Here is a 60948-nt window from a genome sequence, read left to right as displayed (position 1 = left end):
AGTATCTGGCCGTGGGTCAGGCCATTGCTTTCCACATTGGATTTTGAGTTCAGCCCTTTTTCTTTCATTTGGGAGTAGCTATTTAAGGTATCTATAATTGTTCTATGGGACCATTATTAGAACTCTGTTTTCTAAATTGCAATCTGGAAAGTTCAAAAGCACATTTCTAAACCATTGTACTCAAAGTTAAGAAATTATTTAGCTGTTATATGTATGTATTGTTGCAAAACTGGTATTATTATTAATAGGAGAATCAAAGAAATTGTCTGTCCTATTCTAGCCTCTGGAGTTAGTTTCCACATTCCTAGAATCTAAAGGATACTTCCATTTTTCTGGCAGAATTTCTTCTGTTGGAGCAGGTGGAAGATCAATATAACCTGCCACCCTAAAATCTCTTGCTTGTTTAGCTAATTTGTCCAGATAGTTGGAAATATTCCTTAACACAATTTGAGAGCATATAAAGTCTGAAAGGTGCAAGACAACAGTCAATAGCCCAATTTTATAACTAATCGTGCTTATTTGTCCATGGTTTTCTTAACTTCAAAGGAAATATTACAGTAACCAGTTTGTTTTGCTTGCTGTCTATAACCGAAATGGTACAATAATTTTCTTTTATGCACTCTTCATATTCACATAAGTTCAATTCATATTGGTATAAAGTGTTGATGTTCTTCAACTATTAGATTTTGAATGAAAAAAAATGTAATAAATAGGAATATTTGTAATGATTTTTTCCTATGAATTACAGTAGACATTGTAATTAGCTGTCACTAAACAGATATCTCATGTTTCATACATTTTTGATCTCAGGAACTGTTTACCTATGACATAAGTGGTATAGGAAAAGACTTTAAAATTTTATCTTCCAAGAAAACTGGGGGGGGGGGGGAATCAGTGATTGACATAACAAGCTTTGAGGATTTAATCAAAGATATGCTTTTCGTCATTAAATAGGCAGTGCAAGTGATTTTAAAAGTACCATTCTTCTGGTGGATTTTTCATGCACCCATTCTTTTGCAATTTTATAGAGTTGATGTTAACATTACTTTGATTGTCTATATTATTTTAATTGAGTCTGACTGACAATTGTAGGAAAACACTTGAGAAATTGATGGATTAAATCTTTTGAGAAAAGAGGTTAAAAAGATCATATCTCTGGAATTGGCCCAAGAAGACTGTTAAAATGGAGACCAAATGTAAGTCATGGTAGAGTAGCAAGGCAGATTATAGAGTCAGGAGAAAAATTTGGCTGTTTTACGTTTGTAGGAATAGATTGATGGGCATAAGAAAGGGCTTATAGTGGCATAGCTGATTGGTGGAGCAGCAATTGTCCAGAAGCTCAGGTGTTCTCCTGGGCCAGACAATCAAGAGACTGATTTTGTCTCTAGTTCCAATTGTTTTAAAAATGATTCATTGTATAAATGTACTCTCCTACTTCCATATAACACATACTATAANGTTTGTAGGAATAGATTGATGGGCATAAGAAAGGGCTTATAGTGGCATAGCTGATTGGTGGAGCAGCAATTGTCCAGAAGCTCAGGTGTTCTCCTGGGCCAGACAATCAAGAGACTGATTTTGTCTCTAGTTCCAATTGTTTTAAAAATGATTCATTGTATAAATGTACTCTCCTACTTCCATATAACACATACTATAATTTTTATCTCTGCATAGGAGAAAAATGCCAGCATCAGTGCCTTTCCTTATAAACAATATAAATATTTTTACCTTATAGTTACAAAGCAAAATAATTTCATCTCATCTTCTGTCACTGCTACAGTACAAGTTTCTCTTCCGCTTGAATGTTATTGTGTTCCTGTATGAAATACTAAATTTGCACATCAATTGTTTTTAAAATTGTATTTTTCATGAACAACATTTTCTCTGTATAAACATTTTAAATCAAGTTAAACCTAACTCCTAGTGACTGCATTTAGGCAGTTTTCTTGGCAGCATTATGGAAGTGGCTTGATACTACCACCTTCTAAGATGTTTTTATGCCTTCTCAGTCTAGTGAGCTGGAGCTGCGTACGCTGATTCTGGAGTCCCTGCCAAGCCCCGGCAGCCCTGCAGCTCCAGCTGACCCCCGAAAGCTGCGTGCAGCTGACGGCCACCCCTGAGGCTGCCAGAAGTCCCGATCAGCTGGAGCCGTGGGTGCTGATCCCGGGGCCTCAGCAGAGTTTCAGCTGACTCTTCCCCCAGGTCTCTCTGGCACTGCCACCGCTTCAGCTCACTAGTCTGCTTGCGGGCCAGATCTAAACACATAGCGGGCCTTGAGTGTGACATGTCTGCGCGGGCCTTGAGTGTGACATGTCTGCCTTAGAGCCTCCAGCCACTGAGCAAGCACATCACTTGACCTGCATGGAGTAGATAAATTGGGTATTATCAGCTCACCAAGCCCTCACCAGATGTCCTCTCCCAACAGCTCCATATAGATGTTAAATAGGAGGGGAGAAAGATCTAAGCCTTGAGGTACCCCACATAACTAATATTGGCCACAGAGAAAGGCCAACAAAATGAGGCCTCCCAATCCTTACTGATGGTCCAACAAGTTTTATTATGTTATATCAATATTGTCAGTGACAATACTTACAGATGTTAAATCACTAGCTACAACACCAGTTGATAATCTATTTTTAGTGACAAATGGAGACAAGTTTGGAATTTTGTATTGTAGATTGTGTGTGTGTGTGTGTGTGTGTACATAGATAGTAGTTTCAAAAATTAGCACCCACATCCAGGCATTTCCTACTGCAGCACACGTTAACATGGGGGGAAACGGTTGAGCTACATAGAAAATTACTTAGAAAAAGGCTGGGCTCACCTGACATTTCCTCAGCCTATCTTCTGCACCACATACTGAACCATAAACTAATTGCCAAGAAACTCCTTTCAAATACAGTTAATTTATAGGTCAGTGTGTGAACAGAGACGAAAAAGAAAGATTACAAACAGCATTATACAAAATTGGACCACCAAACAAGGATTAGGGAAAGGCGAAGTACTAACCAGCAAAATAAACGAAGCCTTTTTATGAGAGCTCGTTGGTCCAAACTGCCAGCAATACCAAAAGACACGTGGACTTCACGCAGAGTAATGTCAACCTACCCTCCGCCCCGAACTGTAAAGCAAAAGACGTCTAAAGTCCTCGAGGTTACATCCATACAAGAAAGCTGAAGCCATTAAATTATCTACGGCGTTTTTAATTATTCGCAAGTAATAAAAGCGATCTTCAGCCCGCCCTTCTTCATTTACTGTTCTCTGAAGGCTTATAAGCGCTCGCCGTCTTGGAAGGTATCTACAGAAACGGGAACCGGAAATCTTTCTAGCAAGCCGCTTTAGCTGCAAATAGGAAAGTTCTCCAGGCGTCGGAAGGCGTAGAACGTAGATCTCCAGCGACGGGTAAGCTTAACGAACGGCCAATGGGAGCGACCTTATTATGGGGAGGCGGGAGCAACAGACATTGTAAGTTTAAACGCCCGGCCAATAGAACTTCGGGAATAGCGGCAGAAGCCAATCTGTGGTGGCATATGGCGCTCGCGCAGTAGGGTGGTGGATAACTGTTCGTGGTGTGGAGGAGGACGGCAAGTGAAGCCATGGATCAAAGTTACGGTGAGTCCTGCTGGTGAAGGCAACCGCGGCGGATGGATGCTCCGGCGAGCGCAGGGGAGCTTTGGACTATGACAGAACTGGTTTCTCTTCTCAATGACGTAGCAGCACTGCAAGTCGCGAAGCCCCGGTGTCGGTGCCTTCTTTCTCGGCGAGGCGCAGGCGGCGGTGATTGGACCTTGTGCTTGTCCCTCACCACGTTCCGCTTGGTGACTGGAGTGCCATTTGGCCAGCGAGGCGGAGGGTCCGATTTTTTCCCCCCCTGCTGCACCGTGCGAGAAAGAAGGACCGAAGTCCTATTTCTAAAGACGACACAAAATGGCGTGGGGGAAGTTCTGCTCGCGATAGCGCTCTTCCTTCCTGCTGCGGGGGTCGATGCCTTCCAGTTTGTAAACAGTGGCTCGTGGGTCTTGCCTCTCCGCTGACGGCGCTTCTGGCTAGAAAAGAAGCGGGCTGGCTCGGTCGAAAAGCTCATCGTGGCCCGCGTTGGATTTCCATAGCGACATGGGGGGGGGGGGGGGGAGGAAATGACAGGAAGGGCCATCCCTCGAAACCTTTCCCGTTTTATTTATTTAATATTTATTATTTAAATTTATGTACCGCCCTATCTCCCTTACGGGACTCAGGGCGGTTTTGTGTTACGGGTTGCCAACATGCCCAGTAAGAGCGTTCACAGGCCATCCTCTGCTTCTACCTATCTCAGAATACAGAATAGAATACAGAATAACAGAGTTGGAAGGGACCTTGGAGGTCTTCTAGTCCAACCCCCCCTCCCCCCCCCCCCCCGCTCAGGCAGGAAACCCTTTACCGTTTCAGACAAATGGCTGTCCAGTCTCTTATTAAAAACCTCCAGTGATGGAGCATTCACAACTTCTGGAGGCAAGTCGTTCCACTGATTATGCTACCTGTCAGGAAGAACAAACTTGCCTTGCCACCTCGTTTTTCCTGTCAGGTCCCCATGACCATGTGTTCATCTTGTTTCAGTCCTAAGTAGCGTTTTCGGGCTTGTTTTCACACTCTCCAAGAGTAGACTCAAAGAGTGTAAAATCGGTTTTGTGGTTCATCATTTTGGAATTCAAGCAGAATAGGATGAAGGGAAAAAACAAAATTTATGCTGGTGTAGTTGTTTGCCAGTTCAAGGATGAATAAATAAATACTAGAGTACTTCAACTGAGCAATGGGGAAACCCAGGATCTGAGGGCTGTGTGACATTTATAATGGTAGCAAGTGGTATATTGACTCTTGGTGGTACCAAATACTAAGTCGCCAATTTGGCCAGCTGCATTTTAGCCTGGCAAGTTGAGTAAACTCAACTTGTGTGGTTAAGATATGCATACTCAACAATTAGAAAATTGTTCATGGTGAGTATTTTACAAATGCGTCTTTGGTTTAAAATGTCGGGGAGTTTATTAAAATGTTTTATTTGTAAACAGTATGATTGTTTTGGGAAGGGAGAAGGAAAAAGAAAATATACCAAGGGAAAAAAGAGAATACCTTTTTTAATGTAACTTAGGAATATCTGCCTACATGGTTATTTTTTTAAAAAAAATGTATCCAGAGGCTTAGATCAGAGGATAACCTTCAGCTTTATTAAGTCATCTTTCATTCCAGGGGTCTTCAAACCTGGCCCTTTTATGACTTGTGGACTTCAGCCTGGCTGAGGAATTCTGGGAATTGAAATCCACAAGTCATAAAAGGGCCAAGTTTGAAGACCCCTGTTTCTGTTAAAAGTGTGTTCAGATCTTGGACGTATTATAGTAGTAGTATATAGTATATACTATATAGTAATAGTAGTATATAGTATATAGTAGTATATCTTGAAGATAAAGCAGGTAGCATGAATATAGAAGCAATGATATTTCCTATGAAACTGTGAGTAGATATTTTTAGTACTCACGGTAGTGAAACTTTTGAAAGTTAAACTTACTCCTCCTATGAAGTGGAATCTTACATCTGATAAAATGGGTTTTAGTGTAGAAATCATTATACCATAATGAACTTGACTGGTATCCAAGGCAACAAATACCTCGGTCCCTGGCAGATGCTTGTACTACAGCTTCCACAAACGTTTTGCCAGTGGTGATACTAGCTGAATACAATATTGAAATCCAAGATGTTAGTAAGGCATTCTGGGTTATAAGATACTATATGATACTACATAATGGCTGAAAGGTTTAGGATAAAATGTAAAAAAATGGAAATTCTCAGTCTTGCTGCTGTTTTCATTTCTTTGTTACATAACAATTTTAGTGATGTTCTTTTGCAATATCCAATATAGTTATACCAAAGAGTGCAACAAATGTGTTTGTGCGCTCTCTTTCTCAAATTTTTAAAATTTAAAAGCAGGCAAGAATGATTGAATCATGTTCACAATTAATTTAAAAAGGGTGCCAATCAGCCCCATGGCTGCATGGCCCTTTGGGCTCCCTGCATGGGGGCTGAACAGCCATGTTTAACTCATTTTCCAAAGGCCAAGAGAGGGTTGCTGCCTCTCCTATATATTTATGTATATACACACTATCTCTGTCTATGAGTTCTAGTCTCACCATGGCACAAAGCCACTTAGATGGTCTTGGGCTAGTAACTTTTTTTCAGCCCTAGAAAAAAGGTAATGGCAAACCACTTTTGAAATACTTTATGAAGAAAACTGCAGGGATTTGTCTTGGCAGTTTCCCAGAATAGGACACGATTGAACTGAAGGGGAAAATAAATATAATGTGTGTGATTTTATGCTAGTTTAATGTTCTGAGGTACTTTATTGAGAACCAAATGTTAAAAGAGTACACCCATGTTTACAATTATCTGCACTGTGAATATACATAAGAATCAGTGATATTAATTTCTCAGAAGAAATTGATTTATTTTTTTATAGAAAATATGAGTATCACAATTCTGTTGCAATTTTATTTAGCATATTACCTTGATTTATGTTATATAAAGTACATAATCCAATAGAAGAGAATATATTTAACTCAGGATTGAACTCTGGAGTCCTTGGTGCTCTTTGAGCTTGCTTACATTTGCTTACAAACATTTCATTACCCAATTAAGTAACATCATCAGTGCCAGTAAACGTGAGCTTTGCTCCCTGTTTATGTAAAGTAACCTGCTCTTCCAGTGTTGGTGGAAATGTGGTTTTCTCCTTGGTAGTTCCTTGATTAGGGCACTGACAAGAAAATAAAAAAGCTAAGAAGGAAACAAAACCCATCATCCGTAGCAACCAACACTCAGATAACACCAGGCAATCAGGCAGAAAATAATACCTAATGAAGGAACTACCAAGGAGAAAACAACACCCTGGCAGGGCAAGCTAATGTACATAAACAGAGAGTAAAGCCCACATTGCAAGTGTTACCTAGTCAGGTAATGAAATACCTGGAAGTGGACTCTACAAAGGACTTAGTATTAGTTTTATATGTTCAAGTATTTTTTTTCCTGAAATATTCATTTAGTATAAAATAAATTGTTTATTTTGCTCCCATTCAGAAGGGCTTTTGGTTCTTTTCATAAGAAACCTTGGTTCCAGATAAGGGTTTATTTTTATGTATTGTACGATATGGACCTAAATTATTTTTTTAAGTAAAATCTTCCATATTTCAGTAGTCTTGGTTTACTCATTTGAAAGAGTTGAATTCAGATAACTCTTAATTCTTACTAATTGTTTTGGAAGCATGATTGGTTAATAAGCATTTGTTTAATAAGATATTATAGGCCACATATAATGTTACTTTCAGAATTAGTATCCAGAGGATTGAACAAAATGTAAGTCAGTGTGCATAACCTTGGCATTTGGACTGATTTCTGTCTCTACTATTTTATTGGTAGCAGTGGAAAACACACAACTTCCCAAAGGTTTGATTCCTACCAGATACACAAAATGTATTAAAGATAAACCTCTGAATGGATATGGAAGATACAGAGCATGTCTTGAGAAATATACTGTGGAGGTTTTTTTAATTTATTAATACATTGAACTTTTCTTTTACAGGTTATAGTTCTTGGGGTACTGACAACACCAATACTCATGGTAAGAAAATAAATACAGCTACACTTGTAAGTTGATTATAACCATGACTATTTTAAACCTGGGTCGCAGAATAAGAATTATTTTAATAGCATGAATATCAATATCAGAATATTTTCACAGGCATATATTGAAAGTAATTTCCTTTTGGGCTTATTAGATTAAATACTTAGTTATAGTTTATATGAGTTTTCCATCATGCTAATTTCTATCAGAATTTATATAAATTAGAGCTTTGATTTTATATAAAATAAAAATATTCCGCTATTGCTTGACATGTATCTTTTAACTTCCTTTATAAAGGGAGGTTGTGGAAGAACTTGTTTCACTAATTCTAATCTAGTGTTAATTTCCGATTTTTCTAATATATAATATTCATGCAAATTTTTTGCCATGGAATACAAAAAAGAATAATTTCGTATTTATTCTAATGTGAATTTTCCAAGCTGCCCCCAGTGCAAGAAAAGAAGCCTAGTTGACCAGGCTGCTTGATGTGGTTTCAGAAATCACATGGGATACTTTCTAAAACTGATCTTCAGTTTCACCAAGATTTTAGCCAACGCTGGCAAGCAACCCACCTTACACCAGAGTTCCCCAACCTTTCCGGCTTTGCAGACCGGCAAAGAGGGGAAGGAAGGGATAGTTCCACACAAACAGCCAGCAAGCACAAGGGCAGTTTCATTTGCACAAACAGTGAGTATGCACACACGCTGCTGCTTGTGCAAGTGGGGATGCGCATGTGCTCACCTGCCATTTCTGCGCCCCTGTTGCAACAGCTCACAGGCCCAGAGATTGGGGACCCCTGCCTTAGACCACATAGGGCTTATGCAGATTCTCTATGCATGTTTATCTTGGAGAGCTCCCTGGAACAAGGAGATGAAGCAATATAACAGATGCCTAGAGCATCACAAGAAGACAAAGCAAGTCCGACCAAGCATGGGTAAGAGACTTTTTTAAGGACTACTTTGTGGTGATAAGGGAAGTAAAAATATAGTTATTTTTCTGCCTTTGTTGCATCCACAAATAGCCACTTGACCACCCTGTTTTGGTTGACTTAATCCTTTCTGAGCATGGAGATGTTGGGGGATCCCTTGCATGGCTGCTGTGATGATGAGCATCTTTCATATAAGGTTTATTTTTATTTATTTCTCATGTAACTTAGGTGATTCTGGATAGTTTACAAACATCATAAAATAATATAAAAAAATGACTAAAGCACAGTTTAAAATTTAAAATCAAAGAAAATTTACAAGTTAAATAATAAAAATCAAAGTTAAAAAATTAACAAGACTAAAATGTTAACAAGGCAGAGGGAGAGCCCTCAAGCCACAAGCCACCACCTTGAAGGGTGGTGAAACCCTCTTAGATACCAATGAAGTGGCAGAGACAGGTGTTAATACAATATTTCTGGAAGGCAATACATTTCAAAGAAGACTCTCTTCCTATATTTTGCTAGTCAAAATTCTTTAGCTGATAAAATCTGTAGCAGTCCCTCCCTGCCTGACTGGATGGGACAGGTTGACATAACTGGAATGAGATAGTTCCTCAAGTAACCTAGTGCCATGCCATGAAGGGCTTTAAAGGTGATAACCAACACGAATTGAACCCAGAAGCAAACTTGCACCCAGTGCAGATCACATAGCAGAGATCAAGAGAGGTCAAGACAATCCAGGATGGATGCACTACCTCCCCCATCCCATTCTCACCAGAGGTCATCCAAAAACACATCCGGTACTATTTCCATCCCATATCTGTGCCTGAAATCTGACTGGAAAGGATATAAATAATCTATCTCATCCAGGATCCTCTGGAATTGGAGCACAACCACTAAAGATACCTGGCCTCTTACTATATTGAGCCTATGAAATAACTGTCCGGTTATATCAGCTGAGTTTTATCTGATGATTCCCTGGGAAGTGGGCAGGGTCCTTGTCTATGAGTTCTGCTAAATGGTGGCTAATGCTTCTTTGTGGGAGGAGATGGCACAACAAAGGAGGTAATAGACTGTCCTCAAGTAATCTCGGCTTAGTTGTACAACTCTATCCTGTGCCACTACTGTGCTTCTTCAGTGCATGGATGCCGTGTGGATCAAGTTTGGGAAGAACCAGCTTCAACTCAACCTTGACAAGACTAAATAGCTATGAGTTTCAGAGTTCCCTGCATTTATTAATTTTCCATCAATAGCTTTATGGGTTAACAATCCCCCAGGCAGAGTTGATGCACAATCAAGGGGAGAGGATTTATAGCTCTAGCTCAGGTTGCAGGTGGCAGCCATAGTCAGGAGAATCTTTGCACAATTACATGTTAAACGCTGGCTTCCAACCAGCTTCTGGGTGCAATTCAATGTTGGATATCATTTTTAAAACACTATATGCCATTGAGTCAGGTTACCTGCAGGATCACTTATTTCCAACCTTTTCAGCCGTCCTATCCGATTGGGTATGTTTGAATCCAGTTAAGTGAAGTAATGGCACTTGATGGGCCCCAGGGAGTGTACCTTCTCTGTCATGGGACTTGTAAAGGAGCCTCCCTCTGGAGATACAAATAGCCCTGACCCTGCTAGCCTTCTGGAAGGCTATGAATATTGGCAGTTCTCCAGGCTCTAAAGTCAAAATAAGATTAGTGGCGTTTGGGCCTAGTATGACTGTGTTTGTATGTGTTAATAATGAAATTTTATCCATTTCTTTTCAATTGATGTATACATTTGGGCTGAAATACTTATTTCTGTTCCTTGGATAGATGAGTGGCTATGTACATTTGTTAAATAAAAGATCTTGATGTATTTAAGATAGAAATAAACTTTGTCTCTGTGTCTCCTTAAGGTACATATGCCACAAATATGGGAAGTTGGCAAGGTATGTGTTTTGTTTACTTTTCCAAAGTTTTGCTTTTCACTGAAAGAGAATTTGAGGCATTTCTCCACTTTTTTTAAGAAATAAAGTGATATCCACTTTACTTATATAAACGACACAAATCCATGTCTCTCTCATTTTGAACTCTGTCCCAATATATTAATAACTTAGTAAAATAAGATCAAGGTACAACAACAAGGAGGCATCCCTTTCAAAAATTTCAATTTTCAGTGCAGAATGATGAGATAAAACATTTGGAAAGATTCCAAAGTGGGGGGATAAAAACATGGCAAAGGGAAGAGTGTGGCAGTGGGTTCCAGGAAGGTCTCAAATTCATCAGGTGTCTGCTGGAAGGGACTGGATTTACCAAAAGGTGGATTATGCCCCATAGGTATTCTTTACCATCTCATTGAAATATATATGGGACCATAAATATTGCTCCGAATAAATATGATTATTTTGTTATACTAAACTTCAAAAGTTCTGTTGTGACAAGGAGGCTGATAGAGGCCATCAAGATATGTTGGACGTATTTTGGTCCACTGTAGTTTATAATTTTGTATTTTATCCTTAGCAACGTGGAAAGCCAATGGCCAAAAACGACCCATTGGTCCATCGAGTCTTTCCTTTGAGTTTTTCATTTTTGTTTTCTTTTTTTTTAATGTATTATTTTTAATTTTTAATTTTATTTATTTATTTATTTATTATTACTATATTTATTTATTATTTTTTGTCGGATGACAAAATATATTTATCCCAAGCATGCTTAAACTCAGTTACTGATGATTGACTCACTACCTCTACTGGAAGTTGGGTCCAAGCTTCCACTAGTCTTTCTGTAAAGTAATACTTTACTTTCTAATATTACTTTTGAAGCCCTTTCAAAAAGCTATGTGTGAGATAAATGTTCTTTTATGAACATTTATGATAGTTCTGTGATAGTTATATTTTTGAAAGTATAATCTCTACCTGATACTGTAAATCTATGGGCATATCATTTAACACAGACTCTGGTCTTAAAACAACAAACAGCATTAAGCTAATAAATATTTTTGTCTGTTTTATTTGAAGGTGTGTATGATTTTTGATATGGAGTTGGTTTCCATTAACTTAGGTGCAAGCTTGTAAGTTCTGTTGTTGTTGATTGTGCAATCTAGACTTATCTGTTTTTTAACCAGGTTATGAAGGATATGATTATTATGGTGCTCAAGCCAGTAATACTACCACGGGTCCCACATATAATTATGATGCTACTGTTCCCCCAACTACCTGGAATACGTCTAAACCTTCTGACATGACAATGGGTACTAGTATGCCAGTTGTAAATTACAATACTGGAACACTGGAGGCAGAAAACCCTGATTCCATCATAGCAAAAATAAACCAGCGTTTGGATATGCTATCAAAGGAAAACACTGGCAATCCTGGAGAAAACATGGAAGATCAGGGAAGGTAATTTAAATGTTATTTTTAATCAATTTTTAAGAACCATTTTTGGTATAGTGATTAAAGATATCAGGCTGGAAACCAGGAAGCTAAGTTTTAGTCCCACCTTAGGCGTGAAGGCAACAGGGTGAAAATATTGCCAAGAACATATTGATATATTAATAGTGATATAGTCCTTTAGGTTTGATTTGGAAGAAGTGTTTCATAATGCTTAGGATGCAAATGCTGCACTCATAATTGATTATGCAACTTTAACAATGAGTTACATTACTGGTTTTGAGCTTGCCGTCCTGCATATTTTGAAGTGCCTTTTCCAAATCAAATCAGAATTATTGCACTGTTTCAACCCTTAGTAAGTAGTGTTCTGCTTTTCCAGATAAACCATTACAACCTTTTAGAATAATAGTCCCCTTAAAGTTGCTACCCGAGTTTTTTTTAAAAAAAATTAAATATAAATATTATATAATATTATTTTAAAATAAGGAAACTGTGGGAAAGGAGAAATAATCCATCTGAGCGGATTTCTTGGTCATAGGCCTTCCTTTCTGACCCTTCAGATAACTCAATTGATAGCAATCCATGGAAAAAAAATGGAACTGCCAGTATGGTGTAGTGGAAAACGTGTTGGCAAGTCCAAAGTGAGCCTGTAAGCTTGCATCGGACAGATACTATCTTCAAGCCAACCTATTTGTGGGGTGAAATGAGGTGATAAGAGTATTCTTATACTGCCTTGAGCAAGATCCAATCTGGGTCGGTCACCGGCTAGAGATTTACTTTTCCAAGCTTTCATACTTGTGCTGGAACCCATCTTCAGGGAACTTCTCTCTATTGCAGTGATGGTGAACCTTTTAGAGTGCCCAAAAACCGCCCTGCCTGCCTGCAGGGCCACCCACTGCCTCCACGGCCTGCCGCAGATCGCCCAGATGGCCCAGCAGCGCCATGGCTGCCACGCCCTCCACCTGCGCCCCGCAGCATCATCTTGCGTGCGATGGGGCACGAGGGCGGAGCCTTGTCCCCGCTGCCTGGCTGCCATGTCTTTGGCTGTGCTGCTCCGTGCAGGCTGCGCCCGAGGGCGATTCCTCCGGGGGGGCTGCTGCTGAGGAGGGGGCTGCAGGGGGAGGTGGGGCTGGGGCAACAACACGCATGCCCACAGAGAGGGCTCTGAGTGCCGCCTCTGGCATGTGTGCCATAGGTTCGCCACCACTGCTCTATTGGAATACATGCTTTACCCTGTTCTATGTGGCATATTTAGGTGGCGCCTTCCTATTGATCGACTGGTGTGTTAATGGCTGGCAATTGGCTTTTGTTTCCTTGGGCTGCTAAGCCCTCAGCTCCTAAGTACCTGATAAGATGGTGGTAAATCAGCATTCCTGGTGACTGACGAGGGGCCCATTTCCCAAACTTCAATCACTTCCCTGGCTATTTTTGTATCTGCATGGCCAACGATCTTAGTAGCTATGAAATTGAATGTATATGTCCTTGTTCATTGCAATGTGAGGTTACCAATGAGTTCGGGTCTCCTCAAGGTCTCACTGCCTTGAGCACCTGATAAAAATATGGAGTATTTACTCATAAATCTTATCAAGTGTATAAAACTGTTGCCCAATACATCCGACTGATCTGTTTTGCCCATGTTATGAGTTCTGACTGCTTAGAGGCTCTGGGCTCTCAGGTGCAATTCATTCTCAGCCTAACTACTCCACAACCTGTCAGTGAGTGATGGCTGTGAATTTCTGCACGTATGACAGATAATCAGCTGTTGAATAGACTGCATTGTTACAACTAAACTGGAACAATCCCAGCATGGGAATTGGTAGTTCTTTAAAATCTCTCTTAACTGCTGACTAGATTCTTTACTTGTGATACAGCTCTTTCAGATTTGAATCTTTTGAATCATACGACTCTAGAGCCGCAGCACCTGATCGTGATCTGTACAGAACCAGCTATAACTATAATGAAGTTGGATTAGATCGGAATGATACTTTTGGAAGTCACTATGATGCTCCTGGTAACCGCAGAGATCAACCTGGTAACAGAGGAAACAACTATGGTTTTGTTAGAGGGAGGGGCCAAAATCGAGGTCGTCCAAACACTTTCAATCGTGACTGCTTCATGCCCTCCAGTACAGAACGGCTGTCTACACACTGGAATGAAATGAATTACATGGGCGGGAGGAATATGGGAGGACCTGGACCTAACAGGCTTCCATCACTCTTTTCTCGAGCAATGGTCCCTGAGTATAGGGATTATGGTGATTATGGAGACTATGGCGACTATGGAGAGTATGGCAACTATGGGGATTATGATTATGGCATGATGGGAATGCAAGGAATGGGAAGGATTCCTGGGAACATGCCCTATGGATTCGGCAGGACACGTGGCAGAGTAAGTTTAACATGCTAATACTAGGAACTCTCATAGCTATTTTAATAATTATAAATGAGATTACTTTAGTAAATAAGAAAGTTGTGATAGGCTTATCGTTTTTACATTGTCAAATGCACACAAGCCTATTTTTTGACTTTCCTTGCAATTTTTAATTTTTCATCAGAAAGGAATAGCAAGAAGCATTCTTAAAATATTCTCTGGTACACTGCTGGCGTCAATCAATGGGTCAAGAATGTTTTGTTCAACTTGTCTCTAGCCCAAGAGGAGAGCTTTTCGTGGTCGTCTGGGTGGACGTTCAGATAACGAAGGTGGGTTATACAAGCGGAAACAACCCCAAAGTGGAGAGGAACCAGACAGCAAGCAGGCAAAGACAGAAAGTGAAAGAGATGATTCTGATAATGGTAAACATTCAATTTTATTTTGAGATCTGGATGCATTATTTGCTGATCCTAATACCTAGCTTCTAATCTATTATAATATACCTTGGCAACATCCACGTTCAGTAGAAATGCTTCTCTGAAACTCAGAACTTCACAGCACTGTCATTTTTTTTAATAATCTAGTCAATTTTTAATAATTATCATTTTTCATTGCTAGATGAAAATAGTTCATAAAAGAGATCTTGTGCAGTTTTTAATCGGTTAGTGAGAAATAATGGTACTATTGCTTTAGACTGATACTGTTGTTTGGACCATTGAAGAATAGAAGCCATTTATTCAGAGTGGTTTTATATCTTGTGTATTGACAGATGATGGTGAAGAAGACAAGTCAGCAGATGAAGGAGATAAAGGTGTAAGTAACTTTCCCAAATAAGAGGAAAAAAATATTGTAATTTGTTGTTTTTTAACATGTCTTTGAAGCTAAAGGTATTATAAATATTGTAAGTTACTCTATTCATAGAACAAGTATGAATAATATATATAGTATGTTCATCATGGGCCATATGCAGTTTCTAAAACCATTAAAATTATAACAGTGCGATTTTCCATTTTTATTTCTTTAAACATTTTGTTTTTTAGTGATTTAATGTCCAAGAAATATACAGATAGACCTTATTTAACCACTTGTTCAGCAACTGTTCAAAGTGGTATTGGCACTGAATGGGGGGAGGGGTTACAATTGGTCCTCATTGTGATTGTTGCACTGTCCCTACAGTCATGTGATTGTAATTCATGAAGTTGGCACCTGGCTCATAATTATGTCACAGTGTTCCACAATCATGTCTTCTTTATTTGCAACCTACACCACCAGCTTTTGACAAACAAATTCAGTGGGGAAGCCAGCAGGAGACTGCAAATGATGTTCATGTGATCATATGTGATTGGGGCACGATTCACTTAATGATGGCAGGTGGGACACCCAGAACTGCTATCATATGTTGGTGCGGTCACATGACATTGTTCTTTACCACTGTGTTGTTCAGTACTGGAGTACCAGGCCCCAATTACTGTCAATTAAGCAAGGACTACCTGTAATTCAATATAGAGTAAAAATAAAGCATTCGCTCTTCATAGCACACAGAATAATTGCTTCATTCTTATTTTAGATTTCTAATTTGAAAGATAGTATGATCAAGCACAGCCACCAGATTTGTTAAGGCTACAACCAACATGATTATACTTATGCTTGCTAGGAATTCAAGGAATTGTAATTCTTGTGCATTTTGAGAATGCTACAAGTCATGTGCAAAACCATTCTGTCTCCAGAGATGAAATGTCTTAAAAAGTTCCAGCTCTGGACCATGTTGCTCTGGACCACTGTGAGAACAGCTGGGCCAGCTGCTTGAGGCAGCATCATTATCTACAGTACCTAAAATAATACAAAGTAAAGGCAGGATATAAATCTAATCATCATTTCATTTTTGGAAACATAGTTGGCTCCCATCCTATCATTAGATTAGCAAAGACTGGTCCAGCAGCTAAAAGCTAATTCATTGTAGGATACTGCAAGCATTATTGCCTCCTGAGAAAAATCAATGTAATAATTTCATGGTTGCCTACCATATAACCAGCACTGTCAGTATAGTTCATTTATCTGAAAAGAGGATTTTTATCTCATGTCCACATTGTCATTTCAATTCTGAGACAATTGTGCTACACGTAAACTAAATGCAGATAGAGCTTAATATTGTTTACTCTGCAAAGCATGCTTGAAAAGAGCACATGTGAATCCTGAAATCCTATCTTTCCATTAGTGCTGAACTACTTGCTCCTCCAGAATCTCCAGTTGCGCGTACAATGGAATGAATGCATCTTCAAATAGAAAAATAGAAAAGGCTATAATTTGAAGACACATGCAGGATTTAATCTTTAGTTGAAATAAATGAATATAAGTTGTTTATATTTGAATCGATAAAATTAGTCTATTTGTCAGCATTCTTGTAGAAAGTTGTTTACAAATGCTGCTTTTAAAGTTGAATTTTCAGAAGTTGTACTTCTTGTAAACATTTTTCAATCAATATAACAAATCACTGTTAACATATTTTATATAAATTCCTCTATATGTAGAATTAATGTGTTGTTTCTTCTCTTTTTTTAAAGGAGTATAAAAGAGGCAGTGAATCTCTCAAAGGAAAAAGTATGGTAAGATATATAGATGCAATTGAAACACCTATGTTTCTTTCTTTTCACTTGGAACCATATATTAACTTTAGAATGAACCCCTATTATTTCTTTGGGGATAGCATTCTAGTATCCATGCTTCCCTGTTCAGAATGCAGATTTTTTTTTAAGAATAGTTAATAAATGCATGAGTTGTACAATTCTTGGATAGGTTTACTGGATCTTGATATAACAAACTTTGGATTCAGTGAAACAAATTTCTGCTGTGGTATAATGACATCCACAAATGCTGCAAATCTCCAGAATGCCCTCTGTTTAATTCAGTGAGATTCCCAAATAACAGATTTCGCTTTCCCTCAATTAGTCTGTCCAATCAAGATTTCATTTTAGTCTGTTAGTATATAATAATAGCCTTTTTATCTATAACCACGGTCATAGGCTCATTATATCTAGAAGGTTAATATTGTAATAATACACCAGATATCTGTAAACCTTGAACACGTTTCTTGGTGTTCACTAAACTTACTTCCTCATCTAGTTTATATCTTTAAATTCTTTTAACTGAAAAAAGTCTAAATGACAACCATCAGCCTCAAGAACAATCCATTTTTCCATTAATATCTCTGACTTCCCCTAAAAATCCCAGAGGTGCCCTTAGAAAATACTGCCCAGAGAATTACTGCTAATGAATGTTTTAAAAGTGGCAACTTTGTCCATGGTAACATTCTTGTTATCTTGTTCTCAAAATTCTATATGTGCCTACTGTTCCAAAATAGTTGGTGAGCTCTGTCCTAAATGCTTATAAGCAATACCCCAGAATAACTGAAATCGGTATTTTATTTGTTGTTAGTTTATCAAAATTGAAGCACCTTTTAGTCAAATTCAGCTCCTACTGACATCATAAATTAAAATATATAATTTTCCTTGTCATTAAGATTGAATGACTGAGTTATAACCTGTCTTTTATTTAGAAGCTCAGGGTAGCAAAAAAAGTCCTCTCATTTGTTTTTTCTGCACAAAAGTCCTGTGAGGTAGGTTGGTCTGAAAGAGAAAGTAACCTAGAAACATTTTCTGGCTATGTGTGAACTAAGTCACCCTGCTTCTAGCCCAACACCTTAACAACTACATTATATTACCATCTTTCATTATGTTTACTTTGATTTCTCAGCCTAATGAACAGCCCTGCTGTTTCCTGGTGATCTCCTATCCAGGTATTAAACAGGTCTGAAACTGCTTGTCTTTTCAGAAGCCAAAGTCAATTAGGTCAGCTTCAGTGTTAAGACTATGCATATGCATGTGAGTCTATGAGCTATAAATAAATGTTTGAAATTACATTAGGCATGAAATTGTGGTAATTCTTTCTTAATATTCCCACGAGATTATCAACATATAGGTCAAAGAGGATATGTAGAATTTAAAAGAATGTTCTTAAAAAAATGAATGTTGCTTCTGAAATATAACTTTCTGTAGCAACTGGTGATGGCTGTGATGATGATGATGATGAAGAGACAAAACAAAGAAAAGAGAAACAAAGGCAAAGGGATAGAATGCGTGACCGTGCAATGGACAGGTAATTAAAACAAATAAAAACCGGATTAAAATAGGGATGCATAAGATTGTACTTACCTAGCTACATATCAAAATCTAGTGGGTGGGATGAAGAGAAAAATTAAACTAATATATAGATAAAGATAAATGTATAATTACATATCACTAATTATTTTGAAGTTATTTGCTGTACTTAATTATCATTTTTAATGTACAGTGAGGGAAACAATTATTAGATCCCCTGCTGATTTTGTATGTTTGCCACTGACAAAGAAATGATCAGTCTATAATTTTAAGGGTAGGTTTATTTTAGTAATGAGAGACAGAATAACAGCAAAAAATCCAGAAAAATGCAATTCAAAAAAGTGATAGATTGATTTGCATTTTAATGGTTGAATTAAGTATTTGATCCCCTATCAAGCAGCAAGATTTCTGGCTCCGAAATGTCTTTTATACAGGTAACAAGCTGAGATTAGGAGCACTCTCTTAAAGGGAGTGCTCCTAATCTCAGCTTGTTACCTGTATAAAAGACACTTGCCCACAGAAGCAACCAAGCAATCAGATTCCAAACTCTCCACCATGGCCAAGACCAAAGAGCTGTTCAAGGATGTCAGGGACAAGACTATAGACCTACACAAGGCTGGAATGAGCTACAAGACTATCACCAAGCAGCTTGGTGAAAAGGTGACAACAGTTGATGCGATTATTTGCAAATGGAAAAAACACAAAATAACTGTCAATCTCCCTCGGTCTGGGTCTCCATGCAAGATTTCACCTCGTGGAGTTTCATTGATCATGAGAACGGTGAGGAATCAGCCCAGAACTACACAGGAGGATCTTGTCAGTGATCTCAAGGCAGCTGGAACCAGAGACACCAAGAAAACAATTGGTAACATGCTATGCCGTGAAGGATTGAAATCCTGCAGCACCCTCAAGGTACCCCGCTCAAGAAAGCACAGGTCTGAAGTTTGCCAATGAACATCTGAATGATTCAGAGGAGATCTGGGTGAAAGTGTTGTGGTCAGATGAGGCTAAAATCGAGCTCTTTGGCATCAACTCAACTTGCCGTGTTTGGAGGAGGAGGAATGCTGCCTATAACCCCAAGAACACCATCCCCACCGTCAAACATAGAAGTGGAAACATTATGCTTTGGGTGTTTCTCTGCTAAGGGGACAGGACAACTTCACCGCATCAAAGAGACAATGGACAGGGCCATGTACCATCAAATCTTGGGTGAGGACCTCCTTCCCTCAGCCAGGGCATTGAAAATGGGTCGTGGATGGGTATTCCAGCAGGGCAGTGACCCAAAACACACAGCCAAAGCAACAAAGGACTGGCTCAAGAAGAAGCACATTAAGGTCCTGGAATGGCCTAGCCAGTCTCCAGACCTTAATCCCATAGGAAATCTGTCGAGGTAGCTGAAGGTTTGAGCTGCCAAACATCAGCTTCAAAATCTTTAATGACTTGGAGAGGATCTGCAAAGAGGAGTGGGAAAAACTCCCTCTTGAGATGTATGCAAACTTGGTGGCCAACTACAAGAAACGTCTGACCTCTGTGATTGCCAGCAAGGGTTTTGCCAAGTACTAAGTCATGTTTTACAAACGGGTCAAATACTTATTTCACTCATTAAAATGCAAATCAATTTATAACTTCTTTGAAATATGTTTTTCTGGATTTGTTTGTTGTTGTTCTGTCTCTCGCTGTTAAAATAAACCTACCATTAAAATTATAGACTGATAATTTCTTTGTCAGTGGGCAAACGTCCAAAATCAGCGGGGGATCAAATATTTTTTCCTCACTGTATTATACTTTGTTGACAATTATTCATCCTTTATGGTTTGCATCCAAACGTTTGTGGGATATATACAAACCTGCAACTTGGAGTTTGTGTGCTTCTCTGGTATAAAAATATATATTACAGTATTATTAAAACGTTCATATGATTAGTTATCACTAGTTTGAAACATTCTAAATTTCTGAAATCATAGTCAGAAGAAAACACTCTGGATTGTTTAATATCATTTTTGTGATTAACATACAACATTGGTGGCTGTGGCACTGGAATGTTCTCATGCTTGATATTTTGGAGCGAGAGCTGCTTTTTGCAGCATTCTGTATGAAACAACAGGGCTCCTGCCAACTGTCTTCTGAGTGCCACACGGATAATATGCTACTTGTTCATTTTGATAGTTTTGAGTGTTTTGCTTGGCATTTATACGGTTTATGACCTTCCCTGCTTCTGTTAGTAAGTGTCACAGTTGTGGAGGCAGGCTTCCTACTTTGGATGGCAATGTTGATGTCTTTTTTACCCCACTGATGATAATTGTGGAGGTTTATCTTTCTGTAAGGTCTTATAATGTAGGCCTCTTGTAATTGTGGATGTTCTACTATATTTGGATTCTGAGTACCACAGATGCATCCAGAACAACATAGCTGAACATACTTATTACATTTGTGTTCCAGTAGTACTAAGCCCAGCTGTGGCTAGACCATGCAACAAACCTCCACCAAACCTAGTATAGGCAGTAATTTAGGAGAAGATTTTGACTCCACCACTCAAGGCAGATCACTAAATAAGCAAAGGTGCTTTTTCAAAAGGCAGTTGGACTTTGTTTTTCCTTGAAGATATTTTGCTTCTCATCCAAGAAACTTCTTCAGTTCTGCCTGAATGATGGATGATGGAAGGATTTATATTCCTTGCAGTCATCTGGCTGTTAGCACTCTTTCTGAGAGTCATTGAGGTCGCTTGGAGGTTTATCTGTGCCCCTAGAGTCACCTGAATAGTGTAAATACGCTGGAACCTTCTTGGAACTGCCTATTGCTTCTTAGCAAATATCATTTGATTGGTGGTTGGGAATGGTGTTAACTCTATTTTGATTGGCTCACCTTATCAGTCGGTTATGTGTGGTTTGAAGCATGTAATCTATCATCTAGTCAGGTGTTTGATACATCTTCAAATACTAGGAATATAGATGATAGGTATGTATCTTAAGAATACAGAAATTGATCTAAGTATGTGTTAATTATCATAGATTTCTGCGAAGATGTAACAGATCCACAAATATACAGTATTCAAACTCCTTAATTGTATCCCCATTCATAGGGCAATTATTTCAACTCTTATTAATATTTGCTGAAGTATCAATATATACAAAATAAATATTTATATTACACTAATATTACTTTCACATTTTTAAAACTATCTTCCTGGCTTACAGAAAAAGGTGAAACTTGTTATATCCAATGTTACACAAGCAATGTAACTGCATCACATTATTCTAAATTTTTGTTTTTAAGAAATGTTTTACTGGCTTGCAAGCTACAATTGATTTTTTTCATACTTCTAATAAGGAATTTCAGTGGCACTAAAATCAAAAAGTCCAATAAATGCTTAAAGTGTATTGTCAAAAAACACTGTAGATTAAACTTAGTTTGGAATTCTATTGTTAAAAAGAGCACGCTCAGATCTGAATTGTTCAATACTATGAAAAAAATGTTATGAAAACACACAGACAACACAGACAAACGACTGATTTTAAAACTGGGATTTTTTATTCAGTTTTATTCTATAATAAGCCTACTCTAATATTTGGCTAATTGACTGTATAGACTAAATGCATGTAATATAAGAAAGTGGAAAACCTTAAAATGCTGCTGTTTAATAATATAGTTTTAGGTTGTTCAAACATTTTTCTGTTTGTAATTTTATATGTTGCTGTTTTAGGATCAAGCAAAAAACATCGTAAACATTCAGATGTATTTTTAATTGGGTTGCTTAATAAAAATGAATGTAATACAGAATTTAATGCGGTGTTTTTCCAGAAGAAAATCTATGAGAGAAAAGATAGTGTCTTATTGAAAAAAATTACTGCTAAAACATTGTTTCTTTTATAATGGTAAAATGAAAATTCAACATCAATCTAGGGGTGTACTATAAAGAGTCCCCAGTTTAAGAACAAGTTCAATTCCCAAGGTCTGTCCTTAAGTCGAATGTGTATGTAGGACAGAACCGTAGAATTGTATAACACTATGTAAGTAGTATTGCATAATGAACAACTTGTTGTGTATTTAATTTGAACCATTTAATATTTAACTTGAATTTTGCTATAATAGGCTCCATTCTTAACTGTGGTTCATCCTTAGATCAGGGCATTTTTAACCCAGATACTTGCTATATTTACTTTATTAAAATGCTATATGTTACGTTGGAGAAAACACTTCAAAATTAAATTAGGTCTTAGATTTCTCAAATATATGGAATGAATTGTGCTTAATTTCTTTTTACAACTTTAACTTCATAATGCTTCATATTTTTGAAACTGCATTTTGTAACAAAATGGTTTCTTATAGAATACAGTTTGCCTGCTCTATCTGTAAGTTCCGAACTCTTGAGAATGAAGAAATGGAGAAACATTTACAAAACAAATTTCATAAAGAAGTCTTGCGATACATTGGGACCAAACTACCTGATAAGACGGTAGAATTCCTTCAGGTACATCTTCAGAAAAATCCTAAATTCATATAAATAATTACAAACAATTACCGTACCTGTCTGCACCGTTGAAGTGTTTAATTAATTTAATCATTCAAAAAAGTGTAAAACTATTAAAACATTTGTTATTCTTATTATTGTTAGTTAGATTTATTGTAACCACTCACGCCAAAAGATTCCAAGCAGTTAAAAATACCTAAGTAACATAAAACCTAGACTGAATATTTCAGTACTCATTTAAATAGTTAAATTTCCAAATTAGACAAGATGTTAAGGTTGCTTCAAGAGTTACACATTTTAGTTCATGGTTTTTTGTAAAACTAAGTTTCTTGTTGCTAAAAATAATTTGTTCGAGCCACCATAAAGGCTTCTGCTGTACCTTTTCATAAGTGGTAACTAAGGCTTTCACTGGAAAAAATGTAATTGAAATGGTACATTGCTGCTTAACTATTCTGATCAGATCTTTCTGGAGAGATTGCATTGCCATAAAGTTGGAGGTGGAGTTGCAATAACGTATCTTATTGGGCTGCTTTTATTTATAACTTAAGGCCAGTAACTTGTATATTTAATATTGTCTACTCTTATTCCCTAGAAATACATTGTGAACAGAAACAAGAAAATTGGGAAGCGCCGACAAGAGCTGACTGAGAAAGAGGGTACAAAACCAAAACTTGACCCATTTAAAGGTAAGAACAAGAGTAGAAGACCATTTGATATGCATTAACTATCATCCAGAAACTGAACACAGTGCTGCAGTGGTCTTAATTCATTGAGAAATAATGTTTAAGTAATCTATATAGGTAGTCCTCACTTATGACATTGCTGAACAAATGACATTTTGGACCGGTCCTTGAAATAACAGATGTTACAGTGTGTCAGACCTGCCCCAATCTAGTCTCTCAGGAAAGTAAGACTCGTGTATCCATTTGGTTGAAGCAGAAGAACTTTTACTGAAAGAAATTGGTTGTGGTAAAGCCAGGTGGAATCTGGTCTTCCCGTGCAAAATACAAAGCTATTCTTTTCATTTTCCACTCTCTCCCCCCATGACCAGTCTGCCAGCCAACCAATGCGATGCCGGTAAGATGTTTTGAGAACCTCTGAAGTGTCAAACAGGTAACATTCCATTCTCAGGGCAAATGGCCTTGAAGATCCTGGTACAAGCCGGTTTAGTGGTGATCTGGTCATCCTTCCGTTGTCACTCCCCCTCTCCCTATTTCACAGGCTTGAAGTTACAGCAATAGCACCCAATAAACCCTTGTCCTCCCTCCCGCCTCCTGCCCTAATGGCGGGGCCCCAGCAAGGTGCAAGCTGGTGATGGTGGATCTGACGCAGTGCCCCTGCAGTCATGTGATTTAAATTTGGGCACTCAACAGCACACTTGCATGGGACCCTCCACCTGCCTGTACCTCACGTCTGCCCTTTTGGATGCCCTGCACTCACTGTCCCAACCTACCAACTCCAGCTGACTTTCATCATCTTCCTCTCGCTGTTGACGAGCCAGTAGCTCATTGTGCACAAGCCTTTGTGAAGCTTTCCAAGGCCTTGTACAGCCACCTGATTCACTAAGAACCAGACTAGGTGTGCCTTGTCAGCAGTGGGATGAAAAAGGCGAAGGTCAGCTGGGGACAGTATGAGCACTAGAGGCAGTGGATAGCAGAATGGCCAGAACGAGGGGGGATTGGGAAAGCAGAAGCAAGCGCAGCAGGGCAGGGTCCTGGCCTAAAGATGACATGGTTTTGGCCTAATAAGAGGGAAATGTTAAGCGGTATGATCACTTGATGTTTCACCTAAGGATAACATCACTTAGTGACAAAAATTCTGGTCCAGTCAGGGTTATTAAACAAGGGCAACTTGAAAAGAAAGTCCATATTTAGAAGAAAAATATAACTACTAACCTGAGACAGCATAAATATAGTAGAAAAATGCAGTACTCTGCAGAAGGAACAAAAAAACAACAGAAGGAGACAAGATATTTATCTCTTGTCAGATTACTTTTTTATTTTCATCCTCCTTTAATCAGGGCTTTAAACACGAGATTATTCTATTTTTATCATAACCTTGTGAAACATTCAGGCTAAGAAATTTCTTTTTATTCTTTCTCCAGGAATTCAAAAATTCACAATATCCCTTGTCCAAAATTTTCCCGCTAGAGCAAAGCTTTCCTTGGTTGGACTGGACAGTCATGTCCTTGCGATATATATCACTCAATATAGTTCAGTTGCTGAGAGTGCCTTGAGTCTGGGTTTAATTGGTCATTTACAGCAGTTCCAAGGATAATGTAGAGATTGAAAAAGAACACTTAGAACACGGAATTGCGGGAGACTGATCCAGCATCTGCTTTTAAGCTCAGTCTTTACTGTAACCCAACATGTCTAGAGGCAGCCGGTTAGGAAGGTGGCCTTATGCATCAGAAAGCCAGAGCATGTGAAACTATCAATTTGTCCCGTTTTAGGGAGTTAGTGGAGTAGACTAATGTATAGAGTAGAATAGAGGAATAAATAGACATGAGCCCTGCGCAATGGGACATCTTGCCATAGCCATCTCACCATGGGACAACTTGCTGCAAGACAATTTAACAATTCAATTTAATCATTTAAAATAAATAAAAAATTTTCATTTTTGTCATTCACTTTTCATTCTGTCCCTCCTTTGGCATCCTTTCTTTAATGATGCTATTCCACCTTTTCTTTGGTATTAGTGTAATTCTTGTCCTGCAACAAGTTGTCCCACGGCAAGTTGGCTGTGGCGAGTTGGCTCGCAGCAAGTTTGCCACAGCAAGTTAGCTGTGGCGAGTTGGCCGTGTCAGTTTGTTGTGGTGAGTTGGCCGTGATGAATTGTCATAGACCTGAGCCCTGGTGGCGCAGTGGTTAGAATGCAGTATTGCAGGCAAACTGCCCACAGCCTAGAGTTCAATCCTGACGAGGCTCAAGGTTGACTCAGCCTTCCATCGTTCCAAGGTCGGTAAAGATTCGGCTTGTTGGGGGCAATATGCTGACATTGAAAACCTCCCAGAGAGTGCTGTAAAGTACTATGAAGCGGTATGCAAGTCTACGTGCTATTTGCTATTCTAAAATTAATATTGGGACAAATCCTTTCTTTGACAACTCTGAAATACCTTTACTGAATAAAACTTGCTTAGGTGGGACTTTTGATTTCAGTCACACCTTTTCTGGTGATGGCACTTAGACCTCCTGCTGCATTTGGAAGTTTAGGGGATGGAGGTGTGCTCCTGATTTGTCAAATTTTGTGCAATCCTATCTAAGATGGAGTGAACTAAAAACAGACAGAGATCAGTGAAAGAAGTTATTTTTAGATTTATATTACCAGTTCCTTAGAATCTCGCAAGAACTTTATCAGAAGTCTTGAATTACTTCATTACCAAAAATGTAATAACACCGTACCCTAAATTCATTTTTCCCTTGCACCTAAAATGTCTTTCTTTAATGCTACTTTATTTTATGTTTGCATCCCTTGATATTGTTATTAGACATTACACGATAATCTTAAAATGACAATTTTCTTCATGATTATTTATTTATTTTTATTTTGTCTTTGCTTTTTTAATAAATAATACATGATAGCAAACATACATAATACTCTTTCCTCCTCCTATTGGTCAACCAAGGTCACACAGCTGGTTTTCATGCCTAAAGCAAGGCTAGATCTTACAGTCTCCTGGTTTTTAGATCAGCACTTTAACCACTACACGAAACTGGCTCTCAGTGATGTTACTTTTTAAACCTGTATGGGTTGATAGACGTTTTAGTGATCATGACCATATGCACATTTTTAATCAAGGAAGTCTGGTTTACATATTCAGACTATAGCTATTGTTCTAGTAAATAATATGAGTTTCATTTCTATTACCCCAGCATTGAATGGGAACAACTTTGGTATTTTTTTAACAGCATATCTGAGACTTTGTCGATAACTTATGCTCCAAATTTATGGGAAACATCTAATTTATACCTTTTCAGGAATTGGCCAGGAGCACTTTTTTAAGAAGATAGAAGCAGCTCATTGTATGGCTTGTGACATGCTAATTCCTGCACAACAACATCTTCTTCAGAGACATCTGAGATCTGTTGATCACAACAGGAATCGCAGAGTAAGCAAAATTAATTCATTTACTTTTGGACAAGCCTATTAACTCTGGAAGATAACAGCCTTGTAGCAAGTGGACATGTAGAAAGAACAAATACATTTATTTTATTCATCCAGGGATTAGTTAAAGTAGAAAGAATTTTCATGTCTCCTCAGTCAAATCATTTCAAGGTGGTATACATAATTCTTTTATAATGATCAAACTATTAATAATGACATGTGAAAAAGTAAGTACATCCTGTGTAAAGTTTTTCTTTTTTAACGTATATGGACATCCCAATATTTATCTTCATAATAACAATATATAAAGATAAAGGTGATGTAATTAAACAAAAAAAACCTATGAAAAATTGACTTAACAATCATTTGTTCAACCAAAAATTGGCAGACGTGGAAAAAGTAAGTACACTCTTGGCTGTAATACTTATATCACCCTCCTTGGCAGAAACAACTTCAAGTGAGGGTTTTGTTATAATTTTCTCACAGTCTCTGATATTGTTTAGGATGATTTTTTTTTCATTCCTCCATTCAGAATGTTTTCAGTTGTACAGTGTTGGAGGGGTTCTTGTATGCACAACCTGGTTCAAATCACAACTTTTTCATGGGATTTAGATCTGGGCTTTGATTTGACCATTCCAGGTCTCTGTTTGTTTTTTTTCAGCCATTCCTCGATGGATATACTGTCATTTAGAGTTATTGTTATTGAAGGTCCACTTTTGCTTGAGCTCCAATCTTCTGAGAGATGTTATCACATTATCCTCAACTACCCTCTTGTACAATGAAGAATTCATAGTGGATTCAGTGATGGTGAACTGTTCAGACTCTGATGCAGCAAAGTAGCACCAAACCATAACATTTTCACCACCATGCTTTAGAGGTGGTATCAGGTTCTTCTGCCAAAATGCTGTCTTTGGTTTTCACCAAGCATGTCTTTTGGAACTCTGACCAAATAACCCTATCTTTGCCTCGTCTATCCAGAATACATTGTCCCAGAAGTCTTTGTTCAAATGTTGATAAGTAAACTTTAGTTTTGCCCTGATGTTCTTTCTGGACAATAAAGGTTTTCTCCTGGTTCGCCTGTACAGAGATTTATTTCGTGCACCTTCATTCTTATGTTAGACCTTTGCACTTTGGGTCACATGGCGAAATTCTGAAGTTCTTAGCAACTTCCTTCAGCATCTGACTTTCTGCTCTTGGGATGAACCTGCTGGAACCACCTGGGCTGGGCAAGTTGGCAGTTGTTTGAAATCCTGTCCTCTTGTAGATGATCTTCCAAATAGTGGAGTAATTGATATCCAATTGTTTGGTGACCTTTTAAAATCCCTTCCCAGACTCACAGACATATCTAAACTTCTTTCTAAAGGTCTTAGAGACCTCTTCTGATCTAGATCTAGTTGTCCTTCGAGATAACCTCTAATGATGTTCTAATCGTTTGCACCTAATTTGAAGCATCCGATTCATATTTGAGCAGGGTGATAACATAGGGGCGTACGTACTTTTTCCACATGCAAAATTTACATTTATGTTTTTTTAAAAAATTAATGTCAAAATTAACATCAAATACTTGTATGTTAAAGTATGTGAAAAAAATGTGTTAAAAATGCCAAAAAAGTGTACTTACTTTTTCACCATTGTTTGTGTGATAGTTCCAGTTTGATACTAACAAACCTGCTGTATAAAAATAAGAGGTTAATATAAGGTTCAGAATCAGATACTTATGCTTGTGTTCTCAGTACTGTCAATCGCCTTTATAGAGTAAGAAACACTTTTCAATTTAAGTAGAAATGATGAATATTATAGAAATATTTCCATAGTATAAAGGCTGCTTTCGTTTTTTCAGAAGCATTAAGTTTGACTTTTTCTGCCATTAAACTAAATTGTGATCATTAGTGGTTTTAAACCAGACTGATTAAAAAAGAAAAAGAATGCCGTTAATGGACATGAAATAAATCATTCTTACTGCAGGAAGGAAAAAGAAGTTTTATGACTTATAAACTTAAGAAAGTTTTTGAAATATAAATGATTTAAAGTATTGTAGAAATAAAGTATCACTGAAATAAATTATTATTATTATTATTATCATCACTTTTTTCACTAATAGGTGGTATGATGACTTTAACAAAGACATTTAAAGAACCTTTGCTTTACACAACCATATTTTAATTTCCTATTCTATATTCAAATTTTATAAAGATTTTGATTAACATGGTTTGGATACAGTTGGCTTCCATGAGTGGAAAATGTCTTCTAGACATGAAAGGAAATGAAACCTACTTGAGGGTCTGCTGGAGGAAAATGAATTGGATTAATTTTCTCCAAACTGAAACAAGACAAGCTTCAGAAGAAAAAATGTTTTATCCCACTCTACCTTAAGAACAAGGTCCTGTAAGGGAAACAATGGAACTCTAGATTGAATCCTATGTAACTGCGTAGGCCAAAACCCAAAAGGTTTACTAAAAAGAATTTGCTGACTGTTTTTAATCTTAAATATTCGTAATTTTCCATGTCAATCTCATGTATATTTTGTACTTAATCATCAGAATTACTTATACATTTTATGTGGGGTTTTTTTTTTCAGACGGCAGCCGAACATTTCAAGAAGGCTAGTTTTCATATTGCTAAAAGTGTCCTAAATAGCAAGCACATTGTGAAAATGCTAGAAAAATACCTTAAGGTAAGAAAGCAGGATATTTGCTGCTCAGTCCAGCTTCTGTCAGAGCAGTGGAGCAGAAACTCCACTTTGGTCTTGACTGAGCATTTCATTATTAACTGAGTATGCTGCATGTAACTTTCATATAAAATGAAGAAACAGTACTATTTGTCCAGTTATGCATAGTATGAGCCTAGAAAGAGTGTTTATCTCAAAGGAATTCACTTTTTTTCAGATACGTTGGATATGTCGGATATTATTCTATTGATTAGCAGAAAGTGTATAAGAAGTCTTTAGCTGTTTATAAGTGGTGAGAAAGAAATTAAAATTAAATCTGATGAGAACAGTATAGTAAAACCGCTGAATGGAAACTTAGTGCCCAAAATCAGCGGTGCTTGAAATATTTTTGTTTATGGATAAAGCATTGGGTTTCTTGCTTATGGCAAGGAATGATCTTTCTTGAATAAAATAGCTCTGCTTTGATCTCCCAGCATTCCAAAATCAAAGCATTTATTTCCCTGTATTCTTCCCAAAGATCCTGTATGGAAATAATTGACATCGGCTTAGCCAATCTCAACTGTTAGACACTGATAAATCAGGTGACAAAAATACTTGCATATGGCTCTATAGGCCAGGTTAGCATTTTGTCTTGCTAAGAATTGAAAAGACAGTACATGATGGAAAAAGTGCATGCCTAGATGGGCACTTGCATGTCATGCGAAAACCTCTGGTGACCATCAAGGGTTTTCTTATGTAGCATACATAGTCATAGATAATTGATGACTTCCACTTCTGAGAGGAAAGATTGCAATCGTCTGACCAAGTGAAGATGAAAAGCAAGTTTGGCTGCTACTATGTCCTGGGAATCCAGGAGCAATCCAAGATTCAACAGGACCCTCTTTTGGGAAACATGAATCATGGGGTCTTGTGTGTCTGCACCCTGGCAACACTTTGGTCTTACTCAGACTGCCCACCTGCCAATTAACTAGTTCCTGCTAGGCAATCACTAGCAAAATCGAGACATTGCTCTCTGGGTCCATTGAAAGAGACTTTGAGCTGAGAACATCAGCCTCTTGTTGGTACTGATGGCCCATATATTGAGGCTGTCTTCCCTTAGCGGCCTCTCATACACGTTGAACAAGAGGGGTGACAAAATAAACCCTGCGGTAGCTCACATGAAAGAGCCCTGGGGCAGATGAGTAGTTGCCCAGTGCCACCCTCTGGGATCTCTCGGAGGAAAAAAAATGGAACCACTCAAGTGCAACTCCGTCTACCCCTGCTAGGGTCCGCAGGTGCCTCAGCAACACCTCATGATCACCAGTATCAAAGGCTGCCGACAGGTCTAACAGAATCAGCATGGACACCTGACCTTTGTCCATCAGCAGGAGGAGATCTTCGACCCACCCAGCACTGTCTCCGTACCATACCCAGGTGCAAAACCAAGCTGAAAGGGGTGAAAGAAATCTGAGGATTCCAGGTAATGCCAGAGATGCCCCGTCAAAACACTTCTCATCACCTTCCCCAGGAAAGGAAGGCTGGAGGCAGGGTGAGATTGTTGACATCAAGAGATGAGTCTTGAATACTAACCTAATGCTTCCTGTCCTAAAGGATGATGGCACCTTGCCCTTCCTGAGGAAGCCTGTGACAGTCTCCACCAGTCTGGGACTCTGAATCCCTCTACCCATTTTCTTTAATAGCGATTAATGGACAAATCCAAATTGCAGGGTAGAGCCTAAAGCTCTTTTAAAAAAAAGTCCAGAACATCAATAAATAAGGCCGATTGGCTGATTTTTTCAGTCAAAGAAGATGGCGCTACTTATGTTACACATGCATGAATCTTCTTTCATGGAAGCAGTCAGGTCTGAATTTGATCCTGCTGGATCATAGAACAGATTCTTAATTTCTGGATGCAGAAATCATTACTATACTATTCAGCCCAGTTTTGTGGGTGGGATTCATTGGATACAGACAGGCACAGGACTCTTCACTTACTGCCCCCATGAATATAGTTCAGAAATTGTTGCTTCTATGTGATCAGGTAATTGGCTAGATTGTGCCCTTAATAGGCTGCTGCTATTTGTTGTACACATATTAGAGAAGAGTTACAAGGATGGGGAGTAGGGAACATAGTGATTTTGGATACTATCATGGTATGGATAGGCATATCATTAATGTATGCCTGATGCTTTCATATGGTATTTTCTTTATTAAAGAACCAAAATCCTCTTTAGAGCTAAACAAAGCTCTGTTCCTATGGTAGATAGTGCCAAAATCTGACCTCAATCTGAATAAAATTAGCATGGCTTCTATCTGTACAATTCCCAGTACTCTTGTCACATAGTGTTCTTGGACACAGAAAGTAATCTGCTTAATAATACCACTGAAATCTGTAAGTATCCATTATTAATTATAGCTCTGAGTCAATGTTGGACTTTGCTAATAGGATCTGAAAGAGCTGACTTGTTGACTGTTGAATAAAACTGGCCATTTCTTAAAGCTTGGAGTTTCTGCCCCTAAATTGTATGCTCTAAAAGTAATTTGAGAAATGAATAATCTTCAGAGGTCACAAGTACTGTATTTTACCTAATATTTATTCCATTTACCTATTGTAAAATTGCTCTCATAAATCCATAGTGAACTTATTGGAGTCCATTCTTCCTACTGTAAGTCAGAGACTTAGCCAGTCTCAGGAACTTTAGTGGCCAAAAAATCATATGTAAAAAAAAAAAACTTGAATAAAATATAGAAACAATTTCTTGGATAATTTGAGACAGAAGAAGGAGCCCTTCTGCACTAAAATAGATGCTCACTTTTCAGACATTCAATTTTAAACGTATGTGTTCTAGGTCTGAGAGTCTCTAAGCCAAGATCAGATGATTAAACACTGATAACATTGTACTTCCTCCCTTCATCAGGGTGATGATCCGTTTACAGATGAAAGTATTGACCAAGATGTTGAAGAATCTGAAGTTTTAGAAGGTGCTGAAGGTGAAAAGGAAAGTGCCACTGTAGAGAAAGGGGAGAATACTGGGGAGGTCATCGAAACCAGTGAAGTCAGTGAATCTAATAAACCAGAAGAGGATGAAGCACCTTGCTCTGCTACAGGTTTTTCAAAAGGTGAATCTGATGTGAAGGAAGAACAGGCAGAAGAGAGACCAGGTGTATCAGAAACGGCAGAAGTAACTCCTCAAGAAAATCTTGACGAGAAAGCCGAAGAAGTCCAAGTGGAAAAGCAGCAGTTTGTGGAGAGACCAGGTGTATCAGAAACGGCAGAAGTACCTCCTCAAGAAAATCTTGACGAGAAAGCCGAAGAAGTCCAAGTGGAAAAGCAACAGTTTGTGGAGATAGGGAAGGAAAACACCCCTGAAATAGTAACAGCTGAAAGCAGCAGTGTTGAGGAGGATCCTGTGGGGGTAACAAATACAGAGCTGTGTCCAGAATGACCAAATTGAAAGATTGTGTGGAGGTGTTTTTCCTGCTTTGCTATATAATCTTTTCAGTACTCCCTCTTCATAATCTTTTGATGTATACTCCTGAATTGTTGCTAACTTTGTTTTTGTCTGAAGCAAAGGATTCATCTTTCTGTATGGGAAACAGTCTTGTACTGTATTGTGAAGAAGATAGAAATTGGCAAGCTGGTCAGGTTATTTAGCTGTAAATTGATACCTTCCTGCATTTAGAACAAATAGAAATAAATGTGTTGATATTGAGATCCTTTTGGCTTTCTCTTTCCGATGCAGAAAGAAATATAGCTTCATTTTGAAAACAGAATTAACCTTCTTATTAGGGAGGGAGTAGATGTTAAATGTTTTTGTTTTTTTTCCCTGTAAAATCGATTATTCGTTTAAGTTTCTGGAAAAAGAACTTGCTGCCATAACGACTGTTAATGTCATTTATCCAGTTTGCAGTATTGCATGAAAAATAGCATCTGTAATTATATACAAATTGTTAAGCACAAACTTACTGTGTATCACACTTGAGTTGTCGTTTATGCTGTGCATTATTTCAGAAATTATATGGGGAATGATAGGCTGGTGCTTCATTATGTTGGTAGGGAAGCATACCCGAAGAAAAATATTATAGCAACACTGCAGTCTCACTTCCCTCTTTTCTCCCAAAATCTGTCAGAGAGGTATTATTCAGAGTAGATTGCCAAAAACTGCTCCAGGCCAGGAATAATGAAGCAATACCAAGAGCAGCAAAACATAGATAAATTGTTATGATTGATGCTTGTAGCATAACATTTTAAAGTAGAATGAACATTCTTCTTTTGTTGAATTAGCAATTAAATAAACTTCCAACATGGAAAATTACTGTCTGGTGTTAGTTTAATTGGCTCCAAAACAGGTACTAAAAACATAATTTGCTAGAGCTAAAAGACCTGTATTGATTGTTGTAGTTCATGGTGCAGACTTCTTTTCTTATTTCAAAATGACAGAGCTATTAGATAAGAGAAATAAACTTTTCTGATAGTGTATAAAAAGCTGGATAAATATTAATTCCAGATCAAAATTTTGATTCAATTATATACAATAATAGCAATTTCAATTTTTCATGAGGGAAAAACAGAGACAAAAATATTCTCTAACAATATTATTTTGTTTTTTTCTGCACATAAATGATTTTAATTGCATAACTATGTTCACAAATTATTGACCGTATCTAAATCATATGTTTTAAATGATTTCTAAGCATTTTTCTTCGGTCAGTAGCTGTGTATTCAAAATGGGCAGAGGAATCCTTATATTCTATCCAGTTGCTATGAGAAAATGTAGACGTTCACTGAGATCATGTTGTAGAGCTCCACAAAAGTGCCCTATTTTGAAGTTTTATTTATTTTATTTATTACATTTATATGCTGCCCATGTCCCTGATTAGACAACCCTGGACAGCTTACAAATCATCAAAAGATAAATAGAAAAGGAATTAAAAAATTAAAACTATGCATAAAACAAGAACCAGGGATGGCACAGGAATGAGGTCTTACCTAATTATTGAATGTGTGACTATCTATTTTAGTAAATGTATTGGTTTCCATTCACAACAGCTTGTAAAGCAGACTATCTGGCTTCCATCAACATTTGTTATTAAGATCATTCAGAACTGTTGATAGCCTGGAATTAAAATACCTACTATTGGCCATAAACATTTTTTTTGCATTTCATGAGTGCTTCATTTCCAAGGACCTAGTCATCACATTGTACTAAGTGACTTGTTAATCAACCTTTATTGAATAAACCACAGTGGTAGGGCTCTACACACTATACACATGGCTGATATGCTATAACTTCAAGTACTTAGCGGAATATGTGCTTTGTGGGCAGAAATTTCCAAATTTGTGTATAATTTCTAACTGGGGAGTCCATGCTTATTTTCTATAAGCAAAACAGTCATGTGTCTGTTTAATGCAGTGGTTCTCAACCTGTGGGTCGGGACCCCATTTGGGGTCGATCGACCATTTCATGGGGGTTGCCAAGCAAGGCTGTCCGCCATTTTTTTTGTCCGCCATTTTTTCCCCCCTTTTCCAGCGGGTGCCTTACCTCCCTTGGGCTGGGCCAGCTGGTGGTCGGCCTGCTCCGTCTCTGCCGCTTGCCAGCTACACCTCGGCCGGCGCAGGGGGCAGAACCATGCATGCGCGGCGCTCCCGGGCAGGGAAAGTCCTCAACTTACGACCAGTTGGGTAGTCCTCGACTTACGACTGGTTTAGTCCTCGACTTACGACCGGTTGGGGTCGCGGCATTAAAAAGGTTGAGAACCACTGGTTTAATGAATAACAAACTGCTAATTACATAAGTTTTTAATTGATCAATTACTTCAGATGTATGCAATTACTTCAGATGTATGCATAATAGTCAGAATTTGGAAAGAGGTATATTCCAGTGCCTTGCCCAAGACAAGAATCCTCATACTATCCCAGATAAAATGGCTTTGCAAACTTTGCTTGAAAACCTGCCATGATGACGTGGAATCCATGACTCCAAAAGGCAGGCTGTTCCATTGTTTAATGTTGATTTCAGGAAATTCCTTCTAATTTCAAGTTTAACTCTCCCTTTGTAAAGTTTTCACCTGTTCGTTCTGTTCTTACCTTGTGAGGTATGGATAATACACCCATATCTTTTTCCCTGTGACAGCACTAAGTATTGGAAAATTGCTCTTGTGTCTTCCTATAGTCAAAGAGGGCTGAAACGTTTAAGTTCTGGGAAACAAGGTAATATTTGGAAGTAGAAACATCTCCCCAATTCACTGAGGTAAAAGAAGGACAGGAGGGATAATACAATCACATATGCAAGATTTTTATATTATTTATCTCAATAAAGTACAGGAAGTCCTCAGCTTACAACCACTCATTTGACTACTGTTCAAGGTTAGGATGGCACTGAGTGAATGGTACTTAACAATAGATCCTTGTAGTTGCAGTATCCTCACAATTGCATGATCACAATTTCCAACTTTCTCTATTGGTTCCTCACAAGTGAAGTCAATGGGGAAGTCAGAAGTTGCAGTCAAGTGAGGTCTTTGATCAACAATCCATATGGTCCTCACTTAATGACTTTAGGATTAACTGCAATCTTAGAACTGCCCTTGCTAAATGACATTGCACTTTATGACCACATCGCTTAGTGATGGAAGTCCCAGTCCCAATTGCCATAATCATCTGACAGCTACCTATATAGTTATGTTTTCCTGTGGAGTTGATCCTTTGGCCTGATCTACTAATGGAGGGAACACTCTTCAGACCTCTTTAGGCTTAACATACCCAGTTCTTTAACTCTTTCGCCATCTTCACACCACTCTTTCCAGCTCAGCATTTTCTTGTATTATGGTGATAAGAATTGGGAACAGTATTCCAGGTGTGATCTGATCAGTCAGCATGGAAAACTAACTTCCAGGGATCTCATACATATGTTGATACTGTTAGACATTGTAGTACCTCTGTCAAATATTACTGACTCGTACTTAATCTGTGGTGTACTAGGACATCCAGATGTTTTCTATGTTGTAGCTTGCATCCAGTTTTTCCTACCTAACCTCACAGCCCTACATTTCTTACCAATTAATTGTGTTTTGTTAGAAGAGTCCAGTGTTCAAGACTATCAAAATCCTTTTAAATTTTGAATTTGTCTTCTGAAGTGTTAGCAATACACTCCAACATTGTATCATATGCAAATTTTCTGAGCATAGTTTTATCCCCCCTTTTAACTCCTTTATGAAAATACTGAAAACTACCTGGCCCAGGACAGAATCCTTATGAAAAAATTCCCTCTACTGATGGAATTTGGAAAATGGTATGTTCTACCTATCACTTTCTATGAGAATGGAACATTCCTTCAGTATTCTGTTCGGCATAACAACTGATAAATTTCCATTTTATATCTGAAACAATGTTCTTATGTCATCACAGTTCTGAAAAAGTTGCATGTATATTGCTTAATATAGGTGTTTTTCTGTTCATTATTGTTTCCAGAGATATAGACTCAGTATAAAGAAATTCCTCACAATAAATATGATTTTTATCAAGATCTGCAAACTTTCATTTAATACAGAAGTAGTGAGTAAATTAGGGTGTATAATATAATTATTCCATATATTTTGAGCTACAGTTTGAACTAACTGACTGCTCATAGTCATGTGCTACTGAAAACTATACACCACAAACCCACAGATTTGTTACTATACTGGTTAGGTAACATTTTCTTCCGATATGTTTGTAAAGAAGGAAGCAGAACTACTGGAGAAAAAGATAAGAATAGCTAAAAGAGTCACAGTGGAAAACTTTTGGAGATTTTCTGTTGGAGACGGCTTTGACAAATGTATTGATTATTTGGTTTTAATGGTTAATTTGTGACATTGGTGTTAATTTATGACATTTGCCTTAATTCTGCAGGTCTGCTGATACAAATTAAAGTAATCACAGAACTGTGGAATTGAAAGAGCTAAAGATCAACTTAGTCTAATCCTATAGATACATTTTTTTCTCTGTTGCTGACATGCATTCCCATTTTCTCTGGAACTGATTGTTTATACAAATACAATAGATTATTTATACTGTAGTGGGAACACCAACTTGTTTTATGTACTTTATTTCTGCACACCAGAGTGGTGTGTCTTATTTGGAAAATGTCCCAGATAAATACACCTTGGATGAAAAATGGTTGGGCAGCTAATAACTCTGCCAGTGGTAGCTATGCTTTTGACTGCTATACTTTCACTAGTCTCTCTCCACATCCATTTAGTTAATCCAGATGTGCTATTAAGACGGACAACGGAAGCAAGATAAATCCTCACTCGTCATCTCAAGTAAAAAGTGATGTCTGAGAGTGCTGGAGTTATAGATAGTAGTCCTCAATTTACAACAGTTAATTTTGTTGAAAGAAAAATCTTCATCTGGATCCAGTCCAAGCCGGGAATAAAAAAATGGAGACTACTTTAGAAAGAAGGTTCTTGTTTATTTTGTTGCCAGAAACTTCAGTGACAGCAGCATGTTTCTGGGGTGGCTGACAAAATGGAACTGGGAGTGGTGAGTTTTTATACCTCCTTTGGGCTTTGTGTTTGGAGTTGTTACTATTTGAGGTTGTTCCTGTTCCTGTGCAATGAACTTTGACCTGAGGTTCAGTGTACCCTTTTGGTATTCTAATGGTGGTGAGTTAATCCTATTATGTCCTAAAGATCATGTCTTTAGATTTTGGGTGGGGGATGTAGATTTTAGGGGTCTTTGTCTTTCTAATCCCATCAGCTCCAAGGTTGCTGACCCCAGTTTTCCTGAATGAATCACCAAATCTGCATTTCTAAAAGCTGGTTTCTGCTTGGGGCAGAGAGGCTTGGGGGGCGGGTGATTTCTGCCTAAAATTTTCTCTTATTCCTTTGGGGAAATATAATAATCTGCCTTTTTTTTTAATATCCCCCAAATATTTCCTTCTCTGGGAGAAGGGTGCTGACTTCCTACAATTTAGTGACTGGTCAATGTTAAAATGACACTGAAAAAAGTGACTTATGACTGTTTTTCATATTTAAGACCATTGCAATATCCCCATAGTCATGTGATCAAAATTCAGATGCTTGGCAACTGACTCATATTTATGACGGTTGCAGTGTCCCAGGGTCATGTGATCACCATTTGCCACCTTCTGCATTTGCAAAGTAAACGAATGAGCCAAATCCACTTAACAACCGAGTCACTAATTTAACTGCAATGATTCATTCAACAACTGTGACAAGGTCGTAAAAGGAGGCAAAATTCACCCAACAAATGTTACACTTAGCAACAGAAACGTTGGGCTCAATTGTGGTCGTAAGTGGAGGACTACCTGCACTGGGTATCAAGGCATGCTTACGAACTGGCACCTTGAGTGATTCGTGATTAACTGTAGCCGGGCCGCCACTTCCCCCTTCTACGGAGAGGAGAACGACGCAGGCCGGCCGGTCGGCTAGCGTTTCGCAACCCTCCAAATGCCACTTAATCTAAACTGTCAAGGAGAAAGCAGGCGTCGTTTTTCACTGCTTGCCCGCTTTGCAAAGCTTCCGCTCCAAGGCGGCCGCTCGTCCTTTGTGCCACAGCCTCGGAGGCTGGGAGGTAAGTGTGCCTGGATGGTTACAAAATCCTTGGCGCCAACAAGGATGCTCCTTTCGCTCCGCCGGTCGGTCTGCATGCTGAGGATTGAGTGAGGGCACCTTTTATTACACAGATGCCCTTTTCTCTTAAGGAGCTGAAGCAAGAGGAGCGTTTGGGAGACCAAGCTTCGGTCTGTGGAGAAGGGGGTGAGGAGAGAGACTTGCAAGCAACCGCTCCAAGGGGCCGAAAGATGCTTTTTTTCCATGAAGGCAACTGGACTTTGTTTTAGGGTTGCCAGGTCTGCTTCCAAAAAATAGCGGACAAGCGGGGGGGGGGGGGGGGTTAAGTAGTAAAAAAAGTAGACTGTACAGTTAAGTAGTAAAAAAAGTAGACTGTACAGCTTTAGATTACGTACCATTTCATCATAAAGCTTTTGAATAAAAAACATGTCCACTATTTTGTGAAACAAAATAGTGAACATAATGTGAAAAAAGTGGACTGTCCACTCAAATAGTGGACACCTGGCAACCCTACTTTCTTGTTTTTCTTTGAAGACGTTTCGCTTCTCATTCAAGAAGCGGAAGAGAAGAGCTGAAGAAGCTTCTTGGATGAGAAGCGAAACGCCTTCCAAGGAAAAACAAGAAAATCCAGTTGCCTGGTGAAAAAAAGCATCTTTGGGACAACTATAACATGGATGACCGAGAATCTCCCTCGATACTCTTAAGCAGAGGCGTTGCTTCCTCAGATTCAGAGCAGTTTCCCGGCAAAATCAGTACATTTGCACGGCGGGAAGGCTTCCTGACAGAAAGGCTTGTTTGGTCTGTGTGTGCACCAGTGACGCGCTTCCGTGTCTTATCCTCCGTCGGATCTTCAGAGGTGGAGAGCAAAAAATTGAAGATATCACTAGAGGGCAGCAGAGAGATTTAAAAAAAAATCGCGAACCCATCTAGTGGTCGTCCTGATTTTTTTGCAGGTCGGATCTGGGAGCCCTGTTTGGGGGGAAAGTGAATCCTCAGCTGAAGAAGCAAAAAGAAAATTGGCCTCGGAACCAGCAGAGAGCTCATAAAGAGTAGTGCCGTGTTAAAACCCTTCAGACAAAGTGGCGGCACGTGAATTCGGGACGTTGATCTAATGTGGCGCTCACAAACGGACCCATCCGGAATGCTGCATCTTGGCAAGCGGGAGAGGAACTTTGATCTTCCGGCTTGTTGAGGGCTGGTTTCGTGCTGGAGAGAAAGCTAAGAGGGAATGACGGGGGGGGGGGGAAACCCCGCTCGTGACTGCGACATTATTGAAGGAAAGGCAGTGCCCTTAGCAATAGAGATCTTTTAAATACGGAGGCACCGTCAACTCTACTTCCCGCTCGCTCGCGAGTCCCGTCGCAGAAATGAAAGCAACCTCACTTCTCGCCAGTCGCACGGCTGTTCGATTCAAGAGGCGTGTCTGAAGGCAGAGAATTCGAAGTCCTCTGTTTTACGCGAGGCGGGGCTTGTTACGTGATGACGTCACGCGCTGCGCGGTGAGGTCAGCGTAGTGCCGCCGTTGCTGGTCCCGCTGCCCGTCGCTCGGTCTGCTTTAGTCGTTTTTTTCTTGTGGTACTCGACCCTCCAGGCGGAGTGTGGAGCCTTGTCTGTGGCCGGGGCTATACGGTATTTGCTCGGATAAGGCGATTGGTGGCAACACAGCCTGCTCCGGTTTATCGTTTGGTATCAGGTAAGAGCTGGGCCGGGCCGGGAGAGGCTGCGGAGGTTGGTATTCTCCTTGGGCAATTACGTTGCTTTGCCGGCGTAACCCGCATTGCGTAATGTGACCGTTGCGTCAGGCGGATTACGTATTTTGCGCCGGGGCCTATTGCGCAAAGGTCTTTTGAATCTGCGCCGTTCCGTTTGGTGATGGAGCTTTTCCTAGGGTTTTTCTGAGAGTGAAAGGAGCATTTTCCCTGTTTGCCTTTATGTGTATTTCGCAGTTACCGGACAAATTGCATTCGGGGCGATTGCCTGGTAGTCGATTTGGTATTTTGCACGGTTACGCGGATTGCGGTAGGTGCTGAGGAGCGCTTGGAGAGGATGCGGAGTTTGCGTAAGAGCGTCGTTTTTCCCTGTAGGATACGTGATTATCGTAAGCCTGTCCGTGTCCTCAGCACGTATACCGCTAGGAACTTGGGCATCCGTTTCCAGAGCGCTTCCCGCCTTTGCCGGCTGTCCGGATGGCTGCGCCCAGGGGTAGATCTCTGTCCGTGCGTCGAAAGAGAGGAGACTCTCCGCGCCGGGGAGTCCGGTCTAGTGCGCGGGTGGCGCAGTGAGGGAGCCTGGGCGGGGCGGGTGCTGATGATACTTCCTGCCGTCGCCATTTTGTCGTCGAGCAGGAGGGGGAAGCGGCGGTGGTGGTAGCGGCTGCGGCCCGGGCCTGGAAGGCAGCCGGCTGGTAGGCAGCGATAGTTGGTGAGGGGGACGGGAAGGCTGGCTGGCTGGCTGGCTCTGGAAGGAGCGCCTCTCGGCCGCTCCGCCTTTCGTGCCGTGCCCGCCTGCTGAAGGCGGCGGTTCCCGTAGGCCCGGTCTGGCGCTGCTCCTCTCCTAGCGCCGCCCCCACCTGGCATTTCAGGAGAGGTCGCCTTGTGCCTGCCTTGGCTCGCCCAGACTCACTGAGAGCGGACGCTTGGCTGGCTGTTTCCGTAGCTGGAACTGGTCCTTGCTTGGCTCCCAGCGTTTCTCTTGTTTTGTAACCTGATCGGGAAAGGCGCGGCGCCGCATCCTGACTAGCCAGGCCGCAGTCGGCCTCCGTGTCGAGATAGCAGCTTGTGACCAGATTGTACGCGCTGCCGGCCGTTGACCCCTTAACGGCTCGTTTTAAAACTCAGCTGCCTACCTTGTGATTCCCCTCAACTTTCTCTTCCCTTCACATGTTCTCCACACGTTTCCATTCTCTCTTTCCCCGTCCTTTTCCTATGCAGTCAAAATAAAATGCTTAGCATGAGGCAAAAAGTTCTGTTGTGGTCTTAAATACACGTATTTCTTTAGAAAAAGCAGAAGAAGCTGTGCATCTTGTTACTTAACTAATATAAAAGATACCTTTCCTAGGAGGTCTTTTTTTAAAAAAAAAAAAAACTTCAATGAATGAAATCTGAAATTCTAATATGCTGTCTCACTTTCCAGAGCAGTTTCAAAATGTGAAATATGCCCATTTTAATGTCAGAGATAACTCACTAATGTTATTTAGATAGTTAAAAATAATTTTATGTAACATATTAACTGGATTTTGTAAAGTGCATGATGCTTACTGTGCAATGGCACAATCAGCTCCTGTTTTTGTTTAATTTTAGAGATGTGTTGCAGTTTTAGGTGGCTAATAAAACTTACAATATCAAATATTTTGTTTGGTATTATTAATCAGCCTCTCATCCTAAACTGATAGGTTGGTTTGGGGTAAACAAGAAAATAAAACTTGGAAATCCTGCTCAATTATCAAACTGGTTGAGTCATCATTATATGTATTTTTATATTATATATATAGATATGCTTATATTGACCTAACCAGGTATCTCCCTGACTGTGTAGTTACTTTGTATAAAGTAGTTAATTTACTTTTTTCATCTTGATTCTTAATACAGTATATATGTAAGAACATGTTTGCAACTTACTTAGAAGGCTTAGAAATGGACAACCCAGTTTATGTCTTATTTCAGGAATTTTGTTTGATCCAAACAGCTGGTATGTGATAGTTCAGAAATTTAATTCAGATATGTTCTTGAAGTAAATATTTCTACAAAAGAAAGTACTTTGTATTTCTCCTTTCTCAATTCCATCACCCCAGCAGAGATAGTAGAGGTTAATGAATCTTACTCAAATTAGCTTGCTGTCATCAATACTATCTGATAGTTTGTATGCTATATTGAAGGATAAACAATTGTAGATTACTGAAAAAGAAGCTGCTACTGGAAAGGAAATACTCTATTTTGATTAAAAAATTAATTCCATTATGAAGTGTTTAGATAGGCCAATTGTGCATAATTGCAAATATGAACTATTGAAATTGTCACCAGAACCTTTTAGAATTGACAGAATTATTGTTACAATTACAATTTAGCTTGTCATACATAAAATTTTCCATTTTCACTGCAGATTTACCTGCAACATAGCTACCCTTTCTCTAGGATTTCAGGAAATCATTTTCTGGACACACAAAAGTCACAAAGGTGTGACTGTATTGATCATGTAGGCGAAACTGATTTTTGGGGAGACAATTTTCCCTTTCATTTGCTTTGAGTGTAGTTTAAAATTTGCTTTGCATTACACATGGCAATATATGAGACTACACTTCCATATATGAAATATAACAATATATCTGGTATCAGTGGAGCATTCTTTTCCTCAAATGAATAATCAAATCTGAACATTCATCTTTATGGAAAACTTGGCCCTAGGTGTTTATCATTATAATGTTAACTGCTTAGCATTAAGTAGTCAATATTCACAAATATATCTGATGTTTATATGAATTACATTCTGATGGAGGCGGGCCCTCCATGTATTATAGATTGCAGTTCTTAAAATATATTGCCATGGTAGATGGCAACAGATGAGAGTTAAAATCCAACCTGGCAGATAACTCATCAAAATTCAGGTGCTTAGCAACAGATAGTCCTTGCCTTATAACCAAAAATTGAGATTACAATTTCTGTTGTTAAGGAAAGCTGTTGTTAAATGAGTCTTGCCTGATCCTACAACTTTTTTCCATGGTTGTTAAATGAATTACTGCAGTTGTTAAGGGAATTCAGTTTTCCCCATTAACAGAAACAAGTGTAGAAGGTCACAAAAGATGATCATATGGCCATGGAGTGCTGCAATTGTTGTAAATACATGCTGGTTGCTAAGCATTTGAATTTTGATCACATGACCATGGGGAGGCTCTAATGATAGTAAGCAAGGACCAGTGGTAAGTCATTTTTTCAGTGTCATTGTAACTTTGAACAGGTGCTAAATACATGGTTATAAGTTGACGATTACCTGTAGTAAAAAAAAAGCAGTGATGTAATTGATGTTAATAATGACTTCAATATTCACTTTTTTAGAATCCTGGAAGTTGACAGTATTTTAATTGTTTGCATGGGGAATAGGTGGAAATTCAGAAGAGAACCTAGAACACCATTTTTCAATGCTGGCGGTGTCAACTCCCAGAATTTCCCCAGCCCGCATACTAGGGAATTTTGGCAGTTGAAATAAACCCATCTTAAAGTTGCCAAAATTGAGAAACTGGTCTAGAATATGTCTTTACAGTGACAATTTGCTCTGGCACTTTCTACTTGAGTTTTTGGAAGCATAGGAATCTGTTGCAGTTTTTTTTTCTTTATTTTAATTGCTACATAAATAGAAGGATTTAATAGTGGTTTTACAAATTTGATTTACTGATTTGAGATCTTAGATCATATACATATTTTGAATCAATTGTTCCTAAGAGCAGCAGTGTAGAACCTGGTGTCCTCCAAATACCTTTGACAAATATCTAAAGTAGTGTGATAGATGATCAGGGATTATTACAGTTATTGTCCAACACATCTTACATCCATCAATTTCCCATCCTTATCATAGAATATGAAGATGATTCAGGACATGCTCTTATGGTGTCACACCCCCCCCTTCATTCTGACTGGTTTTGCTCTTTTCTGTGCTGATAAAGGACATCATTTTTCCAGTCTGCAATATTTCAAGATGCTTAAGTGCATAGACTTTTTTCCCATTCCTGTCTTATGAATCAGATCTCAAAATGTCTTGAGTCTCCTAAAACTATCTTTGAAAGGTTATCTTTGAAATTCCCAGAGCTACTCATTTCAATTACAGTAGTATCCTTTAATAGACATTATCAAGTTATCTTGTTCAGGATGAAAAGTAGGTAGCCGTGGCAATATGGAAAGTTTGCAGTTTTAGAGTTTTACAAGTGAAAAGGTTTTTTAGAAATGATGTCGCTTCTGAAGTATATTGGATCACCCAATACATGTATTATGTGATGTAGAATTTGGGAGCTCATACCTGTGATTAATTATCTGAAATGTCCTTTTTAGTTAAAGTTCTGATCTTACATGAATACGAACTGTTTATTGCAGTCAAATCAGCCATCAAAAATGTGCCTAGAAAAAAATACTTTTATTGTTAATAAAAATGCCATTTTACAGATATCTATGTTAATGTGACTTTGGTCTGCAAGTTTTTCAATTTTAATCTTTTGTTTAAAAATTAATTATTCTACACATATCTACAAGGGCCTGTTTTCTCCCATGCTTATTCAAGAAAATTCAAAACTAGGAATGGCTTCATTTATTATGTTTTCTTATTCATCATGGTATAAGTGCACTGAATAGAAACAGTATTGTTCCTTCCTATTGTTTTAAATTACAACTGTTATTCTGGATTGGCTGCATTTGCCTGAATTTATAGGTATTGTATTGAAAATGTCTTAAGGGCATTTTTAAATTGTCATATGAATGTGCCTTATATATATAGTGTATCTGTATTATTGATTCAGAACAAATAATTGGAAAGACCTCTGCTTGTTTTCCTAAGCAACTCTGTATTTGAGAGATCAGTGGATTATTGTATGAAGTATAGCTGATGCTATAGCAGATGCCTCTTTAGTATTGGTTAATATCAGACTAGGCTGTATAGTTAATCGATTTGACAGCATTTAGTGTTGTAGTTTTTAATTGTATCAAGTCTGTGGGAATTGTTTGTTTTAGGCCTCATTTCCATGATTAATGCCTACATTGCAGGAGAAAACCAGATGGTGGCTGCATTGGTCCATGAGGAAAAGCAGCCAGCTTCTGTAGAAGACCCTGCACCATTAGATCCAACCAAATTAGCATTAATAACATGCAGTGTTTTTGAGTTTTGAGAACTCTTTATCGGGCAAAATGATACATACTATATAGCAGACATGTCAACAAACACAAGGCCCCGGGCCGGATGCGGCCCACGAAGTGGTTTCACGTGGCCCGCGAAGCCATCCTGGAAACAGTGAGGGGACGGCCCCTGCTGCCTTGGCCCTGGCCCAGGCCGGCCGGGAGCCAATGTACAATTTTGTGGTGGCCATCTATGCTGAAATGCATTCAGTCTTAGCTCCACAAGGCCGTCTTTAAACAGCGAGGAACCAGCCCCTGCCGCATCGGCCCCACCCCCTGGGTGCATGCTGGGAGGTGTCACCCTTTGTTAGGAATGAAGAAATGCACCGTCTGGAAGTGGCCAGCAAATGACCCTCGCCTACTTCACATATCCGGCTTGATGGGCTCTGCCCTGGTCCCACCCCTTTCTGCCAGAGACCCTCAAATCTGTCCCACTCCTGCCCAGGCACCCTTGACACGAATGATGTAGAGCTGGCCACGCCCACCCAGCAAGCCACATCCACTCTGGCCACGCCCACCCAGCAAGCCACACCCACTCCGGCCACGCCCACCCAGTAGGCCGGACCCACCCTGGCCACATCCACTTGGCCCCCCGAGGGCAACTGCAATGCTGATGCGGCCCTCAATGAAATTGAGTTTGACACCCCTGCTATATAGGGTCTGAAGCATGGATGTCATGTCAACAAGAATTATGCTGCTGCATTTTGGACCAATTGAAACTTCTCAGCAGCACCATTCTAAAAGGCATTGCAGTAAATTAGGTAAATGCTTATGAGGACATGAGCTACCGTCATAAAGACCTTTCATCAAGATAAGTTGCAGTTGGCACACCATCATATCAACCTTACCTGGACAAAAGCCTCCCTGGCTATGATCTGTCCATCTGAGCAAAAAACATGAGTTTAAGAGGATCCCACAATAGTTGCTCCTCCACAAACCTAAAGGCTTTCTGGATAGATATTGATATTCATTAATAAAATCTCAGATTGCATTTCTCGTTTTCAGTTTATTGCTATAAAACAGTCTACTGGATTATAGGTCAGTACAATTAACTTGTGCTAGAACAAAAGTGTTTAACTTAGGTTTCTTGACTAATCTAGGAAGCTCCTAGCATCCATTTTCTATTGACAGAATGAGCAAGATTTAAAAAAATGTATTTAAGAAGGAAAATGAGTGCTGTAAACCTTACAGATTTAGGGATTTCTAGATAGCAGTTGATACTTTATTACTCTTGTTTAAATTGATTCTTAATTCTTTGCTAGAGGAAGAAAAAGTGAAGTTAGAACAAATAGGTTATTAGAGAATAAAATTATATTCTTGTGATCCAATTATCTAAAAGTACTTTACATCCATGAAGTTTTGAAGATGAATATTTAAAGACTGATGTGAATGACTTCTGACTTTCTAAATATACTTAATGCTTGTTTCTCTCAATTTTTAAACAATAATTGTCCACTGTGTGAGTGAAGTTCTTGGTTGAAAAAGAGATAAAATATATTGAAATATGAGAGAGGGCTTGGAGATAAAATGTTGTCAAATAAAAACTAAAGATGGGTATGGTAATGAGGAGAAATTCCTTATCTCTCATTTCATACTTTGGGGGGCAGAAAATTTTAGTTAATCAAATGTGCTCATAGAAACATCTCTGTTCTTAGTGTACAAATAATTTTACAACTAGTTACTTGAGTATTTTATACTTAAACATATGCATCTGCCCTCACTAGTTTTTAAGCTCTTGAGTGATTGGTCTTAATATTTACAATGTCATTCAATGTCCTAAAATTTGGCTTTTGCATTGAAAAATATTATTGACTGAAACTGCATTCTGTTTTCCTTAAGTAGTTAATACGTAACATGTCAATACATTGTTCTTTACTTAACCTTGTAGTTACAGGTAGTCCTTGACTTATGACTGTAATTGAGCCCACAATTTTGGTCATACGTTATGATGGTAATATAGTGGATTACCATGTGATTGTGCCCGATTATAACATTTAAAGCAAACACTGTGGTCATTAAGCAAACCTTTTGTTCTCTATAATGTGTTTTTTCCTGGAAACTGGAGGTATACACTGGTTTCTGGCAAAACCATAAGTTGTGTTCAGGTAATTGCAAGACGTCAGAGCTCTGAATCTAAGTCCCGTTTTCAGGGTCCATTGTAACTTTTGAGTAGCCACTAAGCAGCTGATCATAAGTCAAGGACTATCTATCTGTACATGGTTCCATATGCTTCCACTGTTTGCTTTCAGAACATAAATTACACACCACCCTCAGGCTTAATTATATTGTCTAAAATTAACTGTCTAAACTTAATTGGATTCCGGCTGAATCTCTAACCTGAATTCCTTTCATGGCCTTTACTGTGAATATATAGTTGATATGCTGAGAATAGTTCAGGAGTGAGAATACAGTACTCAGTTTCTTAAATGTGTCAAGATGCAAAGTTCTCTATATTGTTATTACTGCATCACACTTCATATTTCATATTCGTTTCACAATATAAGATGCACAAAGCAGAAACAAGATTTGTTTTAAACTGGGGAAAAATACTTCATTTTAAATCAACCCTGGTTCTGCAGTGCTGCCTCATTATAGTGTACTGGTGGGTAATGAAAGCCAGGAGCATATGAAAGAAAGCCAGGAGCATATGACAAAAGAATGTAGTCTCATAAGGGTCATATACCGTGTCTCCCCGAAAATAAGACCTGGTGTTGTTGCTGTTATTTGCCTCAAAAAGAGGCACTAGGTCTTATTTTCAGGGGGTGTCTTTTCTACTTACCTCGTGGCGGCAGCACCAACAGCCCCAGCCAGCCAGCCCACTTCTGCGGCCGTAAGGCCTCTGACTGCGAAATGCAGGCCGGAACTCCATTCTCAGCTGCAGAATGAAGCTGCTCCTTCGGCCGCAGAAGAAGTGGGCCTGCAAGGCAAGTGTTAATCCATGGGAGACCTGGCTGCAATGGTAAGCTCCACTACCCCCCACCCCTGCCCTAGCTTGATTTTTAGGCATGCACCCTGCCCCAAACTAGGGCTTATTTTGGGGGTAGGGCTTATATTAGGCCTACCCCCAAAAATCAAGCTAGGGCTTATTTTCAGGGTAGGTCTTTTGGGGAAACACGGTATGTAGGTGGATCATCCAGTTTTTAGCTAAAACAGACATCTGTACTGGGCAGCAGCAATATAGAGTCAGATTATTACATTAATGACAACGACAGAGGCATCATTTACTACAAGTAGTCCTCGGTTAATGCTGGTAATTGAGACTGGAATTTGTGTAGATCATAAAATATGATGTCACATGACAGCAGTGCTCACCAATGGCAGTTTGGCCACTTTTTCTTTTGGTCAATAAGTGAATTTCTGCAGTTAAGTGTGACGTGGTTGCCATTTGCAACCTCCCACCAGCTTCCCCAATGACTGCTTGCTGGAAACCAGCAGTGAAGATCATAAATGGCAATCATGTGATTGCAGGGCCCTGATGCTGTAATTGCAAGCTGGTTGCCAATTGGCTGTATTCTGTACGTGTGACTGTGGGAACAGTGGCATGACTAGAACTTCAAAGACTGATCATGAATACCAACTTGTTTAGCACTATTGTATCTTCAAATGGTTGTTGAAATACTTGTTAAGCGAGAATTACCTGTATATGCATAAGAACACAATGATAAATTACCATGTAGATATACTTGATAGTGATTGATGATACAGTGCTGGGTAATGAATCCCCTCAAGTCAATATACTATTGAGGGAGAGCTGAGGATCTTTCAGGGAACCTACACTTCTCCAGCACAGGAGATGGAGAATCCACCAATGGGTTTACTCTGTCTTCCTGCCCAATCAGATCAAGTCAGCCAAACCTGCCACGCCCGTCCTGGACTAGGCTCTCCCAGTCTTGGCTTGATCTTGCCCAGGACAGACGTGCAAGTTTGGCTCATAGGCAGGTAGATCAGAGTCCATTGGTGGATTTTCCTTACTCGCAGTTTTCCTGGGTAGCGTTGGGATCAGCGCTGCTTCAGCTTGACTGTTAGTCATCTCTAATCCCCCCTGCATACTTAGGCAGAATGGAGGCTTCCGTTCTCCCTCCCCGCACACAGACTCCCCATCGGCCTCCCTTTCGTCGGAGCTTACTGCCGCAGCTTCGGTGGCCGCACAATGGCCGGATCGGGCGTTTTTTCACCCTCAGTACTTTCGGATTCTCACTTCACCGGACGGCCTTTTTTTTGTTTTTTTGTTAGGCGTGCAGGCCGCTTTCACCTCTCTTCGTTGTCAGCCGCTTGAGGGGGAGAATCGGCCGCCATTTTGCAAACCGCATGGCCGCCGCCGTTTCTCGAGCCAAGGGATACGACGGGGGGAGGGGGTCCTCCTCTCTGCTGCTCCCAGCTGCTCAGTCTCCCCCAGGAGTTGTTGTTTACACAGTGGGGTGTGCTGACTTCGTTCCTCCCCGCATTCTGATTAATAGAGCTTTGCCTAATTTCACACAGGGGAGCCAGACCGGGCCGCGGCCGCCATTTTGAACAGCTGTTTTTTTGCCGTATCATTGGCCTGAAGGCCCGTATTCCCTTGGACCTTTGGTGATCGCAACAGGATTTGCCCTGAAAGGGCTTAGGATTCCCTGAGGGTAAAGTACCACCCCTAACTATACACATATTTTCTTTTACTTCTTCTGGAGCGCAAAAACCATTGGACCCAAATTTAGGCCAATCTGGTGTCTCCATTCCTGGTCACCACTTAGCGGGCGGGGCATCGGTCTGTGATCACCACGCGAGTGGTTTTTTGCCACCTCCACAGATCCGCCCGCCACGCAAACTGTGTTGTCATCACCTCGCTGGCCCTGGCAACACTGCGCTTCCTATGAGCAGGCTGGTTGTCGTCACCCCAGTGACTTTGCTGCCGACGTAGACGCAACCGGATATCTAGATTATTACCGGTCCGGTGACCAGGGGGGCAGGGCGATCATTAACATCCCCTGCCCTTAATTCCTACCTGTCAATCGATCATCTGCCAGGGGTACCTCTCAGTACTCCTGAGATACACTCTCATCAGGATGGAGGACAGCACTGCCTCCCAGACCAAGGACACCTCACCTCCTTCCTCGGGCCGGAAGCGACACAGGTCCCCCAACCAGGAGGCATCAGGTAGGATCTCGGCCAAGGCCATCTCTGGGAGGAAAATCTCCAAATTGGCGGAGAAACAGGCCAGCAGGAGACACCAGGCTCTGGAGAAGGAGTTCTCCAAAGCACAAAAGCAGGCCAGGGCTGAGGCTGGACTAGCCGAGGCCTCTTTCTTCGATTTACCACTGGGTCCCTCAACCTCTGCCCAAGGCTTCTGGTCGCCAGTGGGACTTCCCACTTCTCCTACTCCACCAGAACCGGATCAGGACATCACCACCCACCAATCACTACCTGTACAGCAGCCCCAACGCCCGGCTCCAGAGGCAACCTTTACCCCCATGGCCGCGGGACTCAGGGTAACCGAGTCTGACACCTTCCCCCCTGAGGATCGCCTTCAGGCTTTAATTGCTCAGGCAGTGGATCGGGCTCTCGCGGCCAGGTCATCACACATGCCCTGGGCTGATTCTGTGATTTCCCTTCCGCTCCCCCAGTCTGCAGCACCGGAATACCACGGGCCTCCCTCTCCGTCCCAATCTTCATACAGCAGGTTCTCATCCCCTCCAGAGTATGACCAAGCGTTAGATGCCGCATGGTCAGAGGAGGAGGACTATCACCCGGACCCGCCGCCATTTGGGGGGCTTTTTAACCCTTCTCTCTTTTTTCCCTTACTTTGTAAGACTAGTTCTACGGCACACATTGGCCCTGATCGAACTACCCCAGCAGTAACTGCACCCGATTCAAATGCAGATCCGGTCTTCACCAAACCGGTAGTAACTCAATACCACGTACCTTATCCCCCTCTATTCCTCAATGCGGTCCGGAAACACTGGGTCTCCCCTGGCACCTTTCCCCTCCCTAGTGGGAATGATAAAAAACTGTTCAGCGTTGCTCCAGACTTGGCAGACGCACTGGAGATGCCTACAGTGGATGAGCCTTTGGCCCCTCTCTTGTCCTCTACCACTATCTCAGGAGATATGTCTGAGGCGCTAAAGACGGAGGACCGGAGATGGGAACTAGCGTTCCGCAGGACCCACCAGGCGGCGGCGTGGGCTATCAGGGCTGCCACTTCAGCATCCTTTTTTACCAGGTCATCTCTCCTTTGGCTCCATCAGCTCCAAGCCAGGATCCCCCCCGGAGGATGTTCGTACATATCAGGACCTGAGCAAGCTAGTGGCAGCCGCGGAATATGTTTCCGATGCGACTCTACACGCTGCCAGGTTTTCCTCCAGGACCATGGCATCCAACATAACAGCATGTCGCATGCTCTGGTTAAAGCACTGGCATGCAGACGCTAAATCCAAATGGCGCCTGGCAGCTGCGCCGTATCAGGATGCTAAGCTATTTGGGGAAGCCTTGTCGCCGTACCTGACCGAGAACAAGGACAAACAGAAGGTACTTACCCACCTCACCAGACGGGCCAACCCTTACGCCCGCAGGCAGTCCTTTCGGTCAGGAGTTAGCCCCAGCAATACACAACCCTTCCATCCCTTCACGGCCAGGCAGGATCGCCCGGCTGACAGGTCGGGTTCCAGGCCCAGGCAACAGTTTCAGGGCAAATGACCATTTTGGGGGGCTACGTCCATTCCGACGGTCCAAGTGACTCTCGGGCGTTCCCTCCCATAGGGGGGAGGTTGTCCTTCTTTGCTCACCAGTGGAAGGTCACCACCACTTTCCATCAGGGATGACTTATGCATCTACCTTTGTCCCTAAGGTTAACTCTCTATTCCACAGGGCTCAGGAAATAGTGCTCCCAAATTTCTGCCCTAATCCATCTCACAACCTGGAACAGCAATGGCATTCTCTGGACGTCCGCAGGGCACTCCGTTGTTACATCAAATGGACGGCTGCCTTCCGCAACTCTGAGGTTCTCTTCGTTTCCTTCCACCCATCTTCCAAGGGTCGGAGGGTGTCTGCCCCTACGATTGGCAGGTGGATGAGGGCTTGCATTGCGGGGGCGTACCAGTCCGATTCATTGCTGGTTCCACGTTGTGTCACGGCCCACTCGACGCACAGTGCAGCTACCTCTGCGGCATGGGCCACTCGCGTCCATTGAGGACGTTCGTAGAGCGGCTACGTGGTCTTCACCCTCACCCTTCATACGACATTACAAACTGGACAGGTTCGCCTCTGTGGAGGCCTCCTTTGGCAGGAGAGTTCTCCAACAGGTAGTACCTTGAGGTGTCACTCCGGACCTGGCTGCTTCCCTCCCACAGGGACAGTAGGCTTTGGTATGTCCCTTTGGTGGATTCTCCATCTCCTGTGCTGGAGAAGGGACGTTGTCTTACCTGAACGCCTTTTTTCAGCACGGAGATGGAGAATCCACTCCCACCCTCTCAGGTCCTGTGAGCCAATACGTCATACTGTCAGTCAGTGGCTTCGCCCACGTCGAGACTCGGAGAGCCTAGTCCAGGACGGGCATGGCAGGTTTGGCTGACTTGATCTGATTGGGCAGGAAGACAGAGTAAACCCATTGGTGGATTCTCCATCTCCGTGCTGAGAAAAGGCGTTCAGGTAAGACAACGCCCCGTATCTTTGATTTATAACTAGTTGCTTTAGCAGCCATTCAGACTTATGACTGACCGCCCAAAAGGAAGTTACGATCCAGTTCTGAAGTTACAATGGCCACACTTCCTTTCATGGTTACATGGACTGCATTTTGGGCACTCAGTAACCGGCCCACATTTATTTCTGGGTTTTGGCAAAAAATTACCCAAAGCGAACACTTGTTCACTTAACAACCAGAGTCTTTGCTTAACCATGGTGTTCATTTAACGACCACCACAAAACATTTCGTAAAAATAGGTCTGGTCATTACATGACTTGCTTTATGACTGTCAACGACATACAACTGTAATGGGCAGACTCCAATATGGTCATAAGTCAAGGACTACCTAGAAAGGTGTTTTTGATGCAACTTGATTAAAGCCTTGTGGATGCCTAAGTAGCTAATATTATCATGCAAATAAAGAAAATCCAAAATTGCAAAAACGATCACTAGGTAACATGGAATATAAGACTCATGGACTTGGAAAAGCTTCACATATAATTGAAATGAATCTAGCACGTATTGATATTTTAAGCATTAGCCAATTGCAATAGTCTGGAATCGGACAGTTTCAGTGAGAAGATCATACATATGTACTATTTAAGACATGAAAAGCAAAGAGCAGCATCGTTTTCATAGTCATGAAGGATATAGTAGAATCACTACCTGAATATAATACAGTCAGTGACTGGGCAAATCAATTGTACTTCATAGACAGTTGTTTAATATGCCCAATTATCCAAACTTATGCTTTAGCCTACTGATCAAGAAGAAGAGGTTGATGAGTTTATGGTCAAGTTCAATACAAAATCAACCTAAGATGCCAACAAGGTATTCTACTTATGTCTGGAGATTGGAATGCCAAAATGGAAATAGTAAGAAGGAAAACCTAGTAGGATTGTATGATCTAGGAAACAGAAACGAAGCAGAAGAATTCTGTACCAATTTCTGCCAATCCAATGACTTTTTCACTGCTAACACAGTCTTCAGTCAAAATGAAGCCAGTAGATACATGGACTTCAGATGAATGCACAGAAATCAATTTGATAGAAGGAAGCAGGGGATTTTAGATATAATGACAAAGACATGGCCAAGGCCTGATTGTGGAACAGATTACGAGCTTGTTACAATGTAGGCCAGACATGTCAAACTCGTGACATCACGCAACATATCGGGACTGTTTGGCCATTGCTGGCAGTGGGGTAGGCATGGCTTCTGCGTGATGCATCCGGCCCATGGGCCGGCAGTTTGACACCCCTGATGTAGGCCATTCTGTCTTTCAGTATACATCTTAACTATGAGCAGTGAAGCAGGTTGGTAGATTAAAAAGCTGGTTGAGTTAAATGAATCTTATATAGTGAGAGCTCATTATTGAGCCTACTTTATTGTAATTGAGGTAAAAAGCTTTTTGTCCTTCCATCATTTAATTCTTTCAGTAATACCCAGCAGAACTTTTGTAAGTCATCCAGGACCATTGAGGACTTAACCTAACTGAAGATTATACAAGAGGTACTTCCCTGAGACATGTTGACTAGATACATAGAATCTATGAGATTAGTCATGGTTTAGTTGTTCAGCTATAAAAGTACACATGACCCTGACTGGTGAGATTTTTTTGCATAAACTTTAGTTGTAAGTTCAGATAATACGGACAATATGCTTGATTGAGTTTGACTAACCACATGTTTACTTACTTTTGAACGTCAGGACTTAAGGAAAGGGAATCCAGTTGGCTTACCTACCCAAAGGAGTGGGCATAATCTTATTAAAGGGGGCTGTAGTGATGAGTATCTCCCTCAACACCCGAAGCAGTAAAAGAGGAAGTAAGAAGTAGTGATGAGACCACTCCTAGGGAAAAATGGATTCAAAAATTTAAATATAGTCCAATAACTAATTCCCCTTTCTAGGTAACAGGCCTGATTTTGATATTGATTCTCTTCTGGTTGACCTGTTGGGTAAACTTTGCAGAGAGAGAAATGGAATCTGTCCATGTTAGGTTTGGGCAGAACATCCTTTATGTGGTTCTATTCATACCCAGATAGTAATCTCTAGAAGGTGGTACTCGGTGACAGGAATACATCTCACATGTTCATAATTATCTTTACTGGTTCCCAGGTAATTTTGTATTCCAATTTAACATAGAAGTTCTGGTGTTAACATATAAAGTCCTCCACAGCTTGGAGTCACAGTATCTAATAGAACATAACTTTCCACATGTTCCTGCCTATTTCCTGAAGTGATCTGTGCAACACGTAGTTAAGTAGAGTGGGCATTTTCAGAGGTAGCAGTTTTACTTTGGAAAGTCAGTCCTTAATTGACTTTTTTTGCTCTAGGGCTAGGCAGAGATTTTTTTTGTAGTTTTGCTCCAATTTTTATTGCTGCTTTCATTTTCTGTTTATCTTTTTTGTTTTGTATTTTATAAAATTTCAGTATGTTTTTATTGCTTTAAATCTTGATTATTTAAAATGTAAATTGCATCAATCTCACAAATGGCATTATAAACTTGCATTTGATTTTTTTAAAAAAAACACATTGGTTTGATTTTCTTATACCTCAACTGGGATATGATTTAGTATACAGTACTTGTTTGACCTTTAGCTTTGTTCTTCCAAATATATACCATGTTAAATTTACATACTTTCTGAATGTCTTTAAAACAGCTGAAGTACGAATTGAGAAAATAATTAATTATATTAACTATAAATTGTATTATCTCGAACAAAAAATAAAGCATTTAGACATTGTTTTTAATGAAATAACTTGTAAGTATAAAAACATTTTCTTATTTGAAATCTCAAGTGGAGACAAATTCATTGTAATTCCAATGGGGGGCCTTACCTGCCTTTGGAAGTACAGTTTGGAGGTGACTTGCTCCAGGTGGTTAAAACATGCCTTTATTTACTTATTTTACTTGATGACTGTTTTAGAATGTGTTGGCTTTTATTATGATTTTAATGATTTGGTTTATTATTTCATTTTCTGTATTTATTTCTGAATTATTCTAAGATTGATTATTTTAAATATCAATTTATAAATAATTATTTTTTATTTCTGGTTATTAATCAGAAAATTTTTAGATTAAATTAGTGTTGCACTAATTCATATTAGCTAATTTTGGGTCTTGTTATTAATTTACTATATTTTTATATTGCTAATTAATTTTGCATAGTATGTTTTACAAATGAAAATATTTAATTTTTCATTCTATCATTGGTTATTTACTCATTAAATTTATTCACTGCCATCTCTGGGCACCTTACAACAATAAAAAAGGAGAAATGAAAAGAAGCGTAAACATAACAATATCAAAGTAATGAAGAAAACTTGTTTTTTGTTAATAACATTAAAAAATTTCCTTCAGAGCATTGGAACCACAGAGAGAGGGGGGGGGAAGGAAATTGATTTTGCAGTTAATTCCCAGAATATAAAAATGATTTTCTGACCAAGGTGAAGCAGCTTATATAGGGTGAAGAATATGCTTTCATAAATGAGCTTTTGCCAGAATAGAAAATAATTGGCATCCTGTTTTGCTGGCAAATTACATCAAAATCAAAGTACTTTTGGCAGCCATAAAACTAACCTGAACATAAACCAGTATAGGTAGTCCTCAACCTACAACCACAATTGAGCCCAACATTTCTGTTGTTAAGGGAGACATTTGTTAAGTGACTTTTGCCCCATTTGACGATGTTTCTTGCCACAGTTGTTAAGTGAATCACTGCAATTGATAAGTTAGTAACGGTTGTTAGGTGAATCAATAGCTACTCTATTGATGTTGCTTTTCAAAAGGTTGCAAAAGGTGATCATATGACCTTGGAACACAGCAAAGGTCATAAGTATGAGCCAGTTGCCAAGCATCTGAATTTTGATCTTGTGATCATGGGGATAATACAAAGGTGGTAAATGTGAAAAATGGTCATAAGTCACTTTTTTCAGTGTCATAACTTTGAATGGTCACTAAATGAACTGTTGTAAATTGAGAACTACCTGCAATACATTTTTGTTAGGTATAGTTATTATGTATACTCTCCTTCAGAGGTCAAACAAGATAAAAATTAAAATTGGGAAAGTGGTATATGAAATACAACTGCATTTTTTAGATGTTAAATTTGATTACTTTTTTCTGCTTGAGGAGTCCTGGGTGCTCTCTGAGCTTGCTTGTTTTCTTGCAGACCATTTCATTGCCCTAATTAGGTAACATCATCAGTGCTAGTTAGGAGTGCTGTTTGCTGTTTGTTTATATTTTAGTGTCTTGCCTGTCTGTGTGGGTGGGGGCGGTCTTAGGGATTCTTTGGTTGGATTGTTTACTAATGGCTCCTTTTCTTGATTGGGGTATTGTTTACTTGATCATTGTTCTGAAGGTGACCTTGGAGCTAATCTATGCTGATCTGAGTGCTGATTACTGGTGGGGAGGTGCTGGAGCCTTTTTCTCTTTTGGGCTTGCTGATTGTCTCTTTTGCATAGTCTATCGATGTTGTTAAGTCTATGTGTCCATTGATGGCTGATTTGTCAGATTCATTTTTCTGCTTTTTCCAACATACATCCATGCATTCTTGTGTAACTTCATCTTTTACTGTACCACATGTTTGAATTCACTAAGACACAGACAAAGAATTGTCAATGTTTACTGCTGTAGTTTATTCTAATTTGCTGTGTAATTTTCACAATATTTTTACAATGGGCTTATTGTTTTAATAGCTCATATCTGACAGTTCAAAAGAAGTACCATTTCTGATTTATGTAGTTTTTGCAAAGTAAAGGGAATATATTGATCTAGTAGTAAAAATGATACTTTGCATTGTATATAATATTTGTATAAACAAAGTCTCATATCCAGCTATCTGTCGAGTAGGACCTCTTGATACCAATCCCATCTTGTGAATTATATCAGCAGTCCCTCTTTTTCTGCCCAAGGCTGTGCTAGATACCAAGCCTGATACCCATGTGAATAGATACCCTACCTCCCCCCCTATTCAGTTACATATACCTGATTTGCCCTGTCATCCATAATCAAATCATGAATGAGGAAAGCTTTATCACAGACAGAGCTGACATAAAAGAAGAGTTGATAAAACATTTATAGCTGGTAATTGTATGCTGTTGTAGTTTTGTTCAGCTGAATAGGCTGAATCTTAATCATATATAATAGTATGACGGTATGCACTTGAGATCTCTATCCTAATGCCCTAGTGTGCCTGCTCCTCACTTAACAGTATAGCAAGGTTCAACAGACATTCAGATCCTACACATTTCTCCAGCATAGGAGATGGAGAATCCACCAATGGTTAGCTCTGTCTTCCTGCCCATTAGACTAAGTCAGTCAAACTTGCCATGCCCGTCCTGGACCAGGACACCCCCAGTCTTGACTTAGTCTCCAGCCCAGACGGATGTGACAAGTTTGGCTCCCAGCTTAGCTGCAGGTTGTACAGATCTGTTCCATTTGTGGATTCTCCTTTAATCTCCTCGGTCAGCTCAGCAGCGCTGGGATCAGCGCTGCTTCAGCCAGACTGCTGGAAGGCTAGGGCTTCTTCCTAACTCTTGGTGAGAGCGGAGGCTTTCGCTCTCCCACCCTCTCACATCGTTGCAGCGCTGGGATCAGCACTTTAGCCAGGAAACCCCCTCAGCTCCCCTGTGTCTCCCAGAGACCTCGGGCGGTTCCTTTTGCGACCGTATCGTTGTGGCCGCCATTTTGGCAGCCACGTGGCAACCACCATCGCCGATTAGTCTTACCTCGTGGGCGTTTCGGTTCTCCTCTTTCGAGCCCTGCGGTCTCCTCAGGCCTCTAGGGCATCGTGCAGGCATTCGCCTGTAGTCTTGCTGCTGGCCCTTCACAGCCCAATCGGCGTGGCCGCCATTTTGGAAGCCGCGTGGCCTGCCATTGCCGTTGTTCACAGTTGCCCTCGGACTACTCTCTTGCCTGGCTCGATGGACGACTGTCAGAATTGTATCTAGGTCGTTTCCCTGTCCGGTTTCCCTCCATTCTGATCTAGAGGGAGCTGCGGCGACCACGGCCGCCATTTTGAATGGCCGACATAGCCGGGGGGCCTATCCCTCCCTGGAGAGTCAGGGCCTAGTAGCAACTCTTACCTCCCACTTCAGACGTTGACGGTTCAGTCCCTTATAGTGACAGAAGCCTATCTTCTAGAACACAAATACAAGTCCCATTCGTTACGTGAGGCTTCTCATAAACAGAATAGTGGTGTTTTACATAAGCATCATACAATAGGCCTCTAGATTTTATAACACAGGCCTCAACTGGTGCCTCATCTCTTCATCTGGCTACCATTCAGCAGGCTGTGCGTGTGCTGGCTGTCATCATGCATGACAGTTCAGCTCACCCTTATGACAGACGCCAGTCTGTTCGGCTGGGGAGCGCACCTTCAGTCGCAGTTGGCTCAGGGCCGGTGGTTCCGGTTAGACCTGAAGCACAACATCAATTGGTTGGAGCTCAGAGCCATACACCTGGCTCTCTGCCACTTCCGCAACAGGGTTGCGAGGCAACACGTGCTAGTCCTCACGGACAACATGGTAGCAAAGGCCCACATGAACCGGCAAGGGGGTATCCGGTCCAGGCCCCTCATGGCCGAGGCCCAGTTGTTGGGCTCCTGGGCAGAGTCCAACCTTTCTTCCCTCAGGGCCGAACACATCTCTTGGGAGGCAAATCGACAGGCGGACTTTTTAAGCAGGGTGACCATGGATCATTCCAAATGGCACCTGCACCCGGACCTCTTCGCGGAGATATCGGAGAGGTTCGGCTGTCCGGTTCTAGTCTTGTTCGCTTCTCCAGCGAACTCCCAACTCCCGAGATTCTTCTCCCGGTTCCCGTCTCCGGGGGCAGAGAGAGCGGATGCTCTCCAGAGCCCATGGCCATGGGGTTTACTTTACACGTTTCCTCCTCTCCCTCTGATCCCGGCAGCTATCCGCAAGATACTGCAAGAGCGGGTGGAGGTGATATTCGTGGCCCCACACTGGCTGCGGAGACCGTGGTTTGCCAACCTCGTGAATCTCTCCAGTTCTCCGCCATGGAGGATTCCCCAAAATCGCATCAATCTCATCCAGGGAGTTCTGCAACATCCAGAACCCCAGTTGCTTCAGTTAACCGCCTGGCACTTGAACGCCGGATCCTGTTTCAGGAATCCTATTCACCAGGCATCATTCCATGATTCAGGGCTCCCGACGGC

At 40.2% G+C, this 60948-nt stretch overlaps 2 protein-coding genes across 2 annotated transcripts in view; both read left to right on the top strand.

The window, feature by feature from the left end:
* The first annotated feature begins 3475 nt into the window (after positions 1-3475).
* Positions 3476-34822, top strand: AKAP8 (A-kinase anchoring protein 8). Its single transcript, XM_015830648.2, has 13 exons — positions 3476-3612; positions 7598-7636; positions 10456-10488; positions 11664-11937; positions 13800-14316; positions 14576-14720; positions 15068-15109; positions 18351-18450; positions 22779-22920; positions 23513-23606; positions 26898-27028; positions 29603-29698; positions 32590-34822. Exons 1-13 carry the CDS (start codon positions 3597-3599, stop codon positions 33115-33117), a joined length of 2157 nt encoding a protein of 718 aa, XP_015686134.1. The 5' UTR covers positions 3476-3596; the 3' UTR covers positions 33118-34822.
* A 5917-nt stretch (positions 34823-40739) lies between these two features.
* The window catches only part of BRD4 (bromodomain containing 4), a 105686-nt gene continuing 85477 nt past the window's right edge, over positions 40740-60948 (top strand). The window contains exon 1 of the mRNA XM_015830639.2: positions 40740-40937. The gene's annotated coding sequence lies outside the window, so the exon portion shown is untranslated. The remainder of the gene's footprint in view (positions 40938-60948) is intronic.

Source organism: Protobothrops mucrosquamatus, unplaced genomic scaffold, assembly GCF_001527695.2.
Source record: "Protobothrops mucrosquamatus isolate PMUCROS unplaced genomic scaffold, P.Mucros_1.0 scaffold_247, whole genome shotgun sequence".
Taxonomy (NCBI): domain Eukaryota; kingdom Metazoa; phylum Chordata; class Lepidosauria; order Squamata; family Viperidae; genus Protobothrops; species Protobothrops mucrosquamatus.
The sequence above is the reverse complement of the archived record's forward strand: the minus strand, read 5'-3'. Positions and strand labels throughout refer to the sequence as shown.

Bases quoted from the DNA above. Each gene is read 5' to 3' on its own strand.
- AKAP8 (XM_015830648.2), top strand. The intron at 10,489-11,663 runs GTATGTGTTTTG...TTTTTTAACCAG, and splicing joins AAATATGGGAAGTTGGCAAG to GTTATGAAGGATATGATTAT. The intron at 15,110-18,350 runs GTGTAAGTAACT...AACTTTCTGTAG, and splicing joins AGCAGATGAAGGAGATAAAG to CAACTGGTGATGGCTGTGAT.